We start from the raw sequence: 72,089 nt of genomic DNA, 5'->3' as shown, positions 1-72,089 counted from the left end.
TTTGAATAAGATTACCGTAAAATATCAGTATCCTTTGCCATTGTTGACTGATTTGTTTGCTCGCATTAAGGGGGCTAAATGGTTCACTAAGATTGATCTTCGGGGTGCGTATAATCTTATACGAATAAAGCAAGGTGATGAGTGGAAAACCGCATTTAATACGCCTGAGGGCCATTTTGAGTATTTGGTAATGCCTTTCGGACTTTCTAATGCTCCTTCAGTCTTCCAGTCCTTTATGCACGATATTTTCCGTGAATATCTGGATAAATTTATGATTGTGTATTTGGATGATATTTTGGTTTTTTCTGATGACTGGGAGTCTCATGTTCAGCAGGTCAGGAAGGTGTTTCAGGTCCTGCGGGCCAATTCCTTGTTTGTAAAAGGCTCAAAGTGTCTCTTTGGAGTCCAGAAGATTTCTTTCTTGGGGTATATTTTTTCCCCTTCTACTATTGAGATGGATCCCGTCAAGGTTCAGGCTATTTGTGACTGGACGCAGCCTACATCTCTTAAGAGTCTACAGAAGTTCTTGGGCTTTACTAATTTCTATCGTCGTTTTATAACTAATTTTTCTAGTGTTGTTAAGCCTTTGACGGATTTGACTAAGAAGGGTGCTGATGTTGCTAATTGGTCTCCTGCGGCTGTGGAGGCCTTTCAGGAACTTAAGCGCCGGTTTTCTTCTGCTCCTGTGTTGCGTCAGCCAGATGTTTCGCTCCCTTTTCAGGTTGAGGTTGATGCTTCCGAGATTGGAGCGGGGGCGGTTTTGTCACAGAGAAGCTCCGATGGCTCAGTGATGAAGCCATGCGCGTTTTTTTCTAGAAAGTTTTCGCCGGCTGAGCGGAATTATGATGTTGGTAATCGGGAACTTTTGGCCATGAAGTGGGCATTTGAGGAGTGGCGTCATTGGCTAGAGGGTGCTAGACATCGTGTGGTGGTCTTGACTGATCACAAAAATTTGATTTACCTTGAGTCTGCCAGGCGTCTGAATCCTAGACAGGCTCGTTGGTCACTGTTTTTCTCTCGTTTCAATTTTGTGGTTTCATACCTGCCAGGTTCAAAGAATGTGAAGGCGGATGCTCTTTCTAGGAGTTTTGTGCCTGACTCCCTTGGAAATTCTGAGCCCTCTGGTATCCTTAGGGATGGGGTGATTTTGTCTGCTGTCTCCCCAGACTTGCGACGTGCTTTGCAGGAGTTTCAGGCGGGTAAACCTGATCGTTGTCCGCCTGAGAGACTGTTTGTTCCGGATAATTGGACCAGTAGAGTCATCTCCGAGGTCCATTCTTCTGCGTTGGCAGGTCATCCTGGAATATTTGGTACAAGAGACTTGGTGGCCAGGTCTTTTTGGTGGCCTTCCTTGTCGAGGGATGTGCGTTCTTTTGTGCAGTCTTGTGAGGTTTGTGCTCGGGCTAAGCCTTGCTGTTCTCGGGCCAGTGGATTGTTGTCACCTTTGCCTATCCCGAAGAGGGCTTGGACGCACATTTCCATGGACTTTATTTCGGATCTCCCTGTCTCTCAAAAAATGTCCGTCATCTGGGTTGTGTGTGATCGCTTTTCTAAAATGGTTCATCTGGTACCCTTGCCTAAGTTACCTTCCTCCTCTGAGTTGGTCCCTCTGTTTTTTCAGAATGTGGTTCGTTTGCATGGGATTCCTGAGAACATCTTTTCTGACAGGGGATCCCAGTTTGTGTCTAGATTTTGGCGGACGTTCTGTGCTAAGATGGGCATTGATTTGTCCTTTTCGTCTGCATTCCATCCTCAGACGAATGGCCAGACTGAACGAACTAATCAGACCTTGGAAACTTATTTAAGGTGTTTTGTTTCTGCTGATCAGGATGACTGGGTTACCTTTTTGCCGCTGGCCGAGTTTGCCCTTAATAATCGGGCTAGTTCTGCTACCTTGGTTTCTCCTTTCTTTTGTAATTCGGGGTTTCATCCTCGTTTTTCCTCTGGTCAGGTGGAACCTTCTGATTGTCCTGGAGTGGACATGGTGGTGGATAGGTTGCATCGGATTTGGAGTCATGTGGTGGACAATTTGAAGTTGTCCCAGGAGAAGGCTCAGCAGTTTGCTAATCGCCGTCGCCGCGTGGGTCCTCGACTTCTTGTTGGGGACTTGGTGTGGTTGTCTTCTCGTTTTGTTCCTATGAAGGTCTCTTCTCCTAAGTTCAAGCCTCGGTTCATCGGTCCCTATAGGATCTTGGAAATTCTTAACCCTGTGTCGTTTCGTTTGGATCTCCCGGCATCGTTTGCTATTCATAATGTATTCCATCGGTCGTTGTTGCGGAAGTATGAGGTACCTGTTGTTCCTTCGCTTGAGCCTCCTGCTCCAGTGCTGGTGGAGGGAGAATTGGAGTATGTTGTGGAGAAGATCTTGGATTCTCGTGTTTCCAGACGGAAACTCCAGTATTTGGTCAAGTGGAAGGGTTATGGTCAGGAGGATAATTCTTGGGTGGTTGCCTCGGATGTTCATGCTGATGATTTGGTTCGCGCTTTTCACAGGGCTCATCCTGGTCGCCCTGGTGGTTCTCGTGAGGGTTCGGTGACCCCTCCTCAAGGGGGGGGTACTGTTGTGAGTTCGGTTTTTGGGCTCCCTCTGGTGGTTACTGATGGTACTGGGTGACTTGTCTTTCCTGGGTCTCTGGGTTCCACCTGTTCCATCAGGATATGGGAGTTTCCTATTTAACCTGGCTTTGCTGGCATTTCCTCGCCGGTTATCAATGTATCCAGTGTGTCTTGTTACCTCTGCTCCCTGCTCCTTGAATCTTCTGGTCAAGCTAAGTTTGGATTTTCCTGTTTTGGTGTTTTGCTTTATTTGGTTTTTAGTCCAGCCTGCAGATATGTGATTATTGCTGCTGGTTGCTCTAGTGGGCTGAAATTGCTCCTCATGTACCATGAGTTGGCACATGAGTTCAAGTAATTTCAGGATGGTTTTTTGAAGGGTTTTTCGCTGACCACGCAGTTCACTTTTGTATCCTCTGCTATCTAGCTTTAGCGGGCCTCATTTTGCTGAAACTGTTTTCATACTGCGTATGTGCTTTCCTCTCATTTCACCGTCATTATATGTGGGGGGCTGCTATTTCTGTGGGGTATTTCTCTGGAGGCAAGAGAGGTCTGTGTTTCTTCTAATAGGGGAAGTTAGATCTTCGGCTGGAGCGAGACGTCTAGGATCATCGTAGGCACGTTCCCCGGCTACTTTTATTTGTGTGTTAGGTTCAGGGTCGCGGTCAGCTCAGGTTCCATCGCCCTAGAGCTTGTTTGTATCTGTGCTTGTCCTTTAGTGATCCCCTGCCATTGGGATCATGACACCTGCCCCATGATCCTGCCCTATCTGCCCCATGATCCTGCCCCATCTGCCCCATGATCCTGCCCCATCTGTCTCATGATCCTGCCCCATCTGCCCTATATGTCTCTATTGTATCCATCCTTCCCCATGATCCTGCACCATGTGTCGCCATCCTGCCCCATGATCCTGCCCCATCTGTCTCCATCCTGCCCCTTCTGTCTCCATCCTGCCCCATGATCCTGCACCATCTGTCTCCATCCTGCCCCATATTCCTGCACCATGTGTCTACATCCTGCCCCCTGATCCTGCCCCATCTGTCTCCATCCTGCCCCATGATCCTGCCCCATCTGTCTCCATCGTATCCATGCTGCCCCATGATTCTACATCATCTTTCTCGATCCTGCACCATGTATCTCCATCCTGCCCCATGATCCAACCCCATCTGTCTCTATCCTGCTTGCCCCATCTGTCTCCACCCTGCCCCATGGTCCTGCACCATCTGTCTCCATCCTGCCCCATATTCCTGCACCATGTGTCTCCATCCTGCCCCATGATCCTGCACCACCTGTCTCCATCCTGCCCCATGATCCTGCACCATCTGTCTCCATCTTGCCCCATATTCCTGCACCATCTGTCTTCCTCCTGCCTCATGTCTCCATCCTGCCCCCTGTGTCTCCAATCCTGCCCCCTGTCTCCATTCTGCCCCCGTGTCTCCAATCCTGCCCCCGATTCTCCATTCTGCCCCTTGTCTCCCATCCTGCCCCAGTGACTCCCATCCTGCCCCGTGTCTCCATTCTGCCCCGTGTCTCACATCCTGCCCCATGTCTCACATACTGCCCTGTGTTTCACATATTGCCCCTGTGTCTAACATCCTGCCCGCATCTCACATACTGCCCTCCGTGTCTCACATCCTGCCCCCCATATCTCACATACTGCCCCCGGTGTCTGACATACTGCCCCGTGTCTCACATACTGCCCCCTGTGTCTCACATCCTGCCCCCCATATCTCACATACTGCCCCCGGTGTCTGACATACTGCCCCGTGTCTCACATACTGCCCCCTGTGTCTCACATCCTGCTCCCTGTGTCTCACTTCCTGCCCCTTGTGTCTTACATACTGCTCCTGTGTCTCCCATCCTGCCCCCTGTGTCTCACATCTTGCCCCTCATGTCTCAAATACTGCCCCCCGTGTCTCACATACTGCCCCTCATGTCTCAAATACTGCCTCCTGTGTCTCACATACTGCCCCGGGCTTGCCACATTCAATAAAAAAACAAACTTGTATTCATGCTGCCCCATGATTCTGCACCATTTGTCTCGATCCTGCACCATGTGTTTCCATCCTGCCCCATGGTCAAACCCCATCTGTCTCCATCCTGCCCCATCTGTCTCCACCCTGCCCCATGGTCTTGCACCATCTGTCTCCATCCTGCCCCATATTCCTGCACATGTGTCTCCATCCTGCCCCTTGATCCTGTCCCATCTGTCTCCTTCCTGCCCCATGACCCTGTTCCATCTGTCTCCATCCTGCCCCATATTCCTGCAGCATCTGTCTTCCTCCTGCATCATTGCACCATCCTGCCCCCTGTGACTCCAATCTTGCCCCTATCTCCATTCTGCCCCTGTGTCTCCAATCCTGCCCCGTGTCTCCATTTTGCCCCTTGTCTCCCATCCTGCCCCAGTATCTCCCATCCTTCCCCAGTGTCTTCCATCCTGCCCCGTGTCTCCATTCTGCCCCCTGTATCTCCATTCTGCCCCCTGGTCTCACATCCTGCCCCCTATGTCTCACATCCTGCCCCCACGTCTCACATCCTGCCCCCACGTCTCACATCCTGCCCCGTGTCTCACATCCTGCCCCTTGTGTCTCACATCCTGCCCCTTGTGTCTCACATTCTGCCCCCGTGTCTCACATCCTGCCCCCGTGTCTCACATACTGCCTCCTGTGTCTCATATATTGCCCCCTGTGTCTCACATCCTGCCTCCGTGTCTCACATCCTGCCCACCATGTCTCACATACTGCCCCCCTTGTCTCACATCCTGCCCCCTTATCTCACATCCTGCCCCCCATGTCTCACATACTGCCCCCTGTGTCTCACATACAGCCCCGGGCTTGCTGCATTCAATAAAAAAAACACCTTTCTCCTTAGCTGGCTGCAGTCCAGAGCCAACGTCCATCCCAGGCAGTTCAGCGCGGACTCGCTGGCAAATGACAATGAACATCATAAGCCAGCGACGTGCACACTGATGTCAGCTGCCAGCCTCCGATTGGCTGGCGGCTTTAACTATTGCTGTGCGGGCCCGCACAGGCTCGCAAGGCAATAGAGTAACTGAACCTGCGTCTCAGATGCTTCTGTACCGGCAGAAGTCTGCCGCTGGGGCCTGGACCCGATGGGCAGATAAGACGGGGCCCCATACGCCAGTCAGGGCAGTAATGCCCTGATGGCTGCCCTGGTATGTGCTATAGCCATGCGGAACACTTGAGTGTTATGCAAAACGTTAACACTCCAATATTGCCGAAGCTCTGACTTTTTCACTATTCCCATGTGAAGGACCAAGCACCAAAACGTCATCATTTCTACTGCGTCTACAGGGGTCCAGTAAGAAAATGATGAAGGGTGGTTTTATGCCAAAAATTGTTGGGGGTACAAATCTGTTAATCTGTTTGAGCCACAATGAGGTTTACAAAATCCTCAGTGAAAAAGATTTTGAAAAAATCTATTTGCATGAGGCCGGTGGTATCAAATTGGATTCTTGATTGCGCCACAAAGTCCGGAATTGTTGGCTTATAATCTTCAGTGGGGGCGGGATGAGGTACATACGGGGTCAGTAACGATGGGCACTGGTTCAGTTTCTGCCCTGGGGCATCTGCGTGGTGGTTCAGCATCACTTGAGGAAGAGGAGGATGAAAAATAAAGGAAAGTGGCATCCTCTCTCTCACTGTCAGTGTCGGAGGCAAGGAAAGCATATACATCCTCTATTGACTACCATGTTTGGGATGAGTGGGACAAATTTTTTTTCATCTATGCGTTTGTGTGTGTGTACCACATTTCATTCAGTTTGCTTGTGACTGCTTGGTGTAAACTTTTTCTAAATTATAACAGACATAGGAAGCACTCACGGATGTGATTCTTTTTTCCCCGCTGACACTAACTTAGTGCAGTGAAATACTGTATATGGTGGTAGACGACCGTTTACTACAGTAAATTTTACTGTCCTTTATCTAAATTACTTTTTTTTTACGCTTTACTATCTAACACTAACTAACTCAATTCAGAAAAATATACTGTAGTAGACGACGATTGCTATAATATATTTTACTGTCCCTAATCTAAATTATTTTTTTCCCTTTACTGCCCCTAATCTAATCCTATCAACTCATCTACATTCTTTTTTCACCCCCCCCCACAAAAAAAGTGATGTTCGTCACTGAACTGTGCTCAACGGCTGTAGGACGCACGCACAGATATGGTGCAAAAAGGGAATAAAAAAAAGACCGGAAAAAAAGACCTTGCCCAAAATGAGCATGGGTGCTAATCAGTGGTGTGTCGCCTGATCAGCAGCTCGGCAGCTGTAGGACGCACACATGAAGTGGTGCAAAGGGAGGGGGGAGTTAGAATAATTAGTTATTGAAAAAAAGTAGTGGAACTGGAAAACATCAAACACGAGTGCGGATCAGTGATTTGTGTCACTGATCAACCCTCGGTGGCTGCAGGACGCACGCATGGAAGTGGTGCAAAGGGGGAAAGAAAAATTAACAGAGACAAAGAAAGTCATGGAAAGAGCGAGCACAGATGTGGATCAGTAAATTGCAGCACAGATCAATGCTCAGCGGTTGCAGGATGCACGACAAAGAAAAAACTGCCAAAAACTGAGCAATGAAATACTAAACAGCACTCAGCGGCAGAAGGGGGGGGGGAGGTGAGGAGAGAGAGGGGGATTGGGGTGGATTAGGAAAGATCAGGGAAGGATCAGAAACTCTTTCTTAAGCAGGAGCAAAAGCTCAGGCAGGATGCAGTAAGAATTGTCATGTCACAGGCTTTTTCGGCACCACTAGGCACAGCACGGCACACAGATGGACAGATTGACTGCACTGTACAAATCCACAGCTAGAATGAGGAAGTACATTGTGATCACTTCCAGGTCTGATTGGAGCTATCTATGTCTTGGCCCTAGTGATCCTGGAGTTGCAAGGCTGGACTTCAGTGTTTCATGCAATCGGATTGCCTGAAACACTGAGAAACGCTGTGATTGGTTGTTCCATTCTGTTTCAATTCCCCTGGGATGATGATTCCATGTGCTCTGCTCCAACATGGCACCGGAATTTCAATGTGATCACCGCGACTGTGGTAACATCAAAGATGTGACATATCCAAACATCAAAGGTCGATAAGTACCACCACACCATGGCATATGGATACGTCCACTGTCGGGAAGGGGCTAAAGACAAGAAATAATTGGAGACCCTTTTGGATACTTTGCATTAGAGTCCACAAGATTCATGTTACACCACTGAGCTATAATTGTTCCATCTGGAAAGCAAAGTCACAAGAAGCCATGTAAATAATATGAGTCAAGTGTCTCAAGGTTTCTATAAACATTAATTCCCATGCTGTAGTATACAGCATGAGTCAAGCGTCTCAAGGTTTGCATAAACATTAATTCCCATGCTGCAGGATACAGCTATTCCCGCACAGCACTCCAGGTGGAGACAATGCAAACAATGTGAGCTTTTAGGCTCTTCATTAAAAAAAAATCCCGCCATCTGTCAGATGATAATCGCCTCTAGTCATAATGACAGAGCTATCAGCTGATTAAAGTTCACTGTATCAAGTTCTATTGCCAGTGTACAAATGTGTATGTTTCAGCTGAGCTTGACTTCTCATACTTAGCGACAAATCCTTAAGTTTTTTACGGTAGAATTCTGTAAAACATCTTAAGTCACAATATTTTTTGCGCAACTTGAAAGTTCTCAAGCATATACCGTCAAAAACCTCCCTGGACATGGGGAAAGAGGAAAATTGACAAGAGATGTCTTCGAAGGTTGGTGCAATTGGTAGAAAAAACACCACGTCAAACATCCAAAGACCTGAATACCAACCTAGAACAGTTTCGGTCATCGTTTAAACAATTACTATACACTGCACACTAAACTAAGCAGAGCTTTATGGGCGAAGGCCAAGAAAGAAACCATTGCTGAAGCTTTTAAGGAAAAGAACACCTTACTAAGAGTTAATCATGGTGGAGGATCCATAATGCTGTGGGGTTGCTTTGCTGTATCTGGTACTGGAGGTCTTTACCGTATCACAGGAATCATGAAATCAAAGAGTTATCAAGAGATTAGCAAAATGTCCTACCCAGTGTAAGAAAACTTGGTTTGAGTCGAAGATCATGGGTCCTCCAGTAAGACAATGATCCAAAGCATACATCCAAAAATACATAAGAATGGTTGAAAAAGAAAAAGTAACCTGTTTTAAAAAGGCCAGCAATGAGTCCTGACCTTAGGCCCATTGAAAATCTTTGGGGTGAGCAGAAATCTGCCATTTGGAAAAAGAACACTGCTAACATTCAAGAGCTTGAACAAACTGCAAAGGAAAAGTGGGAGAAAATACCAGCTGAGAAGTGCAAGAAGCTTTTAGACAGCAATAAGAAATGTTTGGAAGCTGCCATCAATGCCAAAGGGTGTGCAACCAAGTATTTGTTAGGGGTGTCTTCATTGCTGCACATTCTGTTTATTTTGTTTCTTCTTTGAAATTGCATGTTGAACTGTATTTAATTCTTCAGGTTAGAAGGCAGGCAGCGTATTCTCTTGAGTTTACCTTGGCAGTCTAGTTTCACTTTCTGGACATATTCCACCGCCTTCAGAAAAGTCAGGAACTTGTACTTAGCTCCAGAGAGGTGATTTTATCAAGAGCAGCAGAACAGAGTCTAATGGTGGCAAGTAGGGTTGAGCGAAACGGATCGGACAAATTCAAAAATCGCCGACTTTCGGCAAAGTCGGGTTTCATGAAACTGTGGGATCGGCCATGAGGTCGGCGATCAGCGCGCCAAAGTCGCGTTTCGCATGACGTTTTCAGCGCCATTTCTCATCCAATGAAGAAGGACGCAGAGTGTGGGCAGCGTGATGACATAGGTCTCTGTCCCCACCATCTTAGAGAAGGGCATTACAGTGATTGGCTTGCTTTCTGCAGCGTCACAGGGGCTATAAAGGGGCGTGCACGCCGACCACCATCTTACTTCTGTCGATCTTAGCATAGGGAGAGGTTGCTGCAGCTGCATCAGAAGAAGGGATATAGTTAGGGAGGGAAGATTAACCCCGAAACTGCTTGTGCTGTAGCGATTTCCACTGTCCAACACCACCTTTTCTTTGCAGGGACAGTGGAGTTTATATTTTTGTGCATCAGCTCTGTAGCTTATTAGGCTGCCTTATAAGGCTCCCTGATAGCTGCGTTGCTATTGCACGCCGCTGTGCAAACCAGCTTCTTTTTTAAAAGCAAAAATCCTGTTGCTCCTTTCTGCACAGTTCTCTTGTTTATTTGTCCACACTTTTGTGTGCAGCAGTCCTTTTTATTGCTGCCATACTTGTCCTGAGATCATTGTGGGGAGATTGAAATTGTACTACAGCCCTTGTATTTTTTGATATATCTTCCAGCCACGTTCTGCCACTTAGATTGTGTAGTATAATACACTGGGCCTGAGTTTTGTTGCAGTCTCCCCCCCAAAAAAGGGAGGTTTAAATTGTCACTAAGTGGATCTACGTCACAGTTCTGTTAGTTTGTCATACATCTTCCAGCCACGTTCTGCCACTTACATTGTGTAGTGTAATACACTGGGCCTGAGTTTTGTTGCAGTCTCCCCCACAAAAAAGGGAGGTTTAAATTGGCACTAAGTGGATCTACGTCACAGTTCTGTTAGTTTGTCGTACATCTTCCAGCCACGTTCTGCCACTTACATTGTGTAGTGTAATATACTGGGACTGAGTTTTGGTACAGTCTCCCCCCCAAAAAGGGAGATTTACATTGGCACTAAGTGGATCTACGTCACAGTTCTGTTAGTTTGTCGTACATCTTTCAGCCACGTTTTGCCACTTACATTGTGTAGTGTAATACACTACGCCTGAGTTTTGTTGCAGTCTCCCCACAAAAAAGGGAGATTTAAATTGGCACTAAGTGGATCTACGTCACAGTTCTGTTAGTTTGTCGTACATCTTCCAGCCACGTTCTGCCACTTACATTGTGTAGTGTAATACACTACGCCTGAGTATTGTTGCAGTCTCCCCCCCCCCAAAAAAAAGGGAGATTTAAATTCTCCACAAGTTTATATACATCTTATACCTTGTTTCACAGTACCATATAGCGGTTGTTATTTTGGATAGATTTTTCCAAAATTGAGGAAGTCTGGTGGAAGAGGCCGTGGGCGGTCGTTGCCAGCTGGTACTGATGGTGGTGGTGGTGGAGCATCTGGTGGTAGTGGGAAAAATAAAATAGCACCAAAGGCTCGAGGTGTTGAGCCAGCATCATCGTCTGGCTACACAAGGCCTCGAAGGCTCCCTTATCTGGGAGTAGGAAAACAGCTTTTAAAGCCGGTGCAGCAGGAAAAAGTTTTGGCTTTCCTTGCTGACTCAGCCTCTAGCTCTTTCGCCTCCTCTTCAGAAGGTTCGAAATCTAAAAGCAGCGAGTCGTCAGTGGATGCTCCCGGTCAGGAACAAGTCGCTTCATTGTGTCCTTCACCCAAACCAAAAGTGAAGGATGCGGCAGGCGAAACTACAGTTTACTCCATAGAGCTCTTTACACATACCGTGCCTGGGTTAGAGAGGGAAATTGTTAAAAGCCCATTACAAGATGAATCGGACATGGAGTGCACAGATGCACAGTCACAGCTAGATTATTATGCTGTTCCATTGACTCAGATCACTACATTGCCCTTGCAGTGTTCTGAGCCAGAATCTGACCCTGATGAGACTATGGTGCCCCGTCACGAACGCTATAGCACCTTACACGGTGACACAGAGGAAGGTGCACATGACATTGAAGAGGAGGTGATAGATGACCCAGTTGTTGACCCAGATTGGCAGCCATTGGGGGAAGAGGGTGCCGCTGCCAGTAACTCAGAAGCGGAGGAGGATGATCCGCAGCAGCCATCTACATCGCAACAGCTTTCATCTGGCAGGCCCGTATCTGGCCAAAAATGTTTGTCAAAACCAAAAACAGTTTTAGGACAGCGTGGCCACCCAGTGAAAGTAGCACAGCCTGCAATGCCTGAAAAGGTAATCCATAGTAGGAAGAGTGCAGTGTGGGAATTTTTTAACCAAGATCCGAATGATCAGTACAAAGTTATCTGTAAGAAATGCTCAAAGATCTTTAGCAGAGGGAAGAATCTTCTAAATTTAAATACAACGTGCATGCGTAGACATTTAACCAGCATGCACTTGCAAGCCTGGACTAACTACCAACGTCCAGTACCGTTGGTGCACCTGCTCAGAATGAAGGTAGTCAGCAACGCTACATTGCTTCCCTCACAGTAAGCCCACCAGTTAGGACACCACCAGCAGCAAATGTGGAGGTATCGTCGCAAGGCCAAAGCAGTCAGGGAATCACAAGGTTCTTGGTAGGAAACACTGTAGGTAGACCAACATCAAGAATACCATCACCAACCCTCTCTCAATCTGCCATGTCCACCGGCACCCCCGCTAGTTCCACCATATGCAGCTCTCCAGTCCACCTCACCCTACAAGAGACTCTCGTTAGGAAAAGAAAGTACTCATCCTGTCAACCGCGTACACAGGGTTTGAACGCCCACATTGCTAGACTAATCTAGTTAGAGATGATAAATCCTCCCAAGAAATTTGTGCAAAAAGACAATATTCTATAAAATAAATATTTTATTGAAGAAATAATAATATTAAAATATATGTAACATAATTAATATAACAGCTGATAGAAGCACATATAATAATCAATATATAGGTATGGGAACATACAAACAATACATAAATATAACATGCCAGGTGATGCAAGAAAATATTAAAATATAAATAGCAGACACAGAGAACCCATAAAAAATATAGTGACAATATAGAATATCTACAAAATTAATATATATATATATATATATATATATATATATATATATATATCTGTGCAGCAGCACCAATTCATAAAATATTTTAGCCACACAATGTATAAAAACCAAAGTGCACTAGTGCTGAACAAATAGAATATATATGTGTCCTATTAGGAATAAATACAGCCAAAAAAGTCTAATAAGGTGCCAAAATAGATGAATAAATAAAAAAATATATAAATAAAAATTCCACTAAAGTGCAATAATATGTGCAATATTGCAAAACCTATATTTACATAAGGTGTGGAAAAAACCACAGAAAAAGTGCTGTAGTGCAAAAGTGCTAAACTAACAAAAAGTGTATTCTATTTAGGGGCAACCTATATAAGACACTCTGGGAGCCTGAACAATGTCGTAGTGCTACAAACACTGTGACTGTATCCTATAAGGAATCATCTATATCAGACACTGCTGGAGACCTATAAAGTGTGCTACAACCACTGTGAATGTATCCTATAAAAGAACCATCTATATAAGACACTGCTGGAGACCTATAAAGTGTCGTAGTGCTATATAAAATAAAACTGCAAACACCTAGCAGAGAATATTATCAAAAATATACAGAGTTCCACATACCTAAATGCTCCTTGATCCCTACGTACGTTTCGGCGTTTAGCCTTCTTCCGGGGGGCGTATACAATCTGGCCCAGGGCGTGCATATTTATACTGATGGTAGCCAATCAAATGCTGGACATTGTATGCCGGGTGATGTGATGCGGCGCATGCGCGGACGCCCCGCCGCTGAACACATCCGCCCAGCGTCACCCAGACAACGCGCACCAGGCCAATCACCCCGCCCACATAACGTGACCGGGGGATCACCAGGAGCGCGCCACCAAGGAAACAGACGCCGGAACGAATGCGGCCAGTAGCAGGGAAGACCGCGCAAGAGCACAATCTCCCGCACGCAAGTCTGGCAGAAAAAGGGGTAGGAAAGAACTATCCTGGGTTTGTGCGTACCACTATCACTATGGATACTAACAATAGGTGGCGCACACTAATAAAGCCTATGAAACAAATGAGCTAAATATGTGGACAGAGAAAGACATCTACTATATAAAGCTGAATGTGTGTGTGTGTGTGTGTATGTCCGGGATTGGCATCTGCACCGTCGCAGCTACAGCCACAAAATTTTGCACAGTCACACGTCTGGACCCCGAGAGTCATAGGCTATATTGTGAGGCGAAATTTTAACCTCGCGCGTTCCAATTCACCAAACAATTTTGCCCCTATCTACATAATGGGGAAAAAAGTGAAAGGAAAAGTGTTGGAAGCGTCGCAGCTACAGCAACAAAATTTTGCACAGTCACATGTCTGGACCCCGAGAGCGTCATAGGCTATGTTGTGAGGTGAAATTTTAACCCCGCGCTTTCCAATTCACCAAACTATTTTGCCCCTATCTACATAATGGGAAAAAATGAAAGGAAAAGTGTAGGAGGCAAATTGACAGCTGCCAGATGTGAACAAGGGGGACTTAAAGAATGAGAGCGATGGCGCCAAAGAGTATATACCGTACAGTTGCTAAGGTGGGGCCTCGACATGGGATACTCACCACACACGGGGATATGAACACACACAAAATGCGCCACACACTACCACGTGCTTGAACACATATTACCCTCAGCACACATTTCACCACAAATACACCAACCTCGCCACATAAAAGTCAAAACACAAAAGTCGTCACTCAAAACTCGCCACGCGCAGAACTCGCCACATGCAAAAACTAGGCTCTTGCAAAACTCGCCACAAGTGCAAAATTCTCCTCATGAAAAACTCGCCACACGCAAAACTTACACACGCGGAAAAATTGCCACATGCACAAAAGTTGCAACACATGCAAAAGTTGCCTCACACAAAACTTGCACATACTCAAAAGGCACCACACATAATACTCGCAACGCGCAAAACTCGCCATGCGCAAAACTTGCTGCACACAACTTGCTACACTAACCTGTCACATGCAACTCGACACACAAAAAGTTGCTACACGCATGTTGCTACACAAAACTCATCTCACAAAAGTCGCTACATGCATGTCGCCACACGCAACTCAACACACACAACTTGACAAACGAAAATCGCCCTAAAACACACACAAGTCTGGTATTATCCTTCAAAAATAAAAATCTGATTAATAAGCAGACAAACTACAACAATTGCACCATATAGGAAATACGGCAGCTGTCAGTCACATGACCTGTCTATTATGTGTATGTGTGAGCTAATATATACTGCCAGGGGGAGGGCTTCCTGTTGGCTGGGGATTTATCAGGCTGCCAATTTAGCTTACAAATACTGAGGTAAAAATACTAAGCAAATAACGTGTGAACGAGGTCTAATACAGGAGAAGATGACACACAGGTATATATTATATACAGGGGAGATGACACACAGATATATACTATATACAGGAGAGATGACACACAGGTATATACTATATAGAGGAGGAGATGACATATAGGTACGTATATATACAGGAGGAGATGACATACAGGTATATACTATATACAGGAGGAGATGACATACAGGTATATGCTATATATAGAAGATGATATGCAGGTATATACTATATGCAGGAGGAGATGACACTCAGATATATACTATATACAGGGGAGATGACACACAGGTATATACTATATACAGGAGGAGATGACATACAGGTATATGCTATATATAGAAGATGACATGCAGGTATATACTATATGCAGGAGGAGATGACACTCAGATATATACTATATACAGGGGAGATGACACACAGGTATATACTATATACAGGAGGAGATGACATACAGGTATATACTATATATAGAAGGAGATGACATTCAGGTATATTCTATATATAGGGGAGATGACACACAGCAGGTATATACTATATACAGGGGAGATGACATACAGGTATATACTATATACAGAAGATGACATACAGATGTATACTATATATAAGGGAGATGACAAACATATATATACTGAGGTGATGAGGTGAAAATGAGAGGTGTGAGGTGAAAATGAAAAGGTGTGAGTGCAAAATGAGAGGAGTGAGGAAAAATAGTGGAGTGATCAGAAAATGACAGATGTGAGGTTGAAATGACAAGTGTTAGGGGGGAATGAGAGGAGTGAGGGAGAAAATGAGAGGTGTGAGGGAGAAAATGAGAGATGTGAGGGGGAAAATGAAAGATGTGATTGGGAAAATGAGAGGCGTGATGGGAAAATAAGAGAAGTGAGGTGCTATAACTAACCACAGATATTTACTATGCCCAGGCAACGCCGGGCTCTTCAGCTAGTATATAAATATAAATGGGGAAATATATGAATATTAAATAATACATATAATATGTGAAGTGTCACAAAAAATAATTATATAATAAATCAATAAATAAATAACAATAAATAAAATGCATATATATACACATATATTGTGCACACATGTACACATAAACAAAATTTGGCATAATATTATAAATTAAATAATTTGAAGCCGATAATTAGTATTGTACAATAATAAATACACCAAAATTAATAATTGAATAATAAAGACTATATGAAAAATGATTAATGTACAAGTGAATAATAATATAAAAATAAATGAAAATATAAATATGAATATAATATAAATAATATAATAACTTTGATCTTATAAATACCAAAAAATATATACAAGTGAAAAAAGAATTATAATGAATATATAAATACATATATAACCCCTATCTGTAAATATACAAAAAAATATATAAATAAATAAATACATTCAAATATTAAAAGGTCTTCTGATTTGTTTGATAGAAGCAGCAGGTTCATACAATCTTCTCACTGCTCATAGACTGGAAACCAATCCCAGAATAAAACTAGTAGATAAGTAATGCTAAAAAATATATAAGAAAAACATCCATTAAAATAATATAATATATACACATACAGATAAAATGTACAATTATAAAGTTAAAATAAATACAAAAGATGATCAGAGAAATGATGAATAACTTAAGATTCTCATTAAGACCCAGAGGTTGAAGGGTACGGAGGGTCCAGATCCACCTAGTTTCTTTCTGAGCGAGCCTACGACTAATGTTACCGCCACGTAAATCTGATATAATTCTGTCAATACCAATTACTCGAAGGCCAGTTGGATCACAATTGTGATAAATCTTAAAGTGCCTTGGTAATGTTTTCAGATATTCTATTGTTGTTTCTTTTTCCACAGCGATAATTTCTCTCCCATGTTCCCGTACACGTAATTTCAAAGATCTGGTTGTAAGCCCAACATAAAATTTTGAACAAAGGCACGTGGCATGGTATATGACAGCTTTCGTATTGCACATGATAGCCTGTGTTATCTTATAGGATTTATTATCGGATCCAACGAACGTGGAGGCATGATCAATATTAGAACAGGGAATACAATTGCCACATGGGGCACATCCCCATTTTTCAATAGGTTTCGGAAATAAAGAGGGAAACAATATAGATTGGGTATTGATTGGATAAAAACTCTTAGTCAAATGATCTTTTAGATTTCGGGCCTAACGTGCTGTTATACAGGGTCATTCTGGTAAATATTCCTTCAAAATAGGGTCACTAGTAAGTATGGTCCAATGCTTAGATAAAATATCACGCATCACATCCCATTGTGAATGATACTCCGTAATTAACCTAACTTTAGTATCCTTCTGTGGTTTATGTTTTGGAAAAATTAGACTCTGACGCTCTGTCTTCATAGCTCGATAGTAAGCCTTCTTGATACTTCTGTGGCTATGCGTAAATATAGGTTTTGCAATATTGCACATATTATTGCACTTTAGTGGACAGGAGACAGCATTTGTCCAGTATGGTTACCAACTCTTTTTCCTCCCTTATCGATGTTCTCCCTCACAGGTCATTCCCCTTTGATTACTGGGCATCTAAAATAGACACCTGGCCTGAATTGGCAGAATATGCATTACAGGAGCTCGCTTGCCCAGCTGCTAGTGTGCTATCAGAAAGAGTCTTCAGTGCTGCTGGTTCAATACTGCCTGAAAAAGAACACGTCTGGCTACCCGAAATGTTGATGATCTAACCTTCATTAAAATGAACCAATCATGGATTTCAAATTATTTTGCCCCACCTTCCCCTGCTGATACGTAGCTTGCCTTAAAAATGTCTTGCTTTTGGCCTCCTCTTACTGACTGCTCCAATTCCCCCATTTGCAGCTGCTGAATGTCCACTGTTGTGAATTCTGTTATCGAACTCCCTCCTGTGGTCATGAATGGTACTTCTGCGAGTTCTGTCCATTGACTCCCTCTAGTGGCTGTGAGTGGAGCTGCTGCTTCTGAGGTTCCTTCCACAGGTGACTTAGTTTATTCATTGGCTGGCTGCTCTATTTAACTCCACTCAGATCATTACTCTATGCCAGCTGTCAATGTTCTTGTACTGGTTCAGTTCGCTCTTGGATCTTTCTGGTGACCTGTCTACTCCAGCAGAAGCTAAGTCCCTGCTAGTTAATTATTTGTTAATTGTTTTCTTGTCCAGCTTGCTATCATGATTTTGCCTTGCTAGCTGGAAGCTCTGGGATGCAGAGCGGCACCTCCGCACCGTGAGTCGGTGCGGAGGTCTTTTTGCACACTCTGCGTGGTCTTTTTGTAGTTTTTTGTGCTGACCGCAAAGTTACCTTTCCTATCCTCAGTCTGTTTAGTAAGTCTGGCCTCCCTTTGCTGAAACCTGTTTCATTTCTGTGTTTGTGACTTCCATCTTAACTCACAGTCAATATATGTGGGGGGCTGCCTTTTTCTTTGGGGAATTTCTCTGAGGCAGGGTAGGCTTTATTTTCTATCTCTAGGGCTAGTTAGCTCTTAGGCTGTGAAGAGGCGTCTAGGGAGAGTTAGGTACGCTCCACGGCTATTTCTAGTGTGTGTGATAGGATTAGGGGTTGCGGTCAGCAGAGCTCCCACTTCCCAGAGCTTGTCCTTTGTTAAGTTTAACTATCAGGTCGTTTCGGGTGCTCCTAACCACCAGGTCCATAACAGTACAGCTGGCCCAAAGTGTTAATGCATCTCAATGGAGGGATAAGAGAAGTTCTGAGACCATTTTTTTTTCTCTGCAGTGTGTTTTGTCTTTCTTTTCCCCTAAACCTCTGGGTGGTTCAGGACACAGGTGTAGCTATGGACATTCAAGGTCTGTCCTCTTGTGTGGATCATCTCACTGCAAGGGTACAAAACATTCAAGATTTTGTAGTTCAGAATCCGATGTTAGAGCCTAGAATTCCGATTCCTGATTTGTTTTCTGGGAATAGATCTAAGTTCCTGAATTTCAAAAATAATTGTAAACTGTTTCTTGCTTTGAAACCCCGCTCCTCTGGTGACCCCGTTCAACAAGTAAAAATCATTATTTCTTTGTTGCGTGGAGACCCTCAAGACTGGGCATTTTCCCTTGCGCCAGGAGATCTTGCATTGCGTGATGTAGATGCGTTTTTTCTGGCGCTTGGATTGCTTTATGATGAACCAAATTCAGTGGATCAGGCAGAGAAAATCTTGCTGGCTTTGTGTCAGGGTCAGGATGAAGCGGAGGTATATTGTCAGAAGTTTAGAAAGTGGTCTGTGCTTACTCAGTGGAATGAGTGTGCCCTGGTGGCAATTTTCAGAAAGGGTCTTTCTGAAGCCCTTAAGGATGTCATGGTGGGATTTCCCACGCCTGCTGGTCTGAATGAGTCTATGTCCTTGGCCATTCAGATCGATCGGCGCTTGCGTGAGCGCAAAGCTGTGCACCATTTGGCGGTATTCTCTGAGCATAGGCCTGAGCCTATGCAATGTGATAGGACTTTAACCAGAGCTGAACGGCAAGAACACAGACGTCGGAATGGGCTGTGTTTTTACTGTGGTGATTCCACTCATGCTATCTCCGATTGTCCTAAGCGCACTAAGCGGTTCGCTAGGTCTGCCACTATTGGTACCGTACAGTCTAAATTTCTTTTGTCCGTTACTCTGATTTGCTCTTTGTCGTCCTATTCTGTTATGGCATTTGTGGATTCAGGCGCTGCCCTGAATTTGATGGACTTGGAGTTTGCCAGGCGCTGTGGTTTTTTCTTGGAGCCCTTGCAGTATCCTATTCCATTGAGAGGAATTGATGCTACGCCTTTGGCCAAGAATAAGCCTCAGTACTGGACTCAATTGACCATGTGCATGGCTCCTGCACATCAGGAGGATATTCGCTTTTTGGTGTTGCATAATCTGCATGATGTGGTCGTTTTGGGGTTGCCATGGCTACAGGTCCATAATCCAGTATTGGATTGGAAATCTATGTCTGTGTCCAGCTGGGGTTGTCAAGGGGTACATGGTGATGTTCCATTGCTGTCAATTTCACCTTCCACTTCTTCTGAAGTCCCTGAGTTTTTGTCGGATTACCGGGATGTATTTGATGAGCCCAAATCCAGTGCCCTACCTCCTCATAGGGATTGCGATTGTGCTATTAATTTGATTCCTGGTAGTAAGTTTCCTAAGGGTCGACTGTTCAATTTATCTGTGCCAGAGCACGCCGCTATGCGGAGTTATATAAAGGAATCCTTGGAGAAAGGTCATATTCGCCCGTCGTCATCACCGTTGGGAGCAGGGTTCTTTTTTGTGGCCAAGAAGGATGGTTCTTTGAGACCTTGTATTGATTACCGCCTTCTTAATAAGATCACAGTCAAATTTCAGTACCCTTTGCCGCTGCTGTCTGATTTGTTTGCTCGGATTAAGGGGGCTAGTTAGTTCACCAAGATAGATCTTCGAGGGGCGTATAATCTTGTGCGTATTAAACAGGGTGATGAATGGAAAACAGCATTTAATACGCCCGAGGGCCATTTTGAGTACCTGGTTATGCCATTCGGGCTTTCTAATGCTCCATCTGTGTTTCAGTCCTTTATGCATGACATCTTCCTAGAGTACCTGGATAGATTCATGATTGTATATTTGGATGATATTTTGGTCTTTTCGGATGATTGGGAGTCTCATGTGAAGCAGGTCAGAATGGTGTTCCAGGTCCTTCGCGCGAATTCCTTGTTTGTGAAGGGGTCAAAATGTCTCTTTGGAGTTCAGAAGGTTTCATTTTTGGGTTTAATTTTTCCCCTTCTACTATTGAGATGGACCCTGTTAAAGTTCAGGCCATTTATGATTGGACTCGGCCGACATCTGTAAAGAGCCTGCAGAAGTTCCTGGGCTTTGCTAATTTTTACCGTCGCTTCATCGCTAATTTTTCTAGTGTTGCTAAACCGTTGACTGATTTGACCAAGAAAGGTGCTGATGTGGTCAATTGGTCCTCTGCGACTGTAGAGGCTTTTCAGGAGTTGAAGCGTCGTTTTTCTTCTGCCCCTGTGTTGTGCCAGCCAGATGTTTCGCTCCCGTTTCAGGTCGAGGTTGATGCTTCTGAGATTGGAGCAGGGGCTGTTTTGTCGCAAAGAAGTTCTGATGGCTCGGTGATGAAACCATGTGCCTTCTTTTCTAGAAAGTTCTCGCCTGCTGAGCGCAATTATGATGTTGGCAATCGAGAGTTGTTGGCCATGAAGTGGGCATTCGAGGAGTGGCGACATTGGCTTGAAGGAGCCAAGCATCGCGTTGTGGTCTTGACGGATCACAAGAATTTGACTTATCTCGAGTCTGACAAACGGTTGAATCCTAGACAGGCTCGATGGACGCTGTTTATCTCCCGTTTTGATTTTGTGGTTTCGTACCTTCCGGGCTCTAAGAATGTGAAGGCTGATGCCCTGTCAAGGAGTTTTGTGCCTGACTCTCCGGGTGTTCCTGAGCCGGCGGGTATTCTCAAAGAGGGGGTAATTTTGTCTGCCATCTCCCCTGATTTGCGGCGGGTGCTGCAGAAGTTTCAGGCTGATAGACCTGACCGTTGTCCAGCGGAGAAACTGTTTGTCCCTGATAGATGGACTAGTAGAGTTATCTCTGAGGTTCATTGTTCGGTGTTGGCTGGTCATCCTGGAATCTTTGGTACCAGAGATTTGGTGGCTAGATCCTTTTGGTGGCCTTCTTTGCCACGGGATGTGCGTTCTTTTGTGCAGTCCTGTGGGACTTGTGCTCGGGCTAAGCCCTGCTGTTCTCGTGCCAGTGGGTTGTTTTTGCCCTTGCCGGTCCCGAAGAGGCCCTGGACGCATATTTCCATGGATTTTATTTCAGATCTCCCTGTCTCTCAAAGGATGTTGGTCATTTGGGTGGTTTGTGATCGCTTCTCTAAGATGGTCCATTTGGTACCCTTGTCTAAATTGCCTTCCTACTCTGATTTGGTGCCATTGTTTTTCCAGCATGTGGTTCGTTTGCATGGCATTCCGGAGAACATCGTTTCGGACAGAGGTTCCCAGTTTGTTTCGAGGTTTTGGCGGTCCTTTTGTGCTAAGATGGGCATTGATTTGTCTTTTTTTTCGTCTTTCCATCCTCAGACTAATGGCCAAACCGAACGAACTAATCAGACGTTGGAAACATATCTGAGATGCTTTGGTTCTGCTGATCAGGATGATTGGGTGTCCTTCTTGCCTTTGGCTGAGTTCGCCCTTAATAATCGGGCCAGCTCGGCTACTTTGGTTTCGCCTTTTTTCTGTAATTCTGGTTTCCATCCTCGTTTCTCTTCAGGGCAGTTTGAGCCTTCGGACTGTCCTGGTGTGGATACTGTGGTGGACAGGTTGCAGCAGATTTGGACTCATGTGGTGGACAATTTGACATTGTCCCAGGAGAAGGCTCAACGTTTCGCTAACCGCCGGCGCTGTGTTGGTCCCCGACTTCGTGTTGGGGATTTGGTTTGGTTGTCGTCTCGTTATGTTCCTATGAAGGTTTCCTCTCCTAAGTTTAAGCCTCGTTTCATTGGTCCGTATAAGATTTCTGAAGTTCTCAATCCTGTGTCATTTCGTTTGGCCCTTCCAGCTTCTTTTTCCATTCATAATGTGTTCCATAGGTCGTTATTGCGGAGATACGTGGCGCCTATGGTTCCCTCCGTTGATCCTCCTGCCCCGGTGTTGGTCGAGGGGGAGTTGGAGTATGTGGTGGAGAAGATTTTGGATTCTCGTATTTCGAGATGGAAACTCCAGTACCTGGTCAAGTGGATGGGCTATGGTCAGGAAGATAATTCCTGAGTTTTTGCCTCTGATGTTCATGCTGCCGATCTAGTTCGTGCCTTTCATTTGGCTCGTCCTGATCGGCCTGGGGGCTCTGGTGAGGGTTCGGGGACCCCTCCTCAAGGGGGGGTACTGTTGTGAATTCTGTTATCGAACTCCCTCATGTGGTCATGAATGGTACTTCGGCGAGTTCTGTCCATGGACTCCCTCTGGTGGCTGTGAGTGGAGCTGCTGCTTCTGAGGTTCCTTCCACAGGTGACTTAGTTTATTCATTGGCTGGCTGCTCTATTTAACTCCACTCAGATCATTACTCTATGCCAGCTGTCAATGTTCTTGTACTGGTTCAGTTCGCTCTTGGATCTTTCTGGTGACCTGTCTACTCCAGCAGAAGCTAAGTCCCTGCTAGTTAATTATTTGTTCATTGTTTTCTTGTCCAGCTTGCTATCATGATTTTGCCTTGCTAGCTGGAAGCTCTTGGATGCAGAGCGGCACCTCCGCACCGTGAGTCGGTGCGGAGGTCTTTTTGCACACTCTGCGTGGTCTTTTTGTAGTTTTTTGTGCTGACCGCAAAGTTACCTTTCTTATCCTCAGTCTGTTTAGTAAGTCTGGCCTCCCTTTGCTGAAACCTGTTTCATTTCTGTGTTTGTGACTTCCATCTTAACTCACAGTCAATATATGTGGGGGCTGCCTTTTTCTTTGGGGAATTTCTCTGAGGCAGGGTAGGCTTTATTTTCTATCTCTAGGGCTAGTTAGCTCTTAGGCTGTGAAGAGGCGTCTAGGGAGAGTTAGGTACGCTCCACGGCTATTTCTAGTGTGTGTGATAGGATTAGGGGTTGCGGTCAGCAGAGCTCCCACTTCCCAGAGCTTGTCCTTTGCTAAGTTTAACTATCAGGTCGTTTCGGGTGCTCCTAACCACCAGGTCCATAACAGTCCACCATGGGCCATTTTTATACCTCCCTAAATGGGATGACTCCCCCCACAGGGCCGTGGTCACCACTTGGCTCAAGCACCCGTGCGAGTGCCATTTGCCTGGACAGGTGGGTGTGCCCACTCTTGGGCGACGGCACTGGCAAAGGGTCCCTCATAGTACAATGAAGTGTCTCTGATGGTGGTGGTGCACAACCAACATCAGACACACCGTCGTAATATGAGGGGCCCTGTGCCAGTACCGCTGTGTACTCCTCTTACCAATTTTGAACTGCATTTAGCCTACTTTTTTATTTTAGGCCTACTAAGTCTGTGTGAGCATCTCATTACAGTTGTCCTCCTCTGCTGAACAAAGCTATACCGCCTGTGTACTCCTGTTACCAATTTTGAACTGCATTTAGCCTACTTTTTTGTTTTAGGCCTAATTTTAGGCCTACTAAGTCTGTGTGAGCCTCTCAGTAGAGTTGTCCTCCTCCGCTGGAAAAAGCTATGCCGCCTGTGTACTCCTTTTACCAATTTTGAACTGCATTTAGCCTACTTACTTACTTGAGCTTAGTAACTGTGTGAGCCTCTCATAACAGTTGTCCTCCTCTGCTGAAAAAAGCTATGCCGCCTGTGTACTCCTCTTACCAATTTTGAACTGCATTTAGCCTACTTTTTTATTTTAGGCCTACTAAGTCTGTGTGAGCCTCTCATAACAGTTGTCCTCCTCCGCTGAAAAAAGCTATGCCGCCTGTGTACTCCTCTTACCAATTTTGAACTGCATTTAGCCTACTTACATACTTGGGCCTAGTAACTGTGTGAGCCTCTCATAACAGTTGTCCTCCTCCGCTGAAAAAAGCTATGCCGCCTGTGTACTCCTCTTACCAATTTTGAACTGCATTTAGCCTACATACTTACTTGGGCCTAGTAACTGTGTGAGCCTCTCATAACAGGTGTCCTCCTCCGCTGAAAAAAAGCTATGCCGCCTGTGTACTCCTCTTACCAATTTTGAACTGCATTTAGCCTACATACTTACTTGGGCCTAGTAACTGTGTGAGCCTCTCATAACAGTTGTCCTCCTCCGCTGAAAAAAGCTATGCCGCCTGTGTACTCCTCTTACCAATTTTGAACTGCATTTAGCCTACTTTTTTATTTTAGGCCTACTAAGTCTGTGTAAGCCTTTCATAACAGTTGTCCTCCTCTGCTGAACAAAGCTATGCAGCCTGTATACTCCTCTTACCAATTTTGAACTGCATTTAGCCTACTTTTTTATTTTGGGCATACTATCTGTGTCTGCGCCACTCAATACAGTTGTCCTCCACTGAACAAAGCTATGCCGCCTGTTTAGTCCTGTTACCAATTTTGAACTGCTTTTAGCCTACTTTTTTATTTTGGGCCTATATCTGTGTTTCCTCCTCATCCTGCCCATTGCCCAGCCACTGCTAGATGAGTCTGCTGGTACATTGACCCAGACCACTACAATCCCCTTGCACTCTACACAGCCAGAATCTGACCCTGCTGATAGTCAGGTTCCCCTTCCCGCATACTATACCACCTTACACGGGGACAAAGAGGAAGGAGCAGATGAAAGTGCAGGTTCCTTCATCAGGTGTGGGGGGGGGGCACACTTGTTGGCACTGCACAGGCCCCCTCATAGTACGCAAAAGTGTCTCTGGCAGTGGGAGGCGCCGCCCGACATCAAACACACCGCCGTACTATGAGGGGCCCTGTGTTATGGCTGGCAATCAGGCAACACAGCATGCAGTAATCAGCGCACATACAGAGATCTGGCAATAACCAAAAACAATAGGACGAGCTCTGAGACGTGGAATCTCTGTAGACTGCAGTACCTGATCTATCCTCACACAACTATAAGCAGCAGTGGATTGCGCCTATCAACTACCTATGCAACTCGGCACTGCCTGAGGAGCTGACTAGCCTGAAGATAGAAATACAAGCCTGACTTACCTCAGAGAAATACCCCAAAGGAATAGGCAGCCCCCCACATATAATGACTGTTAGCAAGATGAAAAGACAAACGTAGGAATGAAATAGATTCAGCAAAGTGAGGCCCGATATTCTAGACAGAGCGAGGATAGCAAAGAGAACTATGCAGTCTACAAAAACCCTAAAACGAAAACCACGCAAAGGGGCAAAAAAGACCCACCGTGCCGAACTAACAGCACGGCGGTGCACCCCTTTGCTTCTCAGAGCTTCCAGCAAAAGTTAATAGCAAGCTGGACAGAAAAAACAGAAAACAAACTAGAAGCACTTATCTAGCAGAGCAGCAGGCCCAAGGAAAGATGCAGTAGCTCAGATCCAACACTGGAACATTGACAAGGAGCAAGGAAGACAGACTCAGGTGGAGCTAAATAGCAAGGCAGCCAACGAGCTCACCAAAACACCTGAGGGAGGAAGCCCAGAGACTGCAATACCACTTGTGACCACAGAAGTGAACTCAGCCACAGAATTCACAACAGTACCCCCCCCTTGAGGAGGGGTCACCGAACCCTCACCAGAACCCCCAGGCCGACCAGGATGAGCCACATGAAAGGCACGAACAAGATCTGGGGCATGGACATCAGAGGCAAAAACCCAGGAATTATCTTCCTGAGCATAACCCTTCCATTTGACCAGATACTGGAGTTTCCGTCTAGAGACACGAGAATCCAAAATCTTCTCCACAATATACTCCAATTCCCCCTCCACCAAAACAGGGGCAGGAGGCTCCACAGATGGAACCATAGGTGCCACGTATCTCCTCAACAACGACCTATGGAATACATTATGTATGGAAAAGGAGTCTGGGAGGGTCAGACGAAAAGACACCGGATTGAGAATCTCAGAAATCCTATACGGACCAATAAAACGAGGTTTAAATTTAGGAGAGGAAACCTTCATAGGAATATGACGAGAAGATAACCAAACCAGATCCCCAACACGAAGTCGGGGTCCCACACGGCGTCTGCGATTAGCGAAAAGCTGAGCCTTCTCCTGGGACAAGGTCAAATTGTCCACTACCTGAGTCCAGATCTGCTGCAACCTGTCCACCACATAATCCACACCAGGACAGTCCAAAGACTCAACCTGTCCTGAAGAGAAACGAGGATGGAACCCAGAATTGCAGAAAAATGGAGAGACCAAGGTAGCCGAGCTGGCCCGATTATTAAGGGCGAACTCAGCCAACGGCAAAAATGACACCCAATCATCCTGGTCAGCGGAAACAAAACATCTCAGATATGTTTCCAAGGTCTGATTGGTTCGTTCGGTCTGGCCATTAGTCTGAGGATGGAAGGCCGAGGAAAAAGATAGGTCAATGCCCATCCTACCACAAAAGGCTCGCCAGAACCTCGAGACAAACTGGGAACCTCTGTCAGAAACAATATTCTCAGGAATGCCATGTAAACGAACCACATGCTGGAAGAACAAAGGCACCAAATCAGAGGAGGAAGGCAATTTAACCAAGGGCACCAGATGGACCATTTTAGAAAAGCGATCACAGACCACCCAAATGACCGACATTTTTTGAGAAACGGGAAGGTCAGAAATGAAATCCATCGAAATATGTGTCCAAGGCCTCTTCGGGACCGGCAAGGGCAAAAGCAACCCACTGGCACGTGAACAGCAGGGCTTAGCCCTAGCACAAATTCCACAGGACTGCACAAAAGCACGCACATCCCGTGACAGAGATGGCCACCAGAAGGATCTAGCAACCAACTCCCTGGTACCAAAGATTCCTGGATGACCGGCCAGCACCGAACAATGAAGTTCAGAGATAACTTTACTAGTCCACCTATCAGGGACGAACAGTTTCTCGGCCGGACAACGATCAGGTTTATTAGCCTGAAATTTCTGCAACACTCTCCGCAAATCAGGGGAGATGGCAGACACAATGACTCCTTCCTTGAGGATACTCGCCGGCTCAGATAACCCCGGAGAGTCGGGCACAAAACTCCTAGACAGAGCATCCGCCTTCACATTTTTAGAGCCCGGAAGGTATGAAATCACAAAATCAAAACGAGCAAAAAATAACGACCAACGGGCCTGTCTAGGATTCAAGCGCTTGGCAGACTCAAGATAAGTAAGGTTCTTATGCGGAGGTAGGGCATCAGACTTGGACTCTTCAAATACATCCTGAAAGTCCGACAAGAACTCTGGGATGTCAGAAGGAATGGATGACGAAATAGACAAAAATGGAACATCACCATGTACTCCCTGACAACCCCAGCTGGTTACCGACATAGAGTTCCAATCCAATACTGGATTATGGGTTTGTAGCCATGGCAACCCCAACACGACCACATCATGCAAATTATGCAGTACCAAAAAGCGAATAACTTCCTGATGTGCAGGAGCCATGCACATGGTCAGCTGGGCCCAGTACTGAGGCTTATTCTTGGCCAAAGGTGTAGCATCAATTCCTCTCAACGGAATAGGACACCGCAAAGGCTCCAAGAAAAATCCACAACGTTTAGCATAATCCAAATCCATCAGATTCAGGGCAGCGCCTGAATCCACAAACGCCATGACAGAATATGATGACAAAGAGCACATTAAGGTAATGGACAAAAGGAATTTGGACTGTACAGTACCAATAACGGCAGAGCTATCGAACCGCCTAGTGCGTTTAGGACAATTAGAAATAGCATGAGTAGAATCACCACAATAGAAACACAGTCTGTTCAGACGTCTGTGTTCGTGCCGTTCTACTTTAGTCATAGTCCTGTCGCACTGCATAGGCTCAGGCTTACTCTCAGACAATACCGCCAGATGGTGCACAGATTTACGCTCGCGCAAGCGACGACCGATCTGAATGGCCAAGGACATAGACTCATTCAAACCAGCAGGCATAGGAAATCCCACCATTACATCCTTAAGAGCTTCAGAGAGACCCTTTCTGAACAAAGCCGCTAGTGCAGATTCATTCCACAGAGTGAGTACTGACCATTTCCTAAATTTCTGACAATATACTTCTACATCATCCTGACCCTGGCATAAAGCCAGCAGATTTTTCTCAGCTTGATCCACTGAATTAGGCTCATCGTAAAGCAATCCCAGCGCCTGGAAAAATGCATCAACATTACTCAATGCAGAATCTCCTGGTGCAAGAGAAAACGCCCAGTCCTGTGGGTCGCCGCGCAAAAAAGAAATAATAATCAAAACCTGTTGAATAGGATTACCAGAAGAATGAGGTTTCAAGGCCAAAAATAGCTTACAATTATTTCTGAAGCTCAGGAACTTAGTTCTGTCACCAAAAAACAAATCAGGAATCGGAATTCTTGGTTCTAGCATCGATTTCTGATCAATAGTATCTTGAATCTTTTGTACATTTACAACGAGATTATCCATTGAGGAGCACAGAGCCTGAATATCCATGTCCACAGCTGTGTCCTGAAGCACTCTAATGTCTAGGGGAAAAAAAAGACTGAAGACAGAGCTAAGAAAAAAAAATGATGTCAGGATTTCTTTTTTCCCTCTATTGGAAATCATTGGAGGGCTCCTTGTACTGTTATGGCTGGCAATCAGGCAACACAGCGTGCAGTAATCAGCGCACATACAGAGATCTGGCAATAACCAAAAACAATAGGACGAGCTCTGAGACGTGGAATCTCTGTAGACTGCAGTACCTGATCTATCCTCACACAACTATAAGCAGCAGTGGATTGCGCCTATCAACTACCTATGCAACTCGGCACTGCCTGAGGAGCTGACTAGCCTGAAGATAGAAATACAAGCCTGACTTACCTCAGAGAAATACCCCAAAGGAATAGGCAGCCCCCCACATATAATGACTGTTAGCAAGATGAAAAGACAAACGTAGGAATGAAATAGATTCAGCAAAGTGAGGCCCGATATTCTAGACAGAGCGAGGATAGCAAAGAGAACTATGCAGTCTACAAAAACCCTAAAACGAAAACCACGCAAAGGGGCAAAAAAGACCCACCGTGCCGAACTAACAGCACGGCGGTGCACCCCTTTGCTTCTCAGAGCTTCCAGCAAAAGTTAATAGCAAGCTGGACAGAAAAAACAGAAAACAAACTAGAAGCACTTATCTAGCAGAGCAGCAGGCCCAAGGAAAGATGCAGTAGCTCAGATCCAACACTGGAACATTGACAAGGAGCAAGGAAGACAGACTCAGGTGGAGCTAAATAGCAAGGCAGCCAACGAGCTCACCAAAACACCTGAGGGAGGAAGCCCAGAGACTGCAATACCACTTGTGACCACAGAAGTGAACTCAGCCACAGAATTCACAACAGCCCTGTGCCAGTTCCAACTAGTGGGCCCCCCCTGCTTGCTCAGGATCACAGCACTTGCAAAGTTGAAATAGCTACCTCTCCCTGCTCCACCGCCGTGACGTATTCCGCATTTCCTGGGCCCACGAAAATCTTGAGCCAGCCCTACCCCCCACAACTTTAGACAAATGAGCCCCTGTTTTCAATGCCTAACTATTATTATAAAGTAAATTAAGATTGACAAGCTTAAGAAATAAGAATTGATGTTTTTGGCATTAAAATGGACACTGTAGGTGTTTTCCTGTCCTCCACTCACTGCCGACTTTCATTCCCCATTGACTTGCATTAGGTTTCGTGTTTCGGTCGGCCCCTGACTTTTCGCAATAATCCGCCGATTTCACCCAACCCCACTTTTGAGAAAGTCGGGTTTCGCGAAACCCGACTTGATCCTAAAAAAGTAAAAGTCGCTCAACTCTAGTGGCAAGTAATTCATCACAGTTTGGGACGGTGCAGATGGACCTATATCCTCTCACCTGAAAAAATTTGGTCGATTATGCAAAACACTCTGATCAGACTTTGATCAGAGTGTGAACATAGTGTCATCTGATTCTCTCAGGTGAGGAGAAGATGGAGAAAAAATGTCCCCATCTTCTCCATTCTGTAAGACGTCATCTGAGTGCATTCTGATGTTTTCCATGGACTCATTGACTTGCATGGTCGAGTGCGATCCGAATATCAGCTGTAAATTGGGCATGCTGTGATTTTTATCCCCAGTACAGACACTGAGGTAAAAATTGATGAGCGCATGGCCCCATAGACTAATATTCTTCCGAGTGCAATCCGATGTTTTATCAGGTCTCACTAGGACCAAAAATACAGTTATCTGTACGAGCCCTTGGATAACGCAATGAGATATATCATAAGCATTGCCAATAACATCCATTTTAGATTATAGATTTACAAACAGTTCATGTCTGGTGAAAGTAATGATTCATAATGCTGATTCATTGTGGTTTATTTGAGGAACTATTCCTTTAAGAAAAACCAGAACCTTGAGTATTAATAAGTGTATGCGCACACAACCGAAAATGGCAGTTTTTCAAGTGTAAGTGGCTTCAGGAAGCTCGCCACTTTATAAATCTGAAGTTCTTTTTTAGCAGTTTTTTGTTGTTTCCTGAGCACTTTTTCTACATTTTGGCTGCCACAATTTTTTTCCAGTGTTTAAACAGTGTTTTGGGGGCATCTTTTGCACTGGCATTTTATCAAACTTTTTTTCAACTGCAATCAACAACAAAAAGTCAACTGGGGGACTTTTGAGCCATCCCATTGAGTTGTACTTTAAAGGGAATCTGTCATCTCATTTTTCGCATATGAGCTGCTGCCACCGCCATCAGGGGCTTATCTACAGCATTCTGTAGATGTAACCTGAAAGATAAGAAAAACAAGTTAGATTATGCTCACCCAGGGGCGGTACGCTGCGGTACGGGTCCAATGGGCGTTGCAGGTCCAGGTCCGGCGCCTCCTATCTTCATATGATGATGTCCTTTTCCTTACTTCTGTCGCGGCTCCTGCGCAGACGCAATTCTCTGCCCTGTTGAGGGCAGAGCAAAGTACTGCAGTGCGCAGGTGCTGGGAAAGGTCAGAAAGGTCTAGTGCCTGAGCACTGCAGTACTTTGCTCTGCCCTCAACAGGGCAAATCAGTACACCTGCGCAGGAGCCGCGACAGGAAGCAAAGAAGAGGACGTCATCGCATGAAGATGGGAGGTGCCAGACCCGGACCCACGACACTTACAGACACCTACAGAATGCTGTAGATAAGCCCCTAAATTAGGTGAGAGATTCTCTTTAAAGTATAGGCATCTTCATAATCAACACCACTTGGAGCTGTCTTAGCAGCTACTTAAAGGTCAACGACAATCTATATTATACCAATAGGAACCCTTTATGTACTAAAGATAACACAGATAAAATATAGCTTTTAATTAATATACCTCTTAGTACTGCCTACCTATCAGTGGAGGTTGGCACCCTAATCACAGATACGAGATTGTCTCCTAGTATGGATCCTAATATAGGTGTCACATACAGACCAGCACTTACACTAGACAGGAAAAAGATAGGCAGACTAACTGGCTGATTGTATATATATATATTTATGAATAATCATATATATAAACTAGGTTTGTGACAGGGTGAGGTACACGGACTAAAGACCAACAATGTGCATAACAAAAAAGTGCTCGTGTATTAAAAATAGGCCTCACTACCTCTGTACCCTACTGCTGTGCAGCCTGCCTAGCTGTGGAGGTTGGCACCCTACTGGTCAGCGGAATGGCGCCCCCACTCAGCGACGACTGGCCCTGGGAAGCCCTAATATTAAATCCCAGCCTGATAATGATCAGACACAGATGTGTAAATACACAAAAATGGCAAGGCACAAAAACATATATAGCTGCAGGGAGAAGGAAAAAAACAAACAAAAAAAAACCCTTATCTTCAGCCGAAGATAGCCTAGTGCTTAGATATATGCATGGTAAACAGAGGGTGAGACCGATACTTATCAGTGTTGATATTTCATACGCCTCTACGCGTTTCACCCCAGCGGATCATCAGGAGGCCTTGATATGTAGCACTGATAGGTAGGCAGTACTAAGAGGTATTGTTTGGCAGGTTATCCCAGTGTGCACGGTTGTGTGTTTTATGTGTTTATCTGGTTGTATTTGTGGCATGGTTTTAATTGGTATATTAATTAAAAGCTATATTTTATCTGTGTTATCTTTAGTACATAAAGGGTTCCTATTGGTATAATACAGGCATCTTCATAGCAGAAAATGTCTTTAGGATTGTCAGGTTGCTTAATTTAACAGAGTGGCATCTTTCGTAACCTGAAGTAGCAAACATATAAACAAGGAGTATTTTTTTCATAGACTGACATACATAAGGTATGTTCATTCTTTCACGAATTTTGTTCAGACGGGCTTTTGAGAGGTCCTGTTCCAAACTTGCCTGAATAAAATGTTTGTGTGAACATACTGTACCCTACTATTTTTTTTTTTAAGGTTCATTACTCCGTGACTATGCCTATCACAGTACTACATGTGAACAAGGCCTTATAGCCTTAATGACAAAAAGCTTTCACTATCTTGACTTGAAAAATGTTCCTATAATAGAGTCAACCAGAACAATCCTCAAATAAACAGAACCAGATTGCCCACATAAACCGTGCCAACATGAGTCTATCATGAATCACTTTCTCCATGGCAAATAACAGGAAGGTGCTTCATTCAGAGAGCAGCCAGGGGGGCATAGGTTATATGTATATCTTGCCTTACACTCCATTAACCACTTTTGTTGATGAATAATGAAGCTGTGATGTCACCATTAGAACTTTCAGAGCATTGTGAGGTGACAAACAACATGCAGTGGTCAGAGTGGCCACTTCAGGAAGTCATTATCTCCTTCAGAATTGAGAGATTCCATCAGCATGATTTGGTTTTGGGCGTTAGTGTTACCACTCCTCTTCGTGTCCTATAGATTATGCCAAGACACAGGTTGGTAATCATTAACCACACATTGAATAAAATGTGATCACGTGCTAGGAGTAATGTACAAGAGCAAAAAAAACATTTGTGATGTGAGGCAACGTTCCTCATTTCTTGCAGTTGCTGCATGAAACTAAATGCTAAAGCTGACCATAAACATGTGACAGCTTTCGGGCGAACGGGCTATTTTCACCACATGCAAGAGCATTCAGCCGAGTTTTCATGTGTTTTCAATTGTGAGAAAGGAGAAAGCTGCTGCCTGACACCTCCAGTTTCGTCTTATCTCGCGGAGAACAAAATGTCGATAATATTCAAACAGCCTGACCTTTTATTATCCATGGGCCCTCATACACATTCGACCAGCTGATTCCATTGATATCAGAGGGTTCATCTGACCTTAATATAATGTGTATGGAAAGGTTTATGTTTTCCAAAGTGTTTGTTACTGTTTGTTATGTTTCTCTATTCGACTTATTATTTGCCCTTTGCATAATAATCCTAATTTACATTATACATTTTTACTATAAAAAGTGATTAGAGGGCCACATACAGAATACATAGCGAAACATGGTTGAGCCAGCAGCTATCTACCCAGTCTCCGTCATACACAGGAGCACTCTCTACTGACTACTGCTGTGTTCTCCAAGAAACAGCTACTGCCGGACTGGTGGAATCTTATCTCACCAAGAAAAAAAGGATCAGTAGTCTGAAATCAAACATACCAAATCTATATCCCACCCAACATTATTGGTCAGTGGAGAGTTGGGAGGCCCTAATTTACATTAGACTGAGCCATCAATATTGGCAGGATCAGATGAGATTAGTCTAATGTGTACGGGGTTATTAAACCAATAAGTGACCTAATGCAAACACGTTTTCATTTATGTAAATGTGTTTCTAAGTATTCAAGGTATCTACCAACCATTTGTAAAACCCTTGGTAGAGCAGATTATCTACACCCGACTTGCAGCGTTAAATGACAGCCAATCAACTACATATTTGCTGCTTATTTGCTGATTGAAAGTTGCTTAAAGGGGTATTCCCAGGTTTGAAACTTAACCCTATCTGTACTTCCTGATCACTGAGTGTCCATCCGCTGTGGTCCCCCTTACGCTCTAAAACCCCAGATGAATGGAGCATAAGTTGATGATGCGCACTGCAGCTATATTATAAGGGGAGTTCAGAAGACCAGGCGAGTGCAGTACTCGGCAATCAACGGCGGTCCCATTAAGAGTGAATGGAGTAGTAGTGCACATGATCGATCGTTACAGCCCAGGTTTTACAAATTGCACGGGTCACTATGGTTGGAAACTCCTTCAATCTGAAAGTTATCCTTTATCCTTGGATAGGGTATAAGGCTGCCGTCACACTAGCAGTATTTGGTCAGTATTTTACCTCAGTATTTGTAAGCCAAAACCAGGAGTGGGTGATAAATGCAGAAGTGGTGCATATGTTTCTGTTATACTTTTCCTCTATTTGTCCCACTCCTGGTTTTGGCTTACAAATACTGATGTAAAATACTGACCAAATACTGCTAGTGTGACGGCAGCCTAACTTTCAAACTTGAGAAAACGCCTTTAAGACATAACTGTATAGAAAGCTAGTAATCGGTTTCTAATCCAAAAGGATAAAAAATAAAGATAAGTAAAATAAGCATTAAACGAAAACAGATTAAACAAATACTTAGCATAAGTTATATTTTACTTTTATATCCATCTGTAAATCTCTTCCTATACCACGTTTTAAATTATTATGCATATTGTATTTAAGTGAAAATGAAGCTGTAATTTTTTTGTTTTTCAATAAACTCATGGATGAATTGGATCACTGAAATCAATCTCAAACACCTGTGATATTAGTTTGCCAGGTGAGCCTGTCGAGGGAGGATCTAAAGTGATTCTTCACGGTTAACTCAGTGATTTCCAAATTAATCTACAGGGCGTTGCCGGCAACTGAAAATGACCAGACAGAGACGGATGTCTCTGTTTGGGGGGGATCAAACAGATCTCTGGGCCCCCGTTTATTGTCTGACTTTTCATAGTCATAGAAATTATACTTCAACCAATCAGCATAAGAACACGTTCACAGTTCTTAACCTATAAGAATGCAGGAACAGTCTGTACGTCAAAGTCTCGTAGAACAATGCACCCTCAGTCTCATGTCCTGGCAGATTGCAACAATCAAGGTCTCAAAACAGCTGTAAACTTTAGCCTACTAACAAAATTTATATCAAAACAACAAAATGGAGTCGAAAAGCACAAAATGGAGAATCCTTCTTAACATGTTCCTTCACAAGCCCAATTAAAGGAAAACTATTTAAGATGGACATTCCACTTTATTAAGCAGGTCACAGGTTTCAAGAAATATGGGAAATAAAAAGGATCTCTATGCTGTTGAAAAGCATCAAATAGTGCAATACCTTGGACAAGGTATGAAAACATTAAATATTTCACAAAAACTTGAGGGTGAAGAGAATTGTGGCTGATACAGAGCAGATGCATGTTCGTGCAGATAAAAGCATAATGAGGAAGGTTTCTGCCAGACAAATTCATAACATTAAGAGAGCAGCTGCCACATACCATTTTAAAGCAGCAAATGGGTATTGGAAGCAGCTGGTGCCTCTGGAGTCCTGCGAACCTCAAGGTGTAGGATCCTCCAGAGCCTTGCAGTTGTGTATAAACTTACTCTTTGGCTACACCTAAACAGTGCTCACACACAGAAATAATTGCAATGCAACCAGACATACATGAAGACTAATTTTGAAAAAGTTTTGTTTACTGATGAGTGCCGTACAACCCTGGATGGTCCAGATGGATGGATTAGTGGATGGTTGGTGAATGCCACGATGTCCCAACAAGGCTATGACATCAAGGAAGGATGTGACAGTGTTATGTTTTATACTGGAATCATGGGAAGAGAGCTGGTAGACCCTTTTGAGGTCCCTGTAGCTGTGAAAATGACCTCGGCAAAGTATATAGAGTTTCTGACTGACCACTTTCTTCCAAAAAGAAGAACCATGCCATCCATAGCAAAATCATCTTCATGCATGACAATGCACCATCTAATGCTGCAAAAAACACATCTGAGTCATTGGCTGGTATGGGCATTAATTGAGAGAAATTCATGGTGTTAACACCATCCTCCCCTGACCTCAACCCTATAGAGAACCTTTGTAGTATCTTCAAGCAAAAGATCTATGAGGGTGGGAGGCAGTTCACAACAAAACAGCAGCTCTGGGAGGCTATTCTGACTTCATGCTAAGAAATACAAGCAGAAACTCCCCAAAAACTCACAAGTTCACTGGATGCAATAATTGTGAAGGTGATATCATATTTTAGATTGAAAAAGCTTTTGATTACAGTAACTGTGATCTCTTAATGCTGAAAATTGAACAAATTACCATTTTCAGTTCGAAGAAGAAATAGCATCAAGAATAGGGTAATGTTTGACAAGCTTGATTTCCGCCGTTACCCACAAATTAAAATTCAAACCTGCCCACACCAAATGTTGCAACACTCTCAGCAGGGCCTGATCAGAAGAGGACAATGAATTTATGGCCTTCACCGCCCCAACAACACACAACCAAAACAAATCTTTCTATTCCGAATGCTCCTTCCCCTCAATGATATTGCCACGACAATGGGGAACACCTCACGTAGCACTAGGTTAGCCGATAGACCCTTTTCTTTCCAAACTCGTGGCCAATGAGCCACCAACCATTCGCCCTGAAAAAAACAAAGAAAAACCCTGTTCGTCCACAGAACCCACGAAAATTCCAAGACACTCAGCCGACACCACCGGCGCAATCCAAAGAGACTTACCATTATAAGAATCCAGAAAAAATGCCCAAACTCTCAAGTCCTCTTTCAACTTCTTTCTAAGCCTAATGAAATGTGACGGCGCCTTAATCCCCACCGTAGCCAAAGAAAGTCTGCGACAAAATGCTCTGCCCATTGGCATAATCCAACATGCGAAATTCAATTTTCCAAGCAGCGACTGAACCTCGCACAATGTGACTTTCTTCAAGCTACCAACTCGTTTCACCTCTGTCCTCATGTCTCCTAACTTTTCCTCTGGTAGTCTGCACTTCATTGCAACTGTATCTATCTCAATACCCAAAAAACTCAGAGATGTCACAGGACCCATAGTCTTTTCCGTCGCCAATGGAACACCGAATCTCTTTGCCACCCCTTCCATTGAATGAAGTAAAATAGAACAATCCAGGGAAAATGCCGGACCAACAAATTAAAAATCTTCTAAGCAATGCACGCATGAACTGAGACCCGACACGTCCTTAATGGTCTATTCCAAAAATGAACTAAAAGTTTCAAAATAAGTACAGGACAATGAGCACCCCATCGGCAAACAACGATCCACAAAAAATCCTCCGTCCCAAAAACACCCTAACAAATGCATGCTATCCGTGTGAACCGGTAGCAAACGAAAAGCTGCTTCGATGTCGGTTTTAGCCAACAAGGCCCCCTGTCCACATTCTCTAACCAGGCTCATTGCCGTATCAAAGGACATATATAAAGCAGAACATAACTGAGGATCGATCCAGTCATTTACCGATAGACCCTTCGGAAAAGAAAGGTGGTGAATCAACCTGAATTTATTCATTTCCTTCTTTGGCACAATTCCCAATGGCGACACCCTCAAGTTAGCCATAGGAGCTGAGTCAAATGGTTCAGCCATTCTACCTAGGTCCACCTCTTTTTGTAATTTTTCCGTGACCACACCAGGGAATTCTCTGGCTGATTTTAAATTCTTGGTTGACAACCCCAACTTAACATCGACAAAAGGAATCCTGAATCCATCTTGAAAAGCATCTTGTAGTAATGCCACCGCTTCCTTTTCCGGGTACCTATTTAGAAATTGCTCCATCTCTACCAGACGCACCGGCATCGTTCCTTTTTTCAAAACCCTCTTTTTCTCTTCCTCCCTTAAAGCATTTTGCCACCCCAAGATTACCACCGCAGGCGGAACATTCATGTTTAAATTTACATTTGGTGCCAAACCTGCACACTCCGTCATTATAGGAGAAGCACAGCCTTTTTTGTACTGCCGCCGAGTGCCCCGACTGTCCTGAGCCCCCGGTGCCCCCGAGAGAAGACTGAGAACCCTGTCCTAGCCTACCCGGGGCCATTATTCTCATCCATAGGGCTATGTCTTTATGATCCCAACGGACGTTTGGATGAACCGCTTTTCACTGACGGAATTGTTCATTGTACCTCATCCATCCCTGACCCCCATACACTCTATATGCCTCCCCGTTGGTGTCCATATAGCAAAACAGGGGGGAACAATTCTCCGGCGATTTCTCCCCAATCACACTGGCCAATATAGCAAATGCTTGCAACGAGTTAGTGAATGTGCGAGGAATCAACCGATACCTTCTCCTATCCTTGTCCTCCTTTTTGGACTCATCCCTTCTCGCCCTATCCAGGTTAAAACGTTCTAATGGTAGCAATGAAAATATTTCTACATATTCCCCTTTCCAGATTCTCTCCCTTACATCCTGTCTTAAATGTGCCCTTAACGGCCCCTCAAAACACACGTAAACTTCGCCTTTAGCCGTATCATTCAAACGTACCGATTCTTCCTTTTCCTTCTCCCCAGTGCTTACTGCCAAAGAGTCATGACCCATTACTTAACTTCCCGACAACGCTGCTTCCCCAAGATTTATTGAAGCCTCCACCACAGTACCCTGCGCTACGCGTCCCAAATCCGACCCCTTTTATGTCCTCCAATCCCCTATCCCTCATATTCCCTAATCATGCAGACAATGGCGACGGCGTGCCCTGACCACTCCCCAACTCCCATAACCGAACCAATTCTTTTAACCCTTGCAATATAATCTCTGAACCGCCACTAGCCCCCCTGACAGAGAAATCCCGCACCCTCTCAATAACATTTGAAGCTAATGACGGTAAATGAAAAGATGAACGTTCCTTCTCTCCTAGCTGCCTGGGTGCTGTGTTCCCAGCAGCCGCCGGTCCAGAATCCAGTTGCAGTCTGTCTGAACATGAATCTCTTTCGTCCTCCTGATGGCTTGTAACTGTGTAAGCTCCATACAGCTGGCCTGGATTAGCCGCTGCGTCCCCAGTGTCCAAAGAATCGATGCAACCCCTAGCGAGCCTGGATTGAGACCCGGATCTCAAGGGAGACTGTCCGGATCCGTAAGTCCCACCCCCCCAAGAAGCAGTAGAGTGCCCTGCATCTGTCGGTGATCACACACCCTGAAGCCTGCGCTCAGCGGCCGCACCTATACCTGCTGCTAAATTAGATGTGCTGGGCAGCCCGTTGTCATCCATGGGAGCAGCCGCAGCCAATGAGTGGGAGTGGCTACCGCTACGCCCCTCATCGGCTGAGGTGTGTGCCGCTGATTTCTGCCGTGTGCCGTCCACACGCCGAGCAGAGGCCCTGATGGACTGGGCCCCTGCCACTCCCTAATCTGGATCCCTTACTTCTAAAGCCGCCGGTGAGTGTGCGGCTCGCCTGCTGTCCCTAATGGGGGAAGGCGCCTGCAATACAGGCCCTCACGATCCCCTCTGCATCTGCTGCTGCCGCTGAGCCGTACCCATTCCTGGTTGGGCAGTGGCCGCACCTGGTCCCAGCTCCCTGCCCCGCCTCGCCATAGTAGCCGAGGAGGAGGCCGACACCTCCCCCTGCTGCAGGCCCCGCCGAGATGGTGGATTCTTCTCAGCTCCCGGTCCACGTGCCCTGCGCCTGCAGCATGTGATCTGAACTGGAGGGTCCCCGAAGGGGCTCCTAACGTGGCGCCGGGGCCGGGGGGTGACTTCAGGGCTAAGGTGCTCCGGAGGCCTAGACCTCTGAGGCCGCCGCCCCTCACCTTGCGGTTGCGACTGCCCGGGGTCACCGTCAGACAGCAGGCCTTGAATGTCCGACGCCTCTGGATCCAGCAGCAGCCCTCAATTGCTGCAGAATCGCTTCCACCTCCATCCTACAGGTACCCTGCAGCTCTTTTCTTTGATGCTGAAGTACCTAAAATGGTTGCCCAGACCCAATAGCCAGTGATTCTTATAGTGCCCCCTTTGGCTCCACCTTCTTCCCTCCCCCCTCTTCTTTAGCCATATCCTGACTCCCTAATTCAAAATCCATACCACTCCCAATCCAGCTACATTCAAATTGCTCGACTCCTATAGGCCCACTCAACCCTGTCATGACGTCCTTCCTTCAAGGGCTTGCAGCCCAGTATGGCCTCACTGTTCAGCAGTGGTTCTCAGACTGTGAGACTGGCGTTACCCCAAGGAAGCTGCCTCTATTTGATGGTTAGGCGCAATTGGGCAGGCTGTTTACATAGACAGGATCATATTCTGCACTATGTTTTCCATGGCTGCGCCAATCTCTAGTTCAACAAAACAGTTTACTAATTCTGTGCTTATTTTTAATCTTATCTTTTGGCTCAGGAGGCAAAAAATATATATTTAGAGATATTATGCATTTGAGCATAGAACCCCACTACTAATAGTGAGACATTAAATTGGTCAGTCTGATAAGATCTGGGCCCGACTAATTCAGTCTGGTGAGGCCCCATTAGAAAAAACTAAAGAAGCCCTGCAGTACAATATACACAGGTACAGTAATAATAAAGGATGCCATCACCTGGTGTCCAAAGTAGCAGCTAACATAAAACATCTAAAAAGTAGTATGGAACATGTAGTCACCTGAAAAACGCTAGTGTTTTCTTCATTAACTTATGGATTTCTAAAAATGTACAGAAAGCACGTGTAAAGTGAAAATCTGAAAAACACTGACAAACAATACTGGCAGAAAAAAAACATGGAAAAAGCGCCCAGAAAATCAACAAAAAAACACAGTCGCTTCAGATTTACAAAATACTAAAGAAAAGGAGCGATTCATGTGGCGTCTTCTGCTATAAGAAAGGACGTATTTGACCCCCCGGAGATAGGCTCTGATTGAACATGCCCTTATACATAAAGTACTATTTCACTATTGTATGGTTTGTTAGATATTAGCAGCTGTTTAGGCTATAGTATGTTACAAAGGACTATATTTGCTGAAATAATTCAAGAGGACCTGTGTAAAAATCCCTGAACTTCTCGGATTCTGCCACTTCTTTTTTGTTTTGCGTTGGATCACTCCATTGCAGAGATTTTCACATGTGTTGCTTTTGAAGCTCAATATGTTAAATCTCTGCTTGTAGTTCAACTGGACAGTTCTTCACTGTCCTCTCTGGGGGTGTAAGCTTTCATCCCTCCCAGATGCTGATGAAAAGTGCATTAATAGGTGCTCCCTTATCCATACACAGAAGTGATCGCTGTGTATAGGGAGAAAGCAGGAGCTGCTGGGTTTTAAGAGACTAAGCCAAGTCTGCTATGTGCCCAAAAAGCTTTATTTCCCCTGTAACTGGGGCTAATATACCAGCCCTAGTTATAAGGGAAATTAGATGATAATAAAAGTATTGAAATATTGTAATGTTTCATATATAAAAATAATTGTTACAGAAAGGGGAATTAATTTTTATATGTATTTCAGTGGTCCTTTGAGGTCATATATAAAAGGAAAAACAGACACTTATTTCCCTTATTTTTCCACTGGTATCACCAATGTGAGCAAAAAAAAGAGAACATAACAGTGACATAAAATTGAATCCTCATGTATAAAAATAAAGGAAAAAATACTTGAATATCTCAATGATATAAATTCATCTCCAATGTTGTACATAGGAAAACGGCAAAGTCCTTGTATGTAAAAATAAAAATGATTTCTGCTTCTTCAGTCGCAGATGATATAGGTCCACACATGATCACGCGCATAGCTCAACTCTTGACTCCTTTAGAATGTCAGCATTTTTATTTAAGAATTAGTGGACCCGACAGAGACCTTGCAAAACTATTAGGTCCCCCTTCTCCAAATAGTGAAAGGAAGCGTAAGCGCCGTGATATTGGTAAGTGCCTATTAATCTGATTATTACAAATTTTGGGGAGATAATTGGGATTTGCTATGCACATATTTTAATGTTTCACAACTAACGTTATACTAGATGTACAGATATAAGCATGACACCGTAATAAACCTATGAATGTCCAAATACTATAACAATATTATACTTATTACACCATCACATTCCATTCCATTTATATTACTGTTTACTTCACTGAAGGTCACACTCTTATATGGCCCACTACTTTGATATTAGGATAGATCATTACCAGATCTCTGTTCGCCTGACTCCCAGGCTCCCACCAATCATTTATTTGTAAGGTCGGTGGCAGCTGAGTGTAAATAGTGTTCAGCGCCATGCCTTGTATAGTGGTCATTCTTGGTACTGCAGCTCAGCTCTCGTAAACTTCAGAAGAAGCTGAGCTGCAGTACCCGGGAGCGTCACTGCTCAGCGTGCAGAGCACACCTTAAAAATTCTTTCATTGTTGGTAAATATTTCAAATATATGATATACCACTTCATAATAGTGAATTCTAAAAATATTAGTTACTGGGTTGTTCTCTGATTATATTATCAAAGTCAAGTAGGGGTAATGTTCTGAATAAACCGCTCAAGTCCCATACAGCTGGTGATGTTTTAGTTAAAGAAAAAATGTAATTATAACAATAGATATCTAATTTCACTCATTATAACCTGCATGTACTGAAGAAAGTGTTTGCACCAGTTTTCGGGCATAAAACCCTTTGAAAAATCTCACATTTTTTGCGCATCGTGAAGATGTGCAAAAATGTTTCTACTATTGGCATTTTCACGCCATACCAGCCAGCTTTGCCAATGTGGGCGGTGCATGGGCAGGTTGGGGCGTGGTGGCACGAAACAAATTCATAAGTCTCGCCACTGAAACATTTCTGGGGAGGTGCACGCCACTGAGGAGATGCACCAACTTCATCTTACCCCACCAGGCGCCTTTATTAAGATTCGCATGTACAAGGCCAATCTTAATGAATCAGCTTCATTGTTCCCAGCCAGCTTTTCAAAGGGAGATGCCACCACATTTCAGAGTTAGTTATACCTTGCTGCATTCATACTGCCCAACTACGGTCGGCATGAATCTGATGATTTATTCCGTGTTCACACTGGCATCATGGTTTTTGTAGACAATGACAATCATGAGACAAGTGGGAACAGAGCCTCAGAGTGCTGGAGTTTGTTGGAAGTCAGTTTCCAGAACTAATCTACAATGCAGTTAGATATTGACCAAATTATAAGTTGGCCATATATCGGGAAGACTTTTGTCTTCTTGCCCATACTATATAGAAATGTTTTTTCTTCTTTGTGACCAGTGACAATAGAAGATTGTACAAAAACACTGAAGAACTGGGTTGAGACACAAGGCAATACTGTCTACTGGGATAGAGTTTTCTCTACACTCTATAGAGTGGGACGCGCTGATGTTGCTTTAGGTAAGTTCTTATCATAATTTCTTGAATATTTACTGAATGTAGAAATAAAAGGTTTTGCCATATCAACCTAGATGATCTCTCTGCTATCTCATAGCATATGAGAAACGTTGCATCGGAAAATAGTACTGTAAGTATGAACAGCGCACATCTGATCTTCATAAAACCAGAACCTTTTTTCACATTAAACATCAGATAAGATTGGACATCTACTGAACCTCCTCTTTTAACACTTAGAAAAATTATTCGTGTTTTCTAATAGCTCCTTCAATGTCAATAGTCTGAATATACTGTACAAATACAGTATTTATACACATAGTTCATAAAGGTTACAGGGTCAGGCCATAAAATTAACATACGGTTTACCAGAAGAGGAACTCCTTAATTTACTAGAAAATTTATAAGGAATAAGCTATCATTATTTTTTACCTTACTATGAGCCATTTCTATCCTACTGAATAATCCTCAATCCGATACTTTATGGAATATGAATAAGTATTGATACTCTATGTAATTAGTTTATCAAACCAAAACCAATATTGAAATGGGAGACAGAGCTAAACAACAAATATTCTCATTAAATAGGCAGCAATCCTGTAAATTTACATATAAATCTATAATTAAAGGGAAACTGTCACCCCCCAGGGCGCTTTTAAGTAAGAGAGCCACCTTCAGCAGTACGAAGGCTGCATTCTGTGAAGGTGGCTTTTATGTTTATAATCCCTAGGAATGCTGAAATAATCAGTTTTATAAATTTGGCGCCACACCTCTATTGAGTCAGGGAGGTATGCTTTCTCCTTGACTCAAGCACCTTGCAGCCGTCCATCATCCAACCGGGCGCCGCCTCCCTTTTGCATACTTTCAGGTCCTGTCCAAAAACAAGACCTTTATGGAAAAAGATCTATGATCTTCTTCAGAATTTAGGGAAACAAAACATACAGTTGAAGACAGAAGTTTACATACACTTTATAAAAAGACATACATGCATGTTTTTGTCAAAATCTGACATGAAATCAGAATAAACCTTTCCCGTTAACTAGATTTATCATAATTATTAATATTTGCCAAATGCCAGAATAATGAGAAAGAGAGAGAATGTTTTAAGGCATTTTTATTACTGCAAAGTCAAAAGTTTATGTACGCCATGATTACTATGCCTTTAAACAATTCTGGACTGTCCATATGATGATGTCATGTGTTTGGAAGCTTCTGATAGATTTTTTAGCACTATCTGAGTTAATTAGAGACACACCTGTGGATATATTTTAATGCACACCAGAAACACACTATTTCTTTGTGAAGCATCATGGGAAAGTCTAAAGAAATCAGCCAAGATATCAGGAAGAGAATTATGGAATTGGACAAGTCTGGCTCATCCTTGGATACAATTTCAAGATACCTGAAGGTGCCTAGTTCATCTGTACAAATAATTATACGCAAGCACAAACAAGATTGGAATGTCCAGCCATCATACCGCTCAGGAAGGAGACTGGTTCTGTGTCCCAGAGATGAACGTGGTTTGGTTCGATGTTCATATCATCCCAAGGACAAAAGCAAAAGACCTTGTAAAGATGAAAACAGAAGCTGATAAGATTGTGTCAATATCCACAGGGAAAGGAGTACTATATCAACATGTGCTGAAAGGCCACTCTACCAGGAAGAAGCCATTACTCCAAAAGAAACATAAAAAGCCAGATTAATGTTTACAAATGCACACATAAACACAGACCTTATTTTTTGGAGAAATGTTCTGTGGTCTGATGAAACTAAAATTGAACTTTTTGGGCATAATTACCATAGTTACTTTTGGAAGAAAAAGGGAGAAGCTTGGAAGCCTATGAACACCATCCCAGCTGTGAAATATGGGGTTGGCAGCTTATGTTGTGGGGTGGTTTTGCTGCAGAAGGGACTGTTGCACTTCACAAAATAGATGGCATCATTAGAAAAGAAGATTATGTGGCAATACTGAAGCAACATCTCAAGACATCAGCCAGGAAGATAAAGCTTGGGAAGAAATGGGTCTTCAAAATGGACAATGACCCGAAACATACTGCCAAAATGCTAACAAAGTGGCTTAAGGATAACAATGTCAATGGTTTGAAGTGGCCATCACAAAACCCTGATCTCAGTCCTATTGAAAGTTTATGGGCAAAGCTGAAAAGGCAGGTGCGAGCAAGGAAACCTACAAACCTGGATCAGTTACACCAGTTTTGTCAGGAGGAATGGACCCGTATTCTAACCAACTATTGTGAGAAGCTTTTGGAAGGGTATCCCAAACATTTGACCCAAGTCATTCAGTTTAAGGGCAATGGTACCAAATACTAATGAAATGTATGTAAACTTTTGACTTTGCAGTAAGTAATAAAAATGCCTTAAAACATTCTCTCTCATTATTCTGGCATTTGGCAAATATTAATAATTATGGTAATCCTAATTTACCTAAAACAGGAAAGGTTTATTCTGACTTCATGTCAGATATTGAGAAAAACATGCATATGTGTCTTTTTATGTAGTGTATGTAAACTTCTAGTTTCATCTGTACATATGTCTCCACAGCTTTCTCTTTTCCGCCCTAGAGACTGATTCTCTTCCTAGAGAGATTAAATTAATCTGTTTACTTATCTTTGCAGTGGTTAAACTGCTCATAGTGGGTAAATGGAAAGCTATCGGAATTCCTACTATAAATGATGTAGTGGACAGGGTTTCAGAACATAATATGTTTGAACTCCCTCTTAAAATGCAAAGCTTAATGGTCTATTTGGAATTCTTCCTACTCTTAAGGTACTGTCACATTAAGCGACGCTGCAGCGATATAGGCAACGATGCCGATCGCTGCAGCGTCGCTGTTTCGTCGTTGTGTGGTCGCTGGAGAGCTGTCACACATGCAGCTCTCCAGCGACCAACGATGCCGAAGTCCCCTGGTAACCAGGGTAAACATCGGGTTACTAAGCGCAGGGCCGCGCTTAGTAACCCGATGTTTACCCTGGTTACCATTGTAAATGTAAAAAAAACAAACACTACATACTTACATTCCGGTGCCTGTCGCGTCCCTTGCCGTCACCTTCCCTGCACTGTGTAAGCGCCGACCGTAAAGCAGAGCGGTGACGTCACCGCTGTGCTCTGCTTTACGGCCGGCTGGCGCTGACACAGGATGCAGGAGGATTACAAGGAAGCGGACACCGGGGGACGCGACAGACACCGGAATGTCGTAAGTATGTAGTGTTTGTTTTTTTTTACATTTAAAATGGTAACCAGGGTAAACATCGGGTTACTAAGCGCGGCCCTGCGCTTAGTAACCCAATGTTTACCCTGGTTACAAGTGAAGACATCGCTGAATCGGCTTCACACACGCCGATTCAGCGATGTCAACGGGTGATCCAGCGACGAAATAAAGTTCTGGCCTTCTAGCTCCGACCAGCGATCTCACAGCAGGATCCTGATCGCTGCTGCGTGTCAAACACAACGATATCGCTATCCAGAACGCTGCAACGTCACGGATCGCTATCGTTATCGTTCTAAAGTCGCTCAGTGTGAAGGTACCTTGACATTGTGGAGTCTCTTAAAAATATTAATTCGTCAAGATAACCAGTTTAGCCATATAAATATATGGTTTGAATTATATACTATTAGTAATTTTCTTTTCTGTGTAAATTAATCTCAGATGACAATTTTCGTTCCTCCTTCCCTTGTGTCCCTTCTTTTCCCTATATTCCCATTCTTTTCTTTTTCCTTACTCCTTTCCCATCCCTTCCTCTCTTTCCTTGTTTTTCTATACCATTCCTTCTTCACTATCTTCCATATGTTTTGATCATTCCTCCCTTTTTCCTTTATAGCCCTTGTTTTATTGTCCTTTGCCCTTTTTTCTGTTCATTTTCCCTTTTTTCCTTATATCCTTTTCAAGATATTTCTATATTTTAAACAAGGTATGATATTTTGTATTCATCTCCTACACTTTACCTTTTTGTACTTTATATCATATTTATTGTATTATAGTGTTAGGTTTTCGACTACCCTTCCCCTTCCCTGTTTACGTAAAAAATTTCCCCTTAATAAGAATTATTGAAACAAAAAAGTTAAAGAGAAACTGCAACATGGGAAAGCGCTATTAACCTGCAGATATGGGGTTATTCTGCAGGATTATAGTGTTCTAAACCTGCCTGGTGCTGGCACATAGACCACCACGCCGCATTGTTCCCGGTAGTGTGTGTGTTACAGTCATGGGGGTGGCGCCAGCATAGGTTCAGTTACCGCTCTGTGTATAGAGAGCGGTGGCTTTTACTGCACCTCTGGCACTGATTGACACTGACTCTGCATTATGGCTGACTGTCAGTCAGAGCTGGAGGCGCAGTTACAGCTGCCACTCTCTATACACAGACTAGTGACTGAAGCCGCGCTGGCACCACCCCCGTGATTGAAACTTGAACACTGCAGGGTGGAATAAAGTTAATTTCCTCCCCGCAGCCGTGCTCTAAGCGCCATCGGTGGTAGGTACAGAACGCTATTAACCTGAAGATTAACCCCACCTCTGCAGGTTAATCGTGTTTTTCACAAGAAAGGTTCCCTTTAGGAGAATGCTTAAATCGTTCACTGTTTCATGACGAGTATGAAAATTAAAGTTGAAAATCTTTACCAATAGAAATTGTGTAAGTCAGAGAGAAAAAAAATATGATGTATCAACAGTCAATGGAAGCCAAAATCATCAACCAAAATAAGGCTGGATTCTAAATCAGCCCAAATACCAAAGTACCCTCCAATGATATGCATCCCAAACCATCACTGACCCACCCCCTAACCGGTCATGCTGAATAATGTTGAAAGTAGCTTATTGCTTACCACAGCATCTCCAGAATTTTTCACATTTGTCACATGTGCTTAGTGGGAATCTGCAGTGAAAAAGATGTGCACCAATGGTAAACGTGCCCATTCTGATATTCTGTGGTAAATGCCAATCAAGTTGCATAGTGCTGCGCTGTGATCGGGTCCCACTATAGGACCATGCCACATGCATATAACACACTGGAAGTCAGGTCTAGGAATGCTCCTATTGTTCTTACCTGCACAAAGGAGCAGACACATGTCCTTCTGCGGGACTGATGCCTTCTGCTTGTCTGTCTGGCTCATCTCAGATAATGGCTCGTGTCCTGGTATCTGATCCATGCTCTTAAGGTACCTTCACACTGAGCGACTTTAGAACGATAACGATAGCGATCCGTGACGTTGCAGTGTCCTGGATAGTGATATCGTTGTGTTTGACACGCAGCAGCGATCTGGATCCTGCTGTGAGATCGCTGGTCGGAGCTAGAAGGCCAGAACTTTATTTCGTCTTTGGATCACCCGTTGACATCGCTGAATCGGCGTGTGTGACGCCGATTCAGCGATGTCTTCACTTGTAACCAGGGTAAACATAGGGTTACTAAGCGCAGGGCCGCGCTTAGTAACCCGATATTTACACTGGTTACCTAAAAAAAAACACTACATACTTACATTCCGGTGTCTGTCGCTTCCCTCGCAGTCAGCTTCCCGCACTGACTGTGAGCGCCGGCCGTAAAGCACAGCGGTGACATCACCGCTGTGCTCTGCTTTACGGCCGGCCAGCGCTCACAGTCAGTGCGGGAAGCTGACTGCGAGGGATGCGACAGACACCGGAATGTAAGTATGTAGTGTTTTTTTTTTTAGGTAACCAGGGTAAATATCGGGTTACTAAGCGCGGCCCTGCGCTTAGTAACCCGATGTTTACCCTGGTTACCCGGGGACCTCGGCATCGTTGGTCGCTGGAGAGCTGTCTGTGTGACAGCTCTCCAGTGACCACATAGCGACGCTGCAGCGATCGGCATCGTTGTCTATATCGCTGCAGCGTCGCTTAATGTGACGGTACCTTTAGTTGCAGTGTTCTATGAGACATCGTAAACCTTCTTGCAATGGCACTAGAGATGAAACTGTTTGATGAGATTCAAATTTACTAAATCGCATGGATTTTACCAGGAGACTCTGTTTGCAGAGAATTTATTCTCTGCAATTTAAATATCCGTTATTATGCTTTGATGTCTAGAAAGACCTCAGAGCATAATAAACATAAGATTTAGAAAAAAACAAACTAATACTCGCCTAATTGCTCACCTCTCCGGACTCCTATCTATCCTGCTTGTTTTTCCCTGTGGCCCTCAGCAAATCTTTTTACTGCGGCTGCTCTGAAATTTCCCTGTAAAATTCAAATGATTTGATCTCGTCAGATTCACTCATCTCCAGTCCTTTCGTAAGAATCTCCTGCTGATAAAATAGTGATTTTAACAAAGCTACAATAAGCAGCCCAGTAAATGACACACCGCTGAAATCAAGGTCATTGTCTCTACATTATGCTGCTTTTAGATTATGTGTCAAAAACTGAGAGATTCTGTTTAGATCCCCTATTGGTTAGGCAATGAGTAAAGTGAAAGGCAATCAAGCTCGGACTGGCCCACGGGGCAACAGGTGAATTCTGCTGTGGGCCCCTGTGCACGAGTAAGCAACTTTCCCCTCTAACATGAGCAGTAGTTGGCACAATGCATCTGAGTCCCAGGCAAAAGCAGCTTCTCACCATTCAACAAAGTATTAAAGGGAACCTGTCACCCCCAAAATCCATGGTGAGGTAAGCTCATGTTACCTGAAAGAGGAGAAAAGGACATTAGATTATACTCAACCAGGGCATCGCAGGTCCAGTCCGGGCCTCCCATCTTCATTCTGGAGCGCTCCCAAGGGCTAGGGGGTACTCGGTACAGGGTCCTTCGGTTCTCAGGGGATGTCACGGTGGCTGACCCGGTCCGTGGTCCTTGGGATGTCCGTGTTAAAGGGAAAGGTCTTTAAAGGGATATGTTCGCGACACCACCTGTGGTATTTGGTCAGGGTAACCGACGCTGCTTTAAGGGGTCCGCTGGGGTGATGTTATGGCAGCTAGATGGTATACCTTCCCACAGGTGAAGTATGTCCCCAGGGCTACTGTTATGGACCTGGTGGTTAGGAGCAACCGAAACGACCTGATGGTTAAACTAACAAAGGACAAGCTCTGGGAAGTGGGAGTTCTGCTGACCGCAACCCCTAATCCTATCACACACACTAGAAATAGCCGTGGAGCGTACCTAACTCTGCCTAGACGCCTCTTCACAGCCTAAGAGCTAACTAGCCCTAGAGATAGAAAATAAAGCCTACCTTGCCTCAGAGAAATTCCTCAAAGAAAAAGGCAGCCCCCCACATATATTGACTGTGAGTTAAGATGAAAGTCACAAACACAGAAATGAAACAGGTTTCAGCAAAGGAGGCCAGACTTACTAAACAGACTGAGGATAGGAAAGGTATCTTTGCGGTCAGCACAAAAAACTACAAAAAGACCACGCAGAGTGTGCAAAAAGACCTCCGCACCGACTCACGGTGTGGAGGTGCCACTCTGCATCCCAGAGCTTCCAGCTAGCAAGGCAAAATCATGATAGCAAGCTGGACAAGAAAACAATGAACAAATAATTAACTAGCAGGGACTTAGCTTCTGCTGGAGTAGACAGGTCACCAGAAAGATCCAAGAGCGAACTGAACCAGTACAAGAACATTGACAGCTGGCATGGAGTAATGATCTGAGTGGAGTTAAATAGAGCAGCCAGCCAATGAATAAACTAAGTCACCTGTGGAAGGAACCTCAGAAGCAGCAGCTCCACTCACAGCCACCAGAGGGAGTCCATGGACAGAACTCGCCGAAGTACCATTCATGACCACAGGAGGGAGTTCGATAACAGAATTCACAACAGGCTTCCCAGTGTGTAGATGGTGGATGGTGTGAGGCGCAGTGAAGAACGAGGACACAAGGTTGCAGTTTCTTTACCTTTTACTGAAGGCTTCAGCATCCACAGTCCAGAGCACCAGATCACAGGGCAGGTAGAGTCCGGACGGTTTGGAGGCAAATCAAGAGTCCCCTTGTCCGGGTAGAAATCAGTAGCCTTCCTTTAGCGCCTTGGTGTTGTAGTACCTTACTGCTAAGCCCCTCATAAGGTCCTCACAGATGTTGTAGATGTTATGTCTCTCTCTCTGTCCCCCAGATGGATAGGACAAACTCGTATGACCGGTGGCTTGAGGCGTTTTACAGGGACTCTATCATGCCCCGGCCTCTAAGCGGTGCCACCTTGCCTCCTGGGTGTAGGGGTGGATCAGTAATGTGAAATTAGCTGTCCTGCCGGTCTCTGGAGCAAGGCATAAAGGACTGTTGCTCCCTCGGTGTTCCGGATACCGGGATTCTGCGCCTCAGAAGGAGGCAGCCTGTGTAGGGCAGAACTCCTCCTGGTATCCACTCCTTTGCTATGACTTCTTCACCCTCTCTACAATACAGTTATCTTTTCGTGTCTCTTTCCTTGGGGCTGCCGCACTTAGGGCATGCACAGCTCCGTGTCCTTCTGTCTCAGCCTCTGACAGGCTCCTACCCCTGTCAGGGACCAACTACCTGAGCAAAGCTCAGTCAGCAACTGCCTAACTTCCTCCCCAGACAACCAGTTTTACCTAAGTGTGAAGAGTGCCCTAATAAATAAGAGCATAGCTCCCCCTGGTGGCCTGGAGTGCGAAATGTGTTGCATGTTTTTGATACCTGGATTCGGTCGTCTCTCTTTGCCTCCAAACATAACATCACTCCCCCCTAGAGGAGAATGATATTACTGCAACGACCAGGACCCTGGGGAGCTGCCATTCCATGATGTCCTCTTCTGGTCTTCACGCCGCAGCTCCGGCGCAGGCAAAGTACTGCAGTGCCCAGGCGCCGGAAAGGTCAGAGAGGCCCGGCGCCTGCGCACTGCAGTACTTTGCAGGGAGGACGTCATGGAATGAAGATAGGAGGCGCCAGAGTGGACCTGAGACACCCATCGGACCGGACCGCACCGGGAACGCCCCTGGGTGAGTATAATCTAACCTCTTTTTCTCATCTTTCAGGTAACATCGGGGGCTTATCTACAGCATTACAGAATGCTGTAGATAAGCGCCTGATGACGGTGGGCTTACCTCGTCATCGATTTTGGGGGTGACAGGTTCCCTTTAAGTTTATTATTACATAGAAGCATAGACAAATTTGTGGAAGAAGGTAATGCAATATTTATATGTAGCTGTACAGTGGCCCCCAGATGCAACGTTACTGGTGGACCCGTGCCAACTCAGTCTAACACTAAAGGCAAATCTGTATGGTTGTGAATTGTAATTGAGCAGTCACCCCTTACAAGGACTGACACATGGCTTTCAGGGACCAGTGCAAAGGTCATAGTGACAAAAGTAGGATGTTTGCTATGGTAGACAGGTAAGCAAGATGTCATATTATTACTGCATATATCAAGAAATAGCCAATTTCTCTTACATCTATTTTTACTATTCATGCCAAAGGTTATAGTACAATCTGTTCCATCTGTGTACTGGAGGTTTTTGGGTATATTATTCCATATTTTGCCATATCCTCTAAGAAGGTTTGGAAAGTGTGAGTATGAGGTTGTGTTCAATCGTTATACGTTCAAATTTCCATCTCTGTTTTTTTTTAACAGAGCTTGCCAAAAATTTAAACCAGGACAAAGCTATGCAAATGAAGAAGAGCGCAAATGAACTGACCAAAATTGCACATGAGTCAAAATCATCTTTAGTTATTTCTGAAAATGATCAATTTCAAGAAGGAGAAAATGTGCGGCAAGTGAGAGATTGTAAGCACACAAGGCTGTCCTAAGCTTCTAAATAGTCAGAAATCTTAACAATCCTTATTTAACCCCTTCCCAACATCCGCCATATTTGTATGGCAAGTGTCAAGTGCGCATGTTGGGAGCAGGCTCAGGAACTTATTCCACTCCAAGCAGTAGTGATGCTGACTGAAGTGTACATCTATGGGGGCAAATAGCTGTTATCATGGTAGTTTAACCCATGAGATGCCTCATTCGGCAGTGACTGCTGTACCTAATTGGCCAGTCCATTCAGGCGATGGAATTGAGGAGTGCCAATGGGTTCTCCTGACAGCTGAAGAAGTCCCCTGTGTCTACCACCTTTGACCTCCTATTCAAAAGAAAGCAATAAAATGTAACCAACCCCTTCACTACCTTTGACGTACATGTACATCAAAAGTCCTGTCCCTGCCATTGATGTAGGATCACACGCTGAACCCGCATCTTTTCTCGCACTTCATGACTGCTTAAATACTTTCTGATTTAAAGGGATTATGTGGGACCGATCTATTCACGAAGTAATCATAGAATAATATTTTCAGAGTATAATGAAAAACATAGCATCCCCGTTCATATCTCGGACCCCACCAGCCTCATACTGATGAGCTATCCTATGGATATCGGACCCCACCAGCCTCATACTGATGAGCAATCCTATGGATATCGGACCCCACCAGCCTCATACTGATGAGCTATCTTACAGATAGGTCAACAATGGTTCAGTCCTGCGCAACTTATTTAATTCTGACTTTACATGTTTGAGTTCATTACTGATGTTCCTTACCAGAATGTATTATGATCTTGCAGTATTGATCTGTTTTATAAAATTAATTGATCCATATATTCAAGCATTAGGTTGGGGCTGCACTGCGAATTTGGCTGCCACACTTGCTGCTACGTCGCAGCACATTACAATTGAGTGGGGTGACATTGCAACTCTGAGAGCACTGCAGCCGTGACAATGAAGTCGCATGAAGTCCAACCACCTCTGACTTTTTGCAGTACCCGAATGGTCACAATGCGACTCCATTCAAATGTATGGCGCTTCAATGTAGCAGCGACACCTTGCGAACTTTGGTCACATGACAGTTGTCACAGCCAAAGTCGACATATAGCCCCAGTTTTATATACTGTATACTCACTCAGTCTTGCCATAGGTTGTCCGCTTGATATGATGTGTACCCAGGTTACTGTCTAATCTACATTTATATGTTGCTCTTCTTTGCATGATACTTACAGTATACTTCTTCCTCCATTACTAGTATCAATGGATTTGTCTCCTGTTTTTTTTTAATAATCTAGATGTAAAACAGGATTTTATAAAATGATCATAAAACTGGCATCTACCAAGCCTGCATTCTGCTGCCTGGTTTATCAATTCAAAAAATACGTTTCACTGCTTGTGGTCTCCAGTCAGTTCCTGCTGACTTACAGCATTACATATTGTAATCTCACGACTGTACGACACTTCATAGACTAAAACTACCAATAAATGAATCTTTAGATGAGTAGTCATTATGCTAAAGTTTCTCCAAGAAGTTGTCTGCATCTTAACAGCATATTTGCAAACTATGGAAAGATTAGTTTATATGCTACATGTTGTAACACTCAACATACCTGTTCTGTGAAATTGCACAACGTATCACCTTACGACACTGCTGTTTGTCATGCATATTTTCCTCTATTATAACCATACCGTCAGTTGACCCAAGCAGTTCTAGAAGATCAAACATTGTTGGCGATGTTCCATCCTTTGATAAGTCCGTGTCGAAAGTCAGTGAGCTTTTCAGCCTGATTCATTCCACTGCTATTTGGCATTCAAGCATGTAGCGCTATTCAATGCTACCAATCAGTATAGGTGACGTGGCCGAATCTTCAATTTAGACAGGTTGTCCTTCTAACTTTTCCATATAATAAAAAGAACTTGGCAGGCACTAGAGATAAGCAAATAAATTTGATTGTAATTGATATCTACTCAAATTTTTCAAAAATCTGCATTGGTCAAAATGCAGATTCTTTTTGTTTTTCAATGCCACCATTTTTCTGAACCGTAAAAGTCCATCAAAATGTAAAATAAAAGAAAGAGGTCCTTATACTCGCCTCAACACTCACCTTTCTGGCCCCTCCACTCCCAACGTCACCCGTCTGGTCCTCATCGCATCTTCAGATCGCCGCCGTTTGTGTTGGCTTCTCATGCTGGGCCCAGATTTCCAGGACTGAAGAGGCCTGGCAGGGTTTTACGCTTGCACTATTCAAGGCTATGGTGCACGGCATGACTCATGATACCATGACCTTTCGACTGCTTGCTGGGAATTCAACTAGAGCAGCGGTGATCTGAAGATATGATGAGGACCAGACGGGTGACTGTGAGGAGTGGAGAGGCCAAAAAGGTGAGTGTTGAGGTGAGTATATGGATCTCTTTCTTTCAGAGGAGTGGAGGGTCCGGAAAGGTGAGCGATGAGGTGAGTATAAGTATTTTTTAGATATCATATTTATTATACTCTGGGGTCTGGAAAGATCCCACAGTGTAATAAGGGACATTAAATTTGAGGAGAATAACTTTCCCTCAAGTCAAATTTCCCAGGAATATCTGCATGAACAGGCAAATTCTAATTTTGCCTGATCAGTTCATCTCTACTTAGCACTCAATTATCACTTATGAATTAGATGAGTTTATTATTACAGAAGCAAAGGATATAACATAAGATGACGTTTCAGTCATCTAACGTGACCTTCATCGAACATTTACCATATAACTTAAATATTTAGGGGGAGTTCACACAGGGCGTTTTTGCTGCTTTTGTTTTTGCAGCCAAACCTGATCTTCTTGGCAGAAAAGAAGCTGTGCCAAAAACGTAGCTTTAGGTGCATTTTTGGTGGGTTTTTGTCACGTTTTTGGTGTGTTTTTTTCATGCGTTTTTTTTCTCTTTGTGCATGCCAATATAGTTGAGTGCACACAGAGAAAAAAAACAACTTCCTGTAGATAGATAGAATGAATAGATAGATTGATAGAATAGATAGTGTTATGTTCCATGAATGAGACATTTTACAGATTGTCCTGTACATTTTACATGCTGTATTGCAGTTCTCATATTATTTATTGTTGCTATGTGTTCCTGTGTTTTGCATCAAGTTTGTCCCTTCTGTCTCCCTGTCTCCCTCTGCTGGGTGTCATGTCACTTCCTCCTTCTTCTGCCTGTGTCTAAGTCTCCATCTTGGCTTCATTAGAGGCACATGTGCTTTCAGCTTGTCTCAAGAAAGTCTTTTTTACCTGCTGCTGCTGTTTATGCATTCAACAAGGATTCTTAAAGAAATCAAAGTCTCTTCTGGATTCTTCATAACATGTGTGCCGACAGCTGAGTTAAGCTATCTGCGAACGTCGCCAATTGTAAGTAAGGTGAAGAGATTCAGCATCTCACAGAGCCATATTTGCAGCCATAGGCCCCGGGAACAGAATAGATAGAATGAATAGATAGATTGATTTACACTTAGAATACTGTGCACAGTTCTGGTCTCCGGTGTATAAGAAAGACATAGCTGAACTAGAGCAGGTGCAGAGAAGAGCGACCAAAGTTATTAGAGGACTGGGGGGTCTGCAATACCAAGATAGGTTATTACAATTGGAGCTATTTAGTTTGGAAAAGAAGACTAAGGGGTGATCTTATCTTAATGTATAAATATATGAGGGGACAGTACAAAGACCTTTCTGATGATCTTCTTAATCATAGACCTAAGACAGGGACAAGGGGCATCCTCTACATCTGGAGGAAAGAAGGTTTAGGCATAATAACAGACGCAGGTTCTTTGCTGTAAGAGCAGTGAGACTATGGAACTCTCTGCCGTATGATGTTGTAATGAGTGATTCATTACTTAAATTTAAGAGGGGATTGGATACCTTTCTTGAAAAGTATAATGTTGCAAGGTATATATACTAGATTCCTTGATAGGGCGTTGATTCAGGGAACTAGTCTGATTGCCGTATGTGGAGTCGGGAAGGAATTTTTTTCCCCAAAGTGGAGCTTACTATTTGCCACATGGGTTTTTTTTGCATTCCTCTGGATCAACATGTTAGGGCATGTTAGGTTAGGCTATGGGTTGAACTAGATGGACTTAAAGTCTTCCTTCAACCTTAATAACTATGTAGAATAGATAGATTACCTGCGGTAACCTCTTCACTGGCATTTTCCCATGGTCCAGAGTTTACCTCAGGTCAGGCTGTGAGGGAGCGCATGCTCAGTGACGTCATCCCCGGTCACTGAAGCAAGTGCCGGAAGCATCTCCTCATTCCCCAGTAGCTTACAGCCGGGAGCGGTCGCATTAGCAGCGCTCCCAGCTGTAAGCTTTATCTCCCCCAGATATGGATTACTTACTGCGTGGGACACTCATGGCCTCACAAGGCCCATTCATACAATAAATAGACACAACAAACAGAAGGTGGAATTAATGGCCGTGTCATTTATTTTTGAGTTACTTAAATTTCATAACAAACATTTTGACCTTAAAATTAAACTCTTTAACTAACCGGAAGTTTAAAACACCTTATAAACCAATCCACCCATAAGGGCAATTTTCCTCGCAAAACAAATGATCACGACAGGATATCTCAACCATAAAATAGGGGAGGGAGGGTGGGATCTTCTGTTTCTTCAGCTCTTCGACTGAGGTAAAATTCAAATTGCTGGGCTTTTTATAACCTTCTAAAAAGCCCGCCAAACACCCAACGGCCAATAAAAATCCGTTATTTTAATCACCAGACACACTGGATAAAACCAGATCAAACCGCTCCTGGCCCACTACCAGAGCTAACTTTACCACACCACATTAACCCTTGCACAGCATTAAAATGCAAGATTCTTCATGTTCAGGGCCTGTGAAGCCATGAGACCCCCCCTATAATTCTGATATTATGGTCGGGGGAGGACTTACATGGCCTCACAAGGCCCATTCATACAATAAATAGACACAACAAACAAAAGGTGGAATTAATGGCCGTGTCATTTATTTTTGAGTTACTTAAATTTCATAACAAACATTTTGACCTTAAAATTAAACTCTTTAACTAACCGGAAGTTTAAAACACCTTATAAACCAATCCACCCATAAGGGCAATTTTCCACAAGCCAAGTCTCAAAGAGACATGGCCCCCCCACCACCGCACAGCCATTTTTCCACCATCGTTTGGAGATCTAGGTTAAAAATGTCCAATCCTATATCAGAAAGATGAATCAAGTCGCTCCTGTAGAGACCGGGTAGAAATCCTTCTAAGTCCACATGTCTGAAAGAAAAGCTGTTAATCAAAGGAAGAAACTTAGACATCACCCGATTAACCCGCTTCCGAATTTTTTCTAAAAACACGAGTTCGCCTCTGTTCCACAGTAACCTAGGAATGATCTCCGAAAAAAACAAAAGAAGTAAACGGAGAAGATTGCTTAAGGTAAATAAAATCCGATCTCAACAAGGCTAACAAGTCCAAAGTTTTGGTTTTCCCGAGATCATTACCGGCCAGGTGAAAAACTACTAAATCTGGAGAGGGAAATTTACAGAAACATTTCTCAAATTCTGCTATTACATTGTACCACGACATGCCTCTCACACTGTGCCAAAAAACTTGAACCACATCTTGGCTGAAAGAAAGGTTTTCAGAATAATAACGTTGGTTGGCTCTCTTCTGAGCCCAAAAAACATAGGAATGTCCTATAATTCAGATAACTTTGGCACCTGAAATAAAATCAAAATCAGTTATCATATAAATCGTGTCTAACATAAAGCTTAAATCTACCCGACTCCCATCTGCCCAGTTGCATAATCTGCGAATCCAGAAGACCAGATCTCGACGCTTCAGTTGCCGCTCCTATCCGGAAAGAGTGAGAGGTAATTCTTAAATGATTTTTACCTAGCAACTGCAAACATTTTTTCAAAACTGCATTAAACTGAAAGATTGTCGCTGGTGTGCCGTCCAAATGAATAAATAAAGGACCAGGGGCGCTTGGCCTAACTTGAAGCCAGCGCCTGGCGTTGGCAACTGGACAGAAGTTCTTATCTGGAATAGAATCAATCTTTAACCTAACGCCTCGCCCCAATTGATCTGTTTTAGATTTCCTAACAAACAAAAACAAGTGCGAGTTAAAAACCGACAGATCCGAAACCATCAGGCCTGACGGATCAGCTTTTTTCGTCGAAACTAACTCACCGATCCGCAATGCCCCAAAAAACGCCAATGTAAACGCCGAAGAAAACAACAAACTTTCAGCAGAATCAATACAAACTTTATGCAAAGATACACAAAGGTCTTCTAACAGCTGGAGGGAAATAGGGCGTCTAGAATCCGGCTTGAAACTGGTTCTTCTAAACCCCTTTAAAAATTGTTTCACGGGAAATAAAGCCATCAACGGAACCTTACCCAATAATTTTAGAAAAAACGACACCCCCGCCAAGGACTTAGCAACTGCTGAGGTACAACAAACCTTTGTTACAAAGAAATTCCCCGAATCTCAAACCCGAAATAGGACTGGAAGTACTAAACTCAAAATTATGCAAATTACAGAAGCCAATCCATTGTTGCCATGCGGCTGAATAGTCAGCCAATGATCGCGCTGACAATGAATTTTCGATAAAATGAGGAATTAGCTCAAAATTAAGTCCCAAATCTCTAGCGGGCAAGACGTTGGCTCCAAGTCTGCGTTGGGCACCTGTTGGCGAAAAATTTGCCATTTTTGATCGCAAAGAGAATCCGTAATTAAACCTAAACTACTCGTCCCCAATTTTGCTTTCAACCAGATGTTTGATTTTAACCCCTTCCCGACCCATGACGCCACGTAGGCGTCATGAAAGTCGGTGCCAATCCGACCCATGACGCCTATGTGGCGTCATGGAAAGATCGCGTCCCTGCAGATCGGGTGAAAGGGTTAACTCCCATTTCACCCGATCTGCAGGGACAGGGGGAGTGGTAGTTTAGCCCAGGGGGGGTGGCTTCACCCCCTCGTGGCTACGATCGCTCTGATTGGCTGTTGAAAGTGAAACTGCCAATCAGAGCGATTTGTAATTTTTCACCTATTATAACTGGTGAAATATTACAATCCAGCCATGGCCGATGCTGAAATATCATCGGCCATGGCTGGAAATACTAATGTGCCCCCACCCCACCCCACCGATCGCCCCCCCAGCCCCCCGATCTGGCCGGTACACTGCTCCGGCTCCCCTCCGTCCAGTGCTCCGCTCCCCCCCGTACTCTTGTCCGCTCCCCCCGTGCTCCAATCACCCCCCCGTGCTCCAATCACCCCCCCTGCACTCCGATCCACCCCCCCCCCGGTGCTCCGTTCCACCCCCCCGTGCTCCATTCCAGCCCCCCCGTGCTCCGTTCCACGCCCCCCGTGCTCCGTTCCACCCCTCCCGCGCTCCGATTCCCCCCCGTGCTCCGATCCCCCCCCCCCGTGGTCCCCCCCCACCCCATCATACTTACCGATCCAGCCGGGGTCCCGTCCGTCTTCTCCCTGGGCGCCGCCATCTTCCAAAATGGCGGGCGCATGCGCAGTGCGCCCGCCGAATCTGCCGGCTGGCAGATTCGTTCCAAAGTGAGTTTTGATCACTGAGATATAATCTATCTCAGTGATCAAAATAAAAAAAATAATAAATGACCCCCCCCCCTTTGTCACCCCCATAGGTAAAAAATAAAGAAATTTTTTTTTTCCACTAATGTTAGAATAGGGTTAGGGTTAGGGTTAGGGGTAGGGTTAGGGTTAGGGGTAGGGTTAGGGTTAGGGGTAGGGTTAGGGTTAGGGGTAGGGGTAGGGGTAGGGTTAGGGCTAGGGTTAGGGCTAGGGGTAGGGTTAGGGTTAGGGTTTCGGTATGTGCACACGTATTCTGGTCCTCTGCGGATTTTTCCGCTGCGGATTTGATAAATCCGCAGTGCTAAACCGCTGCGGATTTATGGCGGATTTACCGCGTTTTTTTCTGCGCATTTCACTGCGGTTTTACAACTGCGATTTTCTATTGGAGCAGTTGTAAAACCGCTGCGGAATCCGCACAAAGAAGTGACATGCTGCGGAATGTAAACCGCTGCGTTTCCGTGCAGTTTTTCCGCAGCATGTGTACAGTGATTTTTGTTTCCCGTAGGTTTACATTGAACTGTAAACTCATGGGAAACTGCTGCGGATCCGCAGCGTTTTCCGCACCGTGTGCACATACCTTTAGAATTAGGCTATGTGCACACTGTGCGGATTTGGCTGCGGATTGGCCGCTGCGGATTCGCAGCAGTGTTCCATCAGGTTTACAGTACCATGTAAACATATGAAAAACCAAATCCGCTGTGCCCATGGTGCGGAAAATACCGCGCGGAAACGCTGCGTTGTATTTTCCGCAGCATGTCAATTCTTTGTGCGGATTCCGCAGCGTTTTACACCTGTTCCTCAATAGGAATCCGCAGGTGAAATCCGCACAAAAAATACTGGAAATCCGCGGAAAATCCGCAGGTAAAACGCAGTGCCTTTTACCCGCGGATTTTTCAAAAATGGTGCGGAAATATCTCACACGAATCCGCAACGTGGGCACATAGCCTTAGGGTTAGGGTTGGAATTAGGGTTGTGGTTAGGGTTGTGATTAGGGTTATGGCTACAGTTGGGATTAGGGTTAGGGGTGTGTTGGGGTTAGTGTTGGAGGTAGAATTGAGGGGTTACCACTGTTTAGGCACATCAGGGGTCTCCAAACGCAACATGGCGCCACCATTGATTCCAGCCAATCTCGTATTCAAAAAGTCAAATGGTGCTCCCTCACTTCCGAGCCCTAACGTGTGCCCAAACAGTGGTTTACCCCCACATATGGGGTACCAGCATACTCAGGACAAACTGCGCAACAATTACTGGGGTCCAATTTCTCCTGTTACCCTTGTGAATCTAAAAAAATGCTTGCTAAAACATAATTTTTGAGGAAAGAAAAATGATTTTTTATTTTCACGGCTCTGCGTTGTAAACGTCTGTGAAGCACTTGGGGGTTCAAAGTGCTCACCACATATCTAGATAAGTTCCTTGGGGGGTCTAGTTTCTAAAATGGGGTCACTTGTGGGGGTATCTACTGTTTAGGCACACCAGGGGCTCTGCAAACGCAACGTGACACCCGCAGACCATTCCATCAAAGTCTGCATTTCAAAAGTCACTACTTCCCTTCTGAGCCCCGACGTGTGCCCAAACAGTGGTTTACCCCCACTCATGGGGTATCAGCGTACTCAGGAGAAACTGGACAACAAATTTTGGGGTCCAATTTCTCCTGTAACCCTTGGGAAAATAAAAAATTCTGGGCTAAATAATTATTTTTGAGGAAAGAAAACGTATTTATTATTTTCACGGCTCTGCATTATAAACTTCTATGAAGCACTTGGGGGTTCAAAGTGCTCACCACACATCTAGATAAGTTCTTTTCGGGGTCTAGTTTCCAAAATGGGGTCACTTGTGGGGGGTTTCTACTGTTTAGGCACATCAGGGGCTCTGCAAACGCAACGTGATGCCCGCAGAGCATTCCATCAAAGTCTGCATTTCAAAACGTCACTACTTCAATTCCAAGCCCCGGCATGTGCCCAAACAGTAGTTTACCCCCACATATGGGGTATCACCGTACTCAGGAGAAACTGGACAACAAATATTGGGGTCAAATTTCTCCTGTTACCCTTGGGAAAATTAAAAAATTCTGGGCTAAATAATTATTTTTGAGGAAAGAAAACGTATTTATTATTTTCACGGCTCTGCATTATAAACTTCTATGAAGCACTTGGGGGTTCAAAGTGCTCACCACACATCTACATAAGTTCCTTTTTGGGTCTAGTTTCCAAAATGGGGTCACTTGTGGGGGGTTTCTACTGTTAAGCCACATCAGGGGCTCTGCAAACGCAACGTGACGCCCGCAGAGCATTCCATCAAAGTCTGCATTTCAAAACGTCACTACTTCACTTCCGAGCCTCGGCATGTGCCCAAACAGTGGTTTACCCCCACATATGGGGTATCAGCGTACTCAGGAGAAACTGGACAACAACTTTTGGGGTCCAATTTCTTCTGTAACCCTTGGGAAAATAAAAAATTCTGGGCTCAATTATTATTTTTGAGGAAAGAAAACGTATTTATTATTTTCACGGCTCTGCATTATAAACTTCTATGAAGCACTTGGGGGTTCAAAGTGCTCACCACACATCTAGATAAGTTCCTTTGGGGGTCTAGTTTCCAAAATGGGGTCACTTGTGGGGGGTTTCTACTGTTAAGCCACATCAGGGGCTCTGCAAACGCAACGTGACGCCCACAGAGCATTCCATCAAAGTCTGCATTTCAAAACGTCACTACTTCACTTCCGAGCCCCGGCATGTGCCCAAACAGTGATTTACCCCCACATATGGGGTATCAGCGTACTCAGGAGAAACTGGACAACAACTTTTGGGGTCAAATTTCTCCTGTTACCCTTGGGAAAATAAAAAATTGCAGGCTAAAAGATCATTTTTGAGAAAATAATTTTTTTTTTTAATTTTCATGGCTCTGCGTTATAAACTTCTGTGAAGCACTTGGGGGTTCAAAGTCCTCACCACACATCTAGATTAGTTCCTTTGGGGGTCTAGTTTCCAAAATGGTGTCACTCCTGGCCGATCTCCAATGTTTAGGCACACAGGGGCTCTCCAAACGTGACATGGTGTCCGCTAATGATTGGAGCTAATTTTCCATTTAAAAAGCCAAATGGCGTGCCATCCCTTCCGAGCCCTGCTTTCCCCCTAAACAGTGGTTTACCCCCACATATGGGGTATCAGCGTACTCAGGACAAACTGGACAACAATATTTGGGGTCCAATTTCTCCTATTATCCTTGGCAAAATAGGAAATTCCAGGCTAAAAAATCATTTTTGAGGAAAGAAAAATTATTTTTTATTTTCATGGCTCTGCGTTATAAACTTCTGTGAAGCACCTGGGGGTTTAAAGTGCTCAATATGCATCTAGATAAGTTCCTTAGGGGGTCTAGTTTCCAAAATGGGGTCACTTGTGGGGGAGCTCCAATGTTTAGGCACACAGGGGCTCTCCAAACGCGACATGGTGTCCGCTAACAATTGGAGCTAATTTTCCATTCAAAAAGTCAAATGGCGCGCCTTCCCTTCCGAGCCCTGCCGAGTGCCCAAACAGTGGTTTACCCCCACCTATGAGGTATCGACGTACTCGGGAGAAATTGCCCAACAAATTTTATGATCCATTTTATCCTACTGCCCATGTGAAAATGAAAAAATTGAGGCGAAAAGAATTTTTTTGTGAAAAAAAAGTACTTTTTCATTTTTACAGATCAATTTGTGAAGCACCTGAGGGTTTAAAGTGCTCACTAGGCATCTAAATAAGTTCCTTGGGGGGTCTAGTTTCCAAAATGGGGTCACTTGTGGGGGAGCGCCAATGTTTAGGCACACAGGAGCTATCCAAACGCGACATGGTGTCCGCTAACGATGGAAATAATTTTTCATTCAAAAAGTCAAATGGCGCTCCTTCCCTTCCGAGCCTTACCATGTGCCCAAACAGTGGTTTACCCCCACATGTGAGGTATTGGTGTACTCAGGAGAAATTGCCCAACACATTTTAGGATCCATTTTATCCTGTTGCCCATGTGAAAATGAAAAAATTGAGGCTAAAAGAATTTTTTTGTGAAAAAAAAGTACTTTTTCATTTTTACGGATCAATTTGTGAAGCACCTGGGGGTTCAAAGTGCTCACTATGCATCTAAATAAGTTCCTTGGGGCGTCTAGTTTCCAAAATGGGGTCACTTGTGGGGAAGCTCCAATTTTTAGGCACACGGGGGCTCTCCAAACGTGACATGGTGTCCGCTAAAGAGTGGAGCCAATTTTTGATTCAAAAAGTCAAATGGCGCTCCTTCCCTTCCAAGCCCTGCCGTGCGCCCAAACAGTGGTTTACCCCCACATATGAGGTATCAGCGTACTCAGGACAAATTGGACAACAACTTTCGTGGTTCAGTTTCTCCTTTTACCATTGGGAAAATAAAAAAATTGTTGCTAAAAGATAATTTTTGTGACTAAAAAGTTAAATGTTCATTTTTTCCTTCCATGTTGCTTCTGCTGCTGTGAAGCACCTGAAGGGTTAATAAACTTCTTGAATGTGGTTTTGAGTACCTTGAGGGGTTCCGTTTTTAGAATGGTGTCACTTTTGGGTATTTTCAGCCATATAGACCCCTCAAACTGACTTCAAATGTGAGGTGGTCCCTAAAAAAAATGGTTTTGTAAATTTCGTTGTAAAAATGAGAAATCGCTGGTCAAATTTTAACCCTTATAACTTCCTAACAAAAAAAAATTTTGTTTCCAAAATTGTGCTGATGTAAAGTAAACATGTGGGAAATGTTATTTATTAACTATTTTGTGTCACATATCTCTCTGGTTTAACAGAATAAAAATTCAAAATGTGAAAATTGCGAAATTTTCAAAATTTTCGCCAAATTTCCGTTATTATCACAAATAAACGCAGAATTTATTGACCTAAATTTACCACTATCATGAAGCCCAATATGTCACGAAAAAACAATCTCAGAACCGCTAGGATCCGTTGAAGCGTTCCTGAGTTATTACCTCATAAAGGGACACTGGTCAGAATTGCAAAAAACGGCAAGGTCTTTAAGGTCAAAATAGGCTGGGTCATGAAGGGGTTAAACATAGCAGAACCAACTGCCTTAGGATTCTCATAGCCCACAAATTTTTTGAACACAAGGTGTTAATACAGAGAATAATACCCTTGTTATTGGACAAAATCAACATCTTACTATCTTTCATCAGATGACCCCACAAATATAAGCCAAGAAAAATAGAAAAAAGTTCTAAAACCATGGGATTTAAAACTGTTTTATTGCGTAACCAAGAATCAGGCCATTTGTCAGAAAACCAATGAGAAGAAAATAGGATTCCGCAGCCGGTATCAGGATTGGAAGAAAAAGCAAACGGAAGAGAATCCGCTAAGACAAACTCCGATTGCCAACAGGATTTACCATTGAAGCCCGACAGAAAGGACCTCCAAACCCTGGCATCCTCTTTCAACTCTGAAGAGACCCGAATATGTGCCTCAGGGGATGAGAGCCCTATGGTGGAATTGTAGAGGCGTCTTGAAAAAACCCTGCCTATCGGAATAACACGCAAGGCAAAATTCAAGAGGCCCAAAAGAGATTGCATGTCCTTTAAGGTTACCTTTTTTCTGGATAAGAATTTATCCAAAGCATTACTTAATTTTGAAATGTTCTCTTCTGGAAGTCTGCATTCCATTTTAACCGAATCCAAAGTAATGCCTAAAAACTCAATCACGTTTGATGGTGGACAGGTCTTATCATGAGCTAATGGGACCCCGAACTGCTCGCACATGGCTATAAATCTATTTAGAGTGACTAAGCACAAATCAGAAAAGGGGGGCCCTACAAAAAGGAAATTGTCTAAATAGTGTAAAATACCGGCGTCCCAAGTGTTATACTCCAAAACCCAGTGCAAAAACGATGAAAAACTCTCAAAATAAAAACAAGATAATGAAAACCCCATAGGCAAGCACATGTCGAAAAAATAATGGTTCTCAAAATGAAAGCCCAAAGAATTAAATCCCGCCGGATGGACGGGAAGAAGTCTAAATGCCGACTTGATGTCAGACTTTGCCATTAATGAGTACCTACCAAATTTCCTAAGCAAATCAATAGCCGAGTCGAAGGACAAATAAGAAATGGAACATAGGGATTTATCCACCTCATCGTTCAGGGAAGAACCTATGGGGTATGATAGGTGATGAATCATGCGAAAACTGCCCGGGTCTTTCTTGGGAACAATACCGAGGGGGGAAACCCGAAAATTTTCAAACGGAGGGGAAGAGAAGGGGCCCGCGATCCTGCCCAAAGCTAATTCCTCCAAAATCTTTTTTCTAGCCACATCGAGATGACAATTTAAGGATGCCAAATTCTTAACCAACACGCAACCGGGGCCCTTAAATTGAGGGACTTCGAAACCAAGAAGAAAACCATTAAACAAAAGTTTACTGGTCTCCTGGTTTGGGTATATTTTTAACCACCAAAGCATTTCTAGAATTTTCACCGGAGTCCGAGCTTTTTGAAATTAGATCCCTGGGGGATGTTTGAGACGATTGCTTCCGAAAGCACTTGAACATCGGATGAGAGTTCCCGCAGAATGAGCACTCATGGCGAAATCTGCATGAGCTACCCCATTTGCACTGAGACTCATTATACGCGAAACACACTCCTTTCCTTGGAAAAACCGAAGCTGGTTGTTTGGTAGCATACTGTCTTTGGGGGAGCATAAGGTTACTCCATAACCCCACATCTTTAACCCCCCAGTTAACATCAGGGTGCACCGCTAATTTCTGTCTAAAGGCCTCATCGTAATGGAGCCAAGCGAGGCCTCCAAAATTACGATAAGCCTCTAAAATAATATCGACATGTTGGAATAATTTACTACACAACTCCGGAAACATCTCCCCTAGGACCGCTGAATAAATGGAAAAGGATTGAATCCAATTGTTAAATGATTTTGTTGAGCTACGTCTAGGGTCATCACTATCAGGTTTAACCTCCTTATCCGATCTATTCAAGTGGTCCCTACGGGGAAGTAACGAAAATAAATCCACATAACTATTATTCCAAATGAGCTCCTTAACTGACGAGCTCAAATGGAAACCAAGAGGTGAAAGGTCGCAAGTAAGCGCCTCTTTAAAAGGGTTCAGCGGGGATGGGTTAACCTCAGTGTTAAGGGGTGCTATAACACTAGGCGAAGAGTTAAAAATATCCCCAACTGATTCAACTAATACACTTCTTATAATCTCCCTAAGCTGGACAGGAGGGACAGACAGGGGCACATCAAAGTTCTCACCCCCTCTGGATAGTCCACCTCTGGGCCTCTGGTCCGCTGCAGAGCCGGCGCTCAAGCCCTGACAGGAAGGCGAGCGCAGCTGAGGTAACGCTGGAGCGGTAGATCTTCGGTCGTCGTCGGAGTCAATCATCTGGACACTGGCCGCCGGAGGTGGGAGCAGGCTGCTGGAAGAAGATGCTGAGGGGGCCGCAGTCACTAGACAGGGTAATGCCGCTGCAGCGCTTTTACGGCTGCGAGGTGCGGCAGCCCTGCCGGCGGCTCTGGATGCCGTCGCTGACCCCTCTTGACACCGGCGCTGCCCCCCACGTACCGGACTCCGGGATGTGACCGGAGAGGAGCGGCGCGACCTCTTGTGCACATCCGGTGCGCGGCTGCTGGGACCCGGAGACGGAAGGGGCGGAATAACCGACCTCAATGGCGTTCTCCTTCTAGACCTGCCAGGAGGAATCACCGCTGGGACATCTTCCTGTAGCAGCTGCTGTACTTGAGGGCTCGGCTCTGAAGGAGGAGGAACGGTAACCGGAGCTGCAGGTAACGACTCCAAAGCAAGGCAGCTTCTTAACCAGTCTGCCCCGTCTTCTTTGCCGGCTCTTGCCAGGAGTTGTTGCAAGAGGCTCTCCATCTTCTGTTTCTTCAGCTCGTCGACTGATGTAAAATTCAAATTGCTGGGCTTTTTATAACCTTCTAAAAAGCCCGCCAAACACCCAACGGCCAATAAAAAGCCGTTATTTTAAACACCAGACACACTGGATAAAACCAGATCAAACCGCTCCTGGCCCACTGCCAGAGCTAACTTTACCACACCACATTAACCCTTGCACAGCATTAAAATGCAAGATTCTTCATGTTCAGGGCCTGTGAAGCCATGAGACCCCCCCTATAATTCTGATATTATGGTCGGGGGAGGACTTACATTATATTGGACTGCGTCAGACCAGGGAGTATTTGTGTTGGTTTATTATTTTTATTTCAGGAGATTGAGGGCTTTGCTTGGAATGGCAGACTAATAAAGATGGCAAAACTGAAACTGTGTGGTGCTTTCTTTCACTAGAAGACTTTTTTCTTACTGTGTGTGTGTTTATTTAACCCTTTAACTACTATAGGATTAGTAATGGATAGGTGTCTTATTGACATCTCTCCATTACTAAGTCGGTTTAATGTCACCTTACAATAGGTCTTATTGAAAATGCTGACGTTATAGTGGGATATATACTGAATTATATTGTTTATTTCTCTAATATAAATATATGATGTAGGATTACCGAAATGTCACATTATAACTTTGGGTTAAAGTGAGTTTCGGGAACAAGTATACTTCCTGATTATCATGCATTATAAACCGGCTGCCGATCCCCTGACAAATTAGCAAAAACTTTTGTTCATCAGATGAAATGATCTTTTGTCATGCTTAGGCTACGTTCACATTAGCGTTGTGCGGGGCAGCGTCGGGCGCAGCCGCGGTGACGCATGCGTCATGCGCCCCTATATTTAATGCGTTGTCTTGCGTTTTGTGACGCATGCGTCATTTTGCCGCAACTCTCAGGGCGCAGAGGACGCTGCAGTTTTTTCTGTGCCAAAAATCATGCAAAAATGAACGCATGCGTCACAAAAAGCTGTGTTGTGCATGCGTTTTTGCATGCATTGTGCGTTGCGTCACCGACGCTGCCCCGCACAACGCTAATGTGAACGCAGCCTTAGAAAGTAAGGCTATGTGCACACGTTCAAGATTTCTTGAAGAAATTTCCTGAGCAAAACAGGACATTTTCTGCAAGAAATCCGCATGCGTTTTTTTGTTTTTTGCACGATTTTTGTGCACTTTTGACGCGTTTTTTTCCAGAGCTTCCCAATGCATTAAATAGTGGGAAAAATGCTAAAAATCCACAAAATTAATGAACATGCTGTGTTCTTTACTGCGATGCGTTTTTTGCGCAGAAAAAAAACGCATCATGTGCACAAAAATTGCGGAATGCATTCTAAATTATAGGATGCATAATGTATGCGTTTTTATGCATTTTTAAAGCTTTTTTTAGCAAAAAAACGTGAAAGAAAACGCAACGTGTGCACACAGCCTAAATGTTCTTGGCTGCACATGACCAGAGTAAAGAGCCTATATGCAGGAAAAACATCTGTCACTGATCATTTTGGGTGCATCATAAGCATGGTGGCCTGTCTAAACCAGCTCATCAGTGGTTTTGTACTGCTGTTGGTATGCCAGTGTAAACGAGCCCTTAATTCCTTCTTTCCTCCTTTCTTCGCCACTAGTGTAACTTCCACTGTGTTAAACATTCATCAATATTACTTTGGAAGTCAAGGATTGTTAATCAGCAGTTTACGAAAATTTGTAATGATTAAACATACCTACTCAACAAAAGTGTTCTGTGACATTGATTCTGCCAAGACTGCTGTGTTTGTATGTTGATGCCTCCCACATGTTAAGAACCTTTTATGGGGAACATCACACCTAAGGCTTCTTTCACACTTGCCTAGGTACGGGGCCGTCGCAAAGCGTCGGCCCGACGTACCGACTTACGTTGTGCAAATTCGGCACAATGTGGGCAGCAGATGCAGTTTTTCAGCGCATCCGCTGCCCATTCTAAGTTCCGGGGAGGAGGGGGCGGAGTTCCAGCTGCGCATGTGTGGTAGGAAATGGCGGACGCGACGTACGAAAAAACGTTACATTGAACTTTTTTGTGCCGACGGTCCGCCAAAACACGACGCATCCAGTGCACGATAGACGCAACGTATGGCCATATATCACGATCCGTCGGCAATACAAGTCTATAGGAAAAAAACGCATCCTGCAGGCACATTTGCAGGATGTGTTTTTTTCCCAAAACGACGCATTGCGACGGAGGCCACACGACGCAAGTGTGAAAGAGTCCTAACTCCTCAGAAGCAAAACATTTCCTCTTAAAAGGAGTCTGTTACCTAGTAGTTTTTGTTACCCCTTCTGATAGCAGCTCGATGTAGAGACCCTGATTGCAGCGATGTGTCACTTACTTTGCTAGTTACTTCAGTTTAGATTTTAAAAGTTTTATCTGCTGCAGATCTACCAGTTCTAGATGAGAGGGATTGTCCTACTCTGGTGGATGCAATTGTCACAAATAGTTAAGCTATGCTAAATGATCATACAGATAATATAAAGGGATTTCCTTCAAACAGAGCAAAGTCATATAAGTTAAGTCTGGAATTAAAAACTAATGTGACTACTTCCAATTTTCAGCTGAACCAGTATATACCTATATTTTAATAACATAAGTATAAAATCACTAGTTACTGGTAGAAGAATTCAATATACTAATTTCTGATGAATCATTTAATTTCTACAATATTCAAAAACCTCTCTCATCTATAATCCAATCATTTCAATTCACTTTTATTTTACATTTTCAGTAAACAGTATAAAAGATGAAGATTGGGATCTGATAGTTCAAAGACGGAAGGTTCCTCCGTATGGTCGTCATCTGAATGAGTGGTGCTGGCCTATGGTTTATGGAGTGATATTTGGCTTCTTAGCTGCACCTCTTCTTGGCGGTCTGACTTTTCTGATTATTTTTGTCATGAAATTAATTGACAATACTGAAAATTATATGCTTATTAAAATTAATTAATTGTAATATCCATGATTCTGTTGTAAGGTAATCTATCAACTCAAACAGGGATCCAATGGCAGGTTTAAGGACCTGCTGAGTGGCTTCCGCGAAGACTCCTGTGATGTTCCCCCTTTTACTCGTGTACAGAGCAGAGAGAGTACTAAGGGCTCATTTTCATATCTAAAGCTATTCATACAATTGATCCAACAAATTTTGATGGGATTGTTCCCAGCGAGCCAGCATATCCATTGCGACATCAAATTTGTCCTAGAGCTGGATCAGAGAAGCCCTCATGCAGCCAGATCTGTGCAATGGGCAGCTTACCATAGTTGTTTATGGCTCCAGCATAAAAAGACAGATGTATGGTGTATGGATATTTAATTACAGATTTTAGAACACTTGCTGACATTGGA

At 44.1% G+C, this 72,089-nt stretch overlaps 1 protein-coding gene across 1 annotated transcript; it reads left to right on the top strand.

Moving 5' to 3' along the window:
• Nucleotides 1-40,041: 40,041 nt before the first annotated feature.
• TMDD1 (transmembrane and death domain 1) lies at nt 40,042-71,694 on the top strand. Its single transcript, XM_069759766.1, has 5 exons — nt 40,042-40,111; nt 41,906-42,073; nt 43,413-43,532; nt 53,060-53,212; nt 71,477-71,694. Exons 1-5 carry the CDS (start codon nt 40,042-40,044, stop codon nt 71,692-71,694), a joined length of 729 nt encoding a protein of 242 aa, XP_069615867.1.
• The last annotated feature ends 395 nt before the right edge of the window (nt 71,695-72,089 follow it).

The sequence above is a fragment of the Ranitomeya imitator genome, chromosome 3 (genome assembly GCF_032444005.1).
Source record: "Ranitomeya imitator isolate aRanImi1 chromosome 3, aRanImi1.pri, whole genome shotgun sequence".
Taxonomy (NCBI): Eukaryota; Metazoa; Chordata; class Amphibia; order Anura; family Dendrobatidae; genus Ranitomeya; species Ranitomeya imitator.
Note: the sequence above shows the minus strand (reverse complement) of the source record. Positions and strands in the feature narration are given on the sequence as shown.

Excerpts from the sequence above, each read along its gene's own strand:
- TMDD1 (XM_069759766.1), top strand. The coding sequence starts at position 40,042 with ATGTCCGACGCCTCTGGATCCAGCAGCAGCCCTCAATTGCTGCAGAAT. Across the intron at positions 40,112-41,905 it reads CTTCCACCTCCATCCTACAG|TCGCAGATGATATAGGTCCA; the intron begins GTACCCTGCAGC and ends CTGCTTCTTCAG. Across the intron at positions 42,074-43,412 it reads GCGTAAGCGCCGTGATATTG|TGACAATAGAAGATTGTACA; the intron begins GTAAGTGCCTAT and ends CTTTGTGACCAG.